Below are 69,936 nucleotides of genomic sequence, written 5' to 3'. Positions count from 1 at the left end.
CCCACCTCTTTGACCTCTTTGACGGGGCCCATGCCCACCTCTTTAACGGGGTCTATGCCCACCTCTTTGACCTCTTTGACGGGGGCCTATGCCCATCTCGTTGACCTCTTTGACGGGGGCCTATGCCCACCTCTTTGACGGGGGCCTATGCCCACCTCTTTGACGGGGTCTACGCCAACCTCTTTGACCTCTTTGACGGGGCCTATGCCCATCTCTTTGACGGGGTCTACGCCAACCTCTTTGACCTCTTTGACGGGGCCTATGCCCACCTCTTTGACGGGGTCTACGCCAACCTCTTTGACCTCTTTGACGGGGCCTATGCCCACCTCTTTGACGGGGGCCTATGCCCATCTCTTTGACGGGGCCCATGCCCACCTCTTTAACGGGGTCTACGCCCACCTCTTTGACCTCTTTGACGGGGTCTACGCCCACCTCTTTGACCTCTTTGACGGGGGCCTATGCCCACCTCTTTGACCTCTTTGACGGGGCCTATGCCCATCTCTTTGACGGGGCCTATGCCCACCTCTTTAACGGGGTCTACGCCCACCTCTTTGACCTCTTTGACGGGGGCCTATGCCCACCTCTTTGACCTCTTTGACGGGGCCTATGCCCATCTCTTTGACGGGGCCTATGCCCACCTCTTTAACGGGGTCTACGCCCACCTCTTTGACCTCTTTGACGGGGGCCTATGCCCACCTCTTTAACGGGGTCTACGCCCACCTCTTTGACCTCTTTGACGGGGGCCTATGCCCACCTCTTTAACGGGGCCTATGCCCACCTCTTTGACCTCTTTGACGGGGCCTATGCCCATCTCTTTGACGGGGCCCATGCCCATCTCTTTGACGGGGCCCATGCCCACCTCTTTGACCTCTTTGACGGGGCCTATGCCCACCTCTTTGACCTCTTTGACGGGGCCCATGCCCACCTCTTTAACGGGGTCTACGCCCACCTCTTTGACCTCTTTGACGGGGTCTACGCCCACCTCTTTGACCTCTTTGACCGGGGCCTATGCCCACCTCTTTGACCTCTTTGACGGGGCCTATGCCCACCTCTTTGACCTCTTTGACGGGGGCCTATGCCCACCTCTTTGACCTCTTTGACGGGGCCTATGCCCACCTCTTTGACCTCTTTGACGGGGCCTATGCCCACCTCTTTGACCTCTTTGACGGGGGCCTATGCCCACCTCTTTGACCTCTTTGACGGGGCCTATGCCCATCTCTTTGACGGGGCCTATGTCCACCTCTTTAACGGGGTCTACGCCCACCTCTTTGACCTCTTTGACGGGGGCCTATGCCCACCTCTTTGACCTCTTTGACGGGGGCCTATGCCCACCTCTTTGACCTCTTTGACGGGGTCTATGCCCATCTCTTTGACGGGGCCCATGCCCATCTCTTTGACGGGGCCCATGCCCACCTCTTTAACGGGGCCTATGCCCACCTCTTTGACCTCTTTGACAGGGCCTATGCCCATCTCTTTGACCTATTTGACAGGACCCATGCCAACCTCTTTGACAGGGCCCATGCCCACCCCTTTGACCTCTTTGACAGGGCCTATGCCCACCCCTTTGACCTCTTTGACCGGGCCCATACCCACCTCTTTGACAGGGCCCATGCCCACCTCTTTGACCTCTTTGACGTGGCACATGCCCACCTTTTTGACCTCTTTGAAGGAGCCCATGCCCACCTCTTTGACTTCGTTGATGGGAACCATGCCCACCTCTCTGACGGACCCCTTGTCCATGAGCTCTTTGATTTCTTCCTCTCCCTTGCTGTCTATCCTGCTCCATGTTGAAAGAAATCGCAAGTGTTCACACACACCCTTTTATATGGTGACCAATTGTGGTTATTACTATGTGAAATCAATTAGCAATACGGAGTAGTCGTTATGCATGGTTATCATGTATCATACATATCATTTAGATGTTTATACTTTACAGTAGTCGTTATGTATGGTTATCATGAATCATACATATCATTTAGATGTTTATACTTTACAGTAGTCGTTATGTATGGTTATCATGTATCATACATATCATTTAGATGTTTATACTTTACAGTAGTCATTATGCATGGTTATCATGTATCATACATATCATTTAGATGTTTATACTTTACAGTAGTCATTATGCATGGTTATCATGTATCATACATATCATTTAGATGTTTATACTTTACAGTAGTCATTATGTATGGTTATCATGAATCATACATATCATTTAGATGTTTATACTTTACAGTAGTCGTTATGTATGGTTATCATGAATCATACATATCATTTAGATGTTTATACTTTACAGTAGTCATTATGCATGGTTATCATGTATCATACATATCATTTAGATGTTTATACTTTACAGTAGTCGTTATGCATGGTTATCATGTATCATACATATCATTTAGATGTTTATACTTTACAGTAGTCATTATGTATGGTTATCATGTATCATACATATCATTTAGATGTTTATACTTTACAGTAGTCGTTATGTATGGTTATCAAGTATCATACATATCATTTAGATGTTTATACTTTACAGTAGTCGTTATGTATGGTTATCATGAATCATACATATCATTTAGATGTTTATACTTTACAGTAGTCATTATGCATGGTTATCATGAATCATACATATCATTTAGATGTTTATACTTTACAGTAGTCGTTATGTATGGTTATCATGTATCATACATATCATTTAGATGTTTATACTTTACAGTAGTCATTATGCATGGTTATCATGTATCATACATGTCATTTAGATGTTTATACTTTACAGTAGTCGTTATGTATGGTTATCATGTATCATACATGTCATTTAGATGTTTATACTTTACAGTAGTCGTTATGTATGGTTATCATGAATCATACATATCATTTAGATGTTTATACTTTACAGTAGTCATTATGCATGGTTATCATGTATCATACATATCATTTAGATGTTTATACTTAACAAACACACCTTTTATTTCTGTAGTTCTCTAAATCCTTATATAGTAGACAAACCAGTTTTAAATCTATAGGTTTACCAAACGGTTAAGTGATTAACCATTAAACCCAGTTGGATTAAGTGATGGTCAAATGTATTTAAACAAATGAGAAGAGAATCATATGAAAAGTATTGTGAGCATTGCATTGTGAAAGGCAATTAGTTTATATGAAAGGTATTTCTAGATGAAACACTGAAACACTGACACACAACACACACACACACACACACACACACACACACACACACACACACACACACACACACACACACACACACACACACACACACATACACACACGTGCACACACACACACACACACACACACACAAACACACACACCCACACACCCACACACACTCACACAAAGGAGGAGAAGTGTCACTATGGAAACAAGGAGGAGAGGCTCTAAAAGCTACCTCTTCGGAGGAGAGTTATTACAACAAATAGCAGTGTACAGTGTGACTGGCAGAGCAGCCAGCAATAATATTCAGAAGGTCATCTCAGTCTGTCCCTCTGTCACCCCCTTAAAACAGACCTGTCAGGCCCTCACTGCCTTTTTATCTGTCTACTGTGTGTGTGTGTGTGTGTGTGTGTGTGTGTGTGTGTGTGTGTGTGTGTGTGTGTGTGTGTGTGTGTGTGTGTGTGTGTGTGTGTGTGTGTGTGTGTGCGTGCGTGCGTGTGTGTGTGTGTGTGTGTGTGTGTGTGTGTGCGCGCTTGTGTGTCTGAGAGAGAGTGCCTGTGGGCAGCTGTGAATGTGGCTCTGTGGACAGCTTTGTATGTGGCTCTGTGGGCAGCTTTGTATGTGGCTCTCTGGGCAGCTTTGTATGTGGCTCTGTGGACAGCTGTGTATGTGGCTCTGTGGACAGCTTTGTATGTGGCTCTGTGGGCAGCTGTGTATGTGGCTCTGTGGGCAGCTTTGTATGTGGCTCTGTGGGCAGCTTTGTATGTGGCTCTGTGGGCAGCTGTGTATGTGGCTCTGTGGGCAGCTTTGTATGTGGCTCTGTGGACAGCTGTGTATGTGGCTCTGTGGACAGCTTTGTATGTGGCTCTGTGGGCAGCTGTGTATGTGGCTCTGTGGGCAGCTTTGTTTGTGGCTCTGTGGGCAGCTGTGTATGTGGCTCTGTGGGCAGCTTTGTATGTGGCTCTGTGGGCAGCTGTGTATGTGGCTCTGTGGGCAGCTTTGTATGTGGCTCTGTGGGCAGCTGTGTATGTGGCTCTATGGGCAGATTTGTATGTGGCTCTGTGGACAGCTGTGTATGTGGCTCTGTGGACAGCTTTGTATGTGGCTCTGTGGGCAGCTGTGTATGTGGCTCTGTGGACAGCTGTGTATGTGGCTCTATGGGCAGATTTGTATGTGGCTCTGTGGACAGCTGTGTATGTGGCTCTGTGGACAGCTTTGTATGTGGCTCTGTGGGCAGCTGTGTATGTGGCTCTGTGGACAGCTGTGTATGTGGCTCTGTGGACAGCTTTGTCTGGGTGAGTTTTTAATGTAATAGGCACCACACATTCCTGTAATAGGGATAATCCATTTTAATCCAAGCTGCCACTGTTACCTTACCATGATGAATGTAAGCCTAAATGAGTTGCGACATAGAGAAATGCCCGTTGGAAATAGGCGAGGTAGTGTGTGTGTGTGTGTGCGTGCGTGCGTGTGTGTGTGTGTGAGTGCGCATGCACATGTTCATTAAGGCTCTGCACCACCTAAAACAGGTTTTTCTGCTAATTGGTGCAGGTCTGTGCAGGGTCACCGCTGTCCTTCCTGATGTCTCCTTCAGCTGTAATCAGCACCATGGACAGCAGCACCACTAGAGACCCCCCCCACATTTGGAACAATGGCTGAATCTAAATAGTCTACACAGGTTTCCTCTCAGGGCTGAATCTAAATAGTCTACACAGGTTTCTTCTTCAGGGCTGAATCTAAATAGTCTACACAGGTTTCCTCTCAGGGCTGAATCTAAATAGTCTACACAGGTTTCTTCTTCAGGGCTGAATCTTAGAAGTCTACACAGGTTTCTTCTTCAGGGCTGAATCTAAATAGTCTACACAGGTTTCTTCTTCAGGGCTGAATCTAAATAGTCTACACAGGTTTCTTCTTCCGGGCTGAATCTAAATAGTCTACACAGGTTTCTTCTTCAGGGCTGAATCTAAATAGTCTACACAGGTTTCCTCTTCAGGGCTGAATCTTAGAAGTCTACACAGGTTTGTTCTTCAGGGCTGAATCTAAATAGTCTACACAGGTTTGTTCTTCAGGGCTGAATCTAAATAGTCTACACAGGTTTCTTCTTCAGGGCTGAATCTAAATAGTCTACACAGGTTTCTTCTCAAGGCTGAATCTAAATAGTCTACACAGGTTTCTTCTTCAGGGCTGAATCTAAATAGTCTACACAGGTTTCCTCTCAGGGCTGAATCTAAATAGTCTACACAGGTTTCTTCTTCAGGGCTGAATCTAAATAGTCTACACAGGTTTCTTCTTCAGGGCTGAATCTTAATAGTCTACACAGGTCTCTTCTTCAGGGCTGAATATTAATAGTCTACACAGGATTCCTCTCAGGGCTGAATCTAAATAGTCTACACAGGTTTCTTCTTCAGGGCTGAATCTTAATAGTCTACACAGCTCTCTTCTTCAGGGCTGAATCTTAATAGTCTACACAGGTCTCTTCTTCAGGGCTGAATCTTAATAGTCTACACAGGATTCCTCTCAGGGCTGAATCTAAATAGTCTACACAGGTCTCTTCTTCAGGGCTGAATCTTAATAGTCTACACAGGATTCCTCTCAGGGCTGAATCTAAATAGTCTACACAGGTCTCTTCTTCAGGGCTGAATCTTAATAGTCTACACAGGATTCCTCTCAGGGCTGAATCTAAATAGTCTACACAGGTTTCTTCTTCAGGGCTGAATCTTAATAGTCTACACAGGTCTCTTCTTCAGGGCTGAATCTTAATAGTCTACACAGGTTTCTTCTTCAGGGCTGAATCTTAATAGTCTACACAGGTCTCTTCTTCAGGGCTGAATCTTAACAGTCTACACAGGATTCCTCTCAGGGCTGAATCTAAATAGTCTACACAGGTTTCTTCTTCAGGGCTGAATCTTAATAGTCTACACAGGTCTCTTCTTCAGGGCTGAATCTTAATAATCTACACAGGATTCCTCTCAGGGCTGAATCTAAATAGTCTACACAGGTTTCTTCTTCAGGGCTGAATCTTAATAGTCTACACAGGTCTCTTCTTCAGGGCTGAATCTTAATAGTCTACACAGGATTCCTCTCAGGGCTGAATCTAAATAGTCTACACAGGTCTCTTCTTCAGGGCTGAATCTTAATAGTCTACACAGGATTCCTCTCAGGGCTGAATCTAAATAGTCTACACAGGTCTCTTCTTCAGGGCTGAATCTTAATAGTCTACACAGGATTCCTCTCAGGGCTGAATCTAAATAGTCTACACAGGTTTCTTCTTCAGGGCTGAATCTAAATAGTCTACACAGGATTCCTCTCAGGGCTGAATCTTAATAGTCTACACAGGTTTCTTCTTCAGGGCTGAATCTTAATAGTCTACACAGGATTCCTCTCAGGGCTGAATCTAAATAGTCTACACAGGTTTCTTCTTCAGGGCTGAATCTTAATAGTCTACACAGGATTCCTCTCAGGGCTGAATCTTAATAGTCTATGAGGCTTTCTCTCCTCAACTCTTGTCCTTAATTCACACTGATTTGAAAGATTAAGATAAAACAGGTTCCCTAGTCAACTTAACAACCTCCCATATTGTTTTCATCTAATCTAATCATTTTTAGATTTCTGCAAATGGCAGTTAGGATTTAGGAGATGAGGAGTGGACGTCACTTTCGACTTTTGAGGTAATATCCCAGACATGCTCTTCTTTATTTTAAACCTCTGAGGTATTAGACTACTTTAGGAAAGCTATGCCTCAACCATTCAGATGACTGGCTTAAAATACCTCAAAGTCTCACAGGCAGTGTAAAGCATTGGTTTAGTGTACGACCTGCCTTGGAAGACTTAGTCTGAATTTTTGCGCCATTGTGTCTCACAAACTTAGACATTGTTAAATCTGATGACACTGAGAAAAGAGCATAAAAGAGAAAAAAGGGGAAATAGAAAGTGAAAATACAAGGGAGAGAAAGAGAGAGAGAAAAAGAGGGAGAGGGAAAGAGAAAGAGAGGGGTGCAGATAACGGGAGGGGAAAACCTCCTCACCAGTAAAGATGATGTCAGTCTCTGCAGCTGAGCCCCAGTCCCCGACACACAGAGCTGAACACTACAGCCCCGGTCTGACACACAGACAGAGAGAGAAGAAGAGGAGAGAAAAGGGAGAGAAGAGAACCGGATAGACAGAATGAATGGAATCAAGCAGGTGTGTATACAGAGTCACTGTCTACCGGTATTTCATTTTGTGTTCATTCATTTGTGTTCATTCATTGACATGAATGCCTTTTGTTTGTTATGTGTTGATGGTTTGAAGTTTTCAGACCCTGGCACAGATTGACAGGAGTGGGATCTGGAATCTGCTTCATCTATGTTATCTTCACCGTTACTGTAATTATTTTCTGTCACAGCGTGTGTGTGTGTGTGTATGTGGGGGAGGGTGTGTGTGTGTGTGTGTGTGTGTGCGTGTGTGTGTGTGGGGGGGGGGAGTGTGGGTGTTTACACATGTGTGTGTGTGGGGGGGGCATGTGGAGAGGGGGTGTGGGTGTTTGCACATGTGTGTGTTTATATACAGTATGCGCCTGTGTGTGTAAGTGTTTTGCACAAATTAATGTGTGCGTGTCTGTGTGTCTGTGTGCTTGTGTTTGAGCTTGTGTGTGTGGCTATTCACCTTAGAGTTAAGGGCACTGTCATTAACGGAATGTTTTCAATTAACAGATGACTCATTTGCCTCTATTTCAATCCTCTACGGGGCTTAAAGAGCTTGAATAATTCATGTCTAATCAGATACAGAGTCTTAAAGCTGAAAAAAGGACAATGAGAAGGATATCATAGCCCATGCTGCGTGGTATTTGTAAGAAGGGGATGGTTAGTACCAAAGTCTTATATTATCTATCTAAGGCTCTGGTTAGTACTTTGAATGTGCACCAGTGGAGGAGAGTGGATTTTAGAGTTGTTGTGTCACAGAGCGTGTGCCGTAACAGGTCGTGGATGTGCGGGGTGAGAGAGTGCTGTGCGTTGTGGGATACTGCTGGTCAGACAGGTGTCACAACTGTAGTGGTGAGTCATCTTGTTGCACATGGCATTTCGTCCTGCTACAATTTCTGTTTGCAAAAGTTTGTGACTGTTCTAGGCATATTGAACGTATTAAACATAGACTTTGGAAATCTCACAGTCAGTACATTACACTTTCTGAGAGGCTCGGAGAGAGATTCACACTGAAAATCTTATCATGTCACATCACATTTCCGATCCTTTGAAATTCTCTGTGATGGCCATGGAGAAACAGTGAACAGAGAATGTGGGGTGTGGGTGTGTGACGACGGTAGAGTGGTGTGTGACGACGGTAGAGTGGTGTGTGACGACGGTAGAGTGGTGTGTGACGACGGTAGAGTGGTGTGTGACGACGGTAGAGTGGTGTGTGACGACGGTAGAGTGGTGTGTGACGACGGTAGAGTGGTGTGTGACGATGGTAGAGGGGTGTGTGACGACGGTAGAGTGGTGTGTGAAGGGAGGTGGAGAAAGGGGAATGGAGAGGGGTGGGTGGGGCATGGGAAGAGGGGTGGGTGGGGCAAGGGAAGAGGGGTGGGTGGGGCATGGGGGAGGGGGTGGGTGGGGCATGGGAAGAGGGTGGGTGGGGCAAGGGAAGAGGGGTGGGGCATGGGAAGAGGGGTGGGTGGGGCAAGGGAAGAGCGGTGGGTGGGGCATGGGAAGAGGGGTGGGTGGGGCAAGGGAAGAGGGGTGGGTGGGGCAAGGGAAGAGGAGTGGGTGGGGCAAGGGAAGAGGGGTGGGTGGGGCAAGGGAAGAGGGGTGGGTGGGGCATGGGAAGAGGGGTGGGTGGGGTATGGGAAGAGGGGTGGCTGGGGTATGGGAAGAGGGGTGGGTGGGGTATGGGAAGAGGGGTGGGTGGGGTATGGGAAGAGGGGTGGGTGGGGTAAGGGAAGAGGGGTGGGTGGGGTATGGGAAGAGGGGTGGGTGGGGTATGGGAAGAGGGGTGGGTGGGGTATGGGAAGAGGGGTGGGTGGGGTATGGGAAGAGGGGTGGGTGGGGTAAGGGAAGAGGGGTGGGTGGGGTATGGGAAGAGGGGTGGGTGGGGTATGGGAAGAGGGGTGGGTGGGGTATGGGAAGAGGGGTGGGTGGGGTATGGGAAGAGGGGTGGGTGGGGCATGGGAAGAGGGGTGGGTGGGGTATGGGAAGAGGGGTGGGTGGGGTAAGGGAAGAGGGGTGGGTGAGGCAAAGGAAGAGGGGGGGCTGGTGCAGGGATGTGTGCACACTGAGCAATAGCGCAAGCAATGAAAAGGACAGAAGGAATCGCAGTTGTCATTTAATTGACATAAGACAGTCCTGTGTCAGTTATTAAAGTGTAAATACGCATATGCACATTTTGAGTAACATCACCAGTCATGGGGCATAATGGTGATATTCTAAATTTGGAGGCTTGTATAGAGGTTCTACACTGTTGAATTATCGCTAAATACCAGTAGTGCTGGCCTAAAGGGGAGAAACTTTAAGTAAATATTCAAGAGTCATCCCAACATGGTTGTTTTGGACAGCTAAACTTTTAATAAACTATTTTAGAAACTTTTTAGAAACTATGTTGGATTAACATATTAGGGCAGTACTTCTGTTTCAGTCAGGCAGACACAAACCCATGCGCACGCACGCACACACACACACACACACACACACACACACACACACACACACACACACACACACACACACACACACACACACACACACACACACACACACACACACACACACACACACACACACACACACACACGCACACACGCGCACACACACACACCCACGCACACACACACCCACGTGAACGCACGCACGCACGCACACACACACACACACACACGCACACACACACATACAGAGGCAAGCCGATGCGCAAGAATATTGGTTTGTTTGTATAGCCCCTGCAAAGCGACCCCATTTATTTATCCTGCTAAATCTGGAATAACAAACAACCACTAGTAGCTACTGTGCACCGTCTGTTCCTCTGCTGTAAGTAACTGACAAAATTAAAAATGTTCTTGTATAGAAAGGCCACATAGGCAGTAAAGGACCCCAGGCTCCCCACTGAGATGATATTAATTAGAAGATCCAACAGATATCTGGCTGGGCTCTAATGTGTTTATTTATTCTGTGTTCTAACAAACTATGCTGACCTGATGTTGCTCCATTTTTACAACCTTCATCTATTTATTCATCTCCTTGTTCATTTTGATGCTGTTATATTGCTGTAAACACCCTACTTACTTTGAATCCTGTTTTCAGACGTGAGTCCCAAGGGAGCTTTTCCTGTGTAGTTACTCATCTACTCCCTCTGTATGAAGATTTTACCGGGGCAGAGCAAGTGTTTTGATGGTTGTCGAGCTGAGTTAGTTTTACATCTTGATTTCAAAGACTCCTTTGTCTCCTTTGTTCATGCCGGGGGAACTTGTTGGTATTGCATTATTCATACTTTATTCTTTGTGTGTTTTTAATACAATGCAGTGATTTCAGAGACATCATCCTAGTAAAGAAACATCATTAACCTCTGTGATGTAGCACGGAGGGTTCTCCCTTATGCAGAGAATGATTTACAAATCGATCGTTCAGTTCATTTGGTCCTTCACACTACAGCTCTCTCTCTCCATCTCTCTCTCACTGTACCTGTAAAAGCTGGAGCCCCAAAATCCCGATAGAGGCGACCTCTTAGCCCTTCAGCCTTCATGTCATTACCGCTGACCAGCAGCTAGCCTCTATCTAGCCCTGATCTCCCAACCTCCCTCAGTGGCTCGCCTCTATCTAGCCCTGATCTCCTGACCTCCCTCAGTGGCTCGCCTCTATCTAGCCCTGATCTCCCAACCTCCCTCAGTGGCTCGCCTCTATCTAGCCCTGATCTCCCGACCTCCCTCAGTGGCTCGCCTCTATCTAGCCCTGATCTCCCGACCTCCCTCAGTGGCAGCCAGCCAGCAGCCAGCAACATACCACACCACACTGCCAGAGAAACAGGAGGGGGAGAGAAGGGAAGAGAAAAGAAGAGGGGAGAGAGAAGGGAGAGATAGAGTAGGAGAGATGGAGAGGAGGGAGAGCTAGAGAGGGTAGGAGAGGAGGGAGAGATAGAGAGGGTAGGAGAGGAGGGAGAGATAGAGAGGGTAGGAGAGGAGGGAGAGATAGGGTAGGAGAGGAGGGAGAGATAGAACGGGTGAAAGAGAGATAAAAGCGAGGTGAGTACGAGACGAAAGGATTAGGAGAGAGAAAGGAGAAAGAGGAGGAGAGGGGGAAGAATGAGTGAGGAAGAGAGCTACAGTAGAGAGAAAGGGAGATCAAGAGAATTGGGAAAGGTAGAGAGAATGACATAGTAAGGGAGATAGAGAAAGGCAGGGAGAAAGAAGAAGAGTGGCAGATCAAATGAGAAAGGGAAAGACTGAGCGAGCGAGAGACAGAGAGAGAAATACCATGCTATTTCAAGGCCATGACTTACGGATAATGTCACTCTACTTCAAAGTGCAAAGCGCTCCTGCATGACTGCGCCTCTGGAGAATTCCCTTCCCTCCTAGTTCAGACGATACCAGGAAGCCTGACAACAGGGGGTGTGGTGCTTGCACATTCTATTTGACACGTTTCTATGCTAAATTGTGATGAAAAGTACTTGGTTTCCTTTTAATTGTGTGTTTATCGACCCACAGATGATACAGAGGATAGCTGTAGATGCCTAATGAGTCCAATGAATCCAAAGAGGTAATACAGTGAGTAAGTATATTGTATATACATATACACTGAGGTAAATACAGACTGACCAAAATAACAGCCGAGTATGACGCATGTCAGTGTCCACCTGTTACAATTTTGACAGCTCAATTTGACAAACACATTTCCTTGAATATAGTTTTCATCTGTCTTGTTAAATTACTCAAGTCGTGATGTGTGCAATTTTGACATTCAATATAATTCATGTTTTTTGGTGGATAATTTCTTATTAACCTTTGGATACGCCTAAACATAGAGAATTAATTACTCGGCATCCTGACTTTGCAGGATTTTCATGCTATTTTAAGATAGAGCATATTGTTATGTTTTGAATGGACCACCTGCAAAGCGAAGAAGGAATGTTGAGAGGAGCACTGATTGAGTTCATATGACTCACTGACCTACTGAGAATCCCATTGGATGAATGGTAACAGTCCACTTACAATAGGGACGCATACCCATAGACAATGGATAGCAATCCATCTAAACACACTGACCTTCCTGCTCTTACTCCTTACGCTGTGAATATCTACGATGGTAAAGTCATCACATTCTCCTCTGGGACACATAATGGGGTGTGAGAGAACCACAGCCTCTTTAAATTGCTCAGAAGCATTTCTATTGTGTTCCCCAGAAGCTAGTTCCTTGAGCTGGAGGTCCTTGAATGAGAAAATAACCTCTCACTTTTCTCCTTGTCTGTCTGTCTACCTTCCTGCCTTCCATCTATCTATCATGATTCTGTCGTTCCCTCTACACTCTCAGGTTGCTGGGTAATTCCGTGGATGACGTGAGGAGGTCAGAGGAGCCCCTCTCCACCCCGCCCCCGTGTCCCTCTCAGCCTATCTGCCGCTGTGTCCTATGGCTTTTTATTCCTATGTGATGACAGAATGGGCTCATGTAGGGATAGAAGCCACTTAACACACGGCGAGAGAGCTACATGAAACAAACTGGAAGTGATCCAGTCCTAGTTGGCCCGTCCCATACGCCTGGTACATATGGTTTGATTAATGTTCCCTGCTTCTGATTTCATGTTCCCTGAAGTTAAGCTACATTTGTGCTCATCCTTCAGATAACGAGTTAGCTCATTGAAGTGCTCAGAGAAGAGGGAGTCAGACGCTGTTATGGTTGTCAGTGCACCTGTTTTTGCTTCCAGGCACAAACAGCCTTTCCTGTTTCCAATTTCTGCTGCGTTGGTGACAGCGGCGGTCTCCAGAGATGGATGTTGGAACATTTTCAAAATACCTCATAAACCAAAGGAAGAAACAAGCAAGGAGAAACCAATGCAGATTTTTAATAACCACTTTAAAAGAGGCACTAAGTGAACCACTTTACAATACAAGAGGCATTGTATTTCCATTTCTTTTCTCTCTTACTCTCCCACTTTGATTCTGTTGCACATTATTAAAATAAAACTTTAACATTGAGCATTGCACCAGGAAATCATCTACCTACAACAACATACTATATAAGATACATATAAACAAGATAAAGCACCTTTTTTGTGCTAGTAAATAATATTCATAATTAAACAGTTGGAGGACAGACGGAGGACTGAGTGTGTGTTTTGTGTGTGGTAGTATCAGTGCATGGGAGGAGCTCCTAAAACAGGTCTCAGGACTGTGAATAGTCCTTAGATACACCTGAGTTCGTACAGATGGAAGCTTTCCTAATTTCCTTTCCTAAAGACCAGATGAATACTTTTTTGGAGGAGGTTTTACACAGTCATTTTACATTAAAAAAAAGAAAGTACAGAGAATCAGCACAAACAGTTGACTACAGATCTCCTGTTCCCTTCAGATAGAGGACATTGGTGTTCACATTACAATAACAAATAACATAGCACCAGTTAATGTTTATACAAAGGCTAATACAATGAATGTCAATGCAGTACAGTAAGGTAAAAATAATACAAAAGCAGTAATTATTTGAGAAGCATACACAAAAGGTGCACTGACAGTTGAAATCAGTTGGGATGAAATTTGGTCCTGTTGCATAAAAAAACAATATCCTCTATGAACACTTTGTGATTGTGAAACTTTCATGCATTATTTTGAAATATTATTAAAAGTAAGGTTTTATTTTCAAGTATAATTTTTTTCTTTCATTTTTCTAATGAAATATAATCTCTGAAAAATATAATGTTCAACATAAGAATAGCAGGAATTAGTCAATGATTTGCCTACTAGCATTTTCATTCTAGATTCATAAAATCATCTCTGCCATTAGTCCTCACGTTTGTGTTATAACAACACATCTACAAGAGAAGAAGACATAAAGTGACAACATAAGTATTTAGACAAACATTTCACAGAGGAGATCCATGCTATCTCATTCATGGTCATGAAATGTCTTTCATCCTCCCCCCTCAGTTTATTGATTCTGAAGTGTCCTTCCTCAAAGGAATCTTAAAACTGGTGAGCTTTTGGCCAAACAGCTGGCTCAGGAGGTTGTTCTGAGACTCTGCTGTCCTATAGGAGTGGCTCTCCATGGACCTCACCCCTGTCCTTGGCCTAGACTTATTCAAGGCATTGTTCATAGGAGGCGCTGACACTTTAGAAACTGGGTAATGAAGAGGCCGTCCAAGAGGCCCCTTTTTGGCTTTGTAATCCCCATTAAGATGATGCACCATCTCTGCTTTCTTTGGCGTGCAGCTATCGAGGAAGCTTCTCTTTGGTTGAAGGCCTAAACTCCCTGATGTTTTGTGCTTAGAGACTATTTTGTTGCTGACCACATCATCTCTAACGGAAGAGAGCACCGGGTAGTCGCTGGGGCTGTCTGATTTCCTGTGAACCGCCGGACTCTCGCACTTGCTAGGTCGGAATTTATTTCTGGCCTTGACGTCGACACCAAGGTTCTCCCGTGTGGCAGGAGAGGAGACCCTCTGTAAACTGTAAGGTGACCTCATCTCCTTTCTCTTCTTCTGTTCTTTTCTCACAGAGTCTTTGTCCTCGCTGGAGGCCGAGCACTGGGAAGTGAGCTTGGTGTGGTGGACTGGTGTTGACTCCATGGCCCTGGGGCTGTTGTTGGAGCGGTGTTTATTAATGATTTCACTGGACTTGGGTGTGGAGGCTTTGTCCTTTTGCTTGTTGTCATGGCTGTGAGTGCTGGTTGACTGTTGCCCTTGCTCATCCTCCCTCGTTTGGTACATCACAATGGTAGATGCCTTATGCTTTGTAGGAGGATGGTGGAGGTCATGTGAATAGGGTGTCTTTGAGCTAACATACAACTCCTCATCCGATGCTGTTGCATCTCTCCTCTGTATCTTCTTCCCTTCAGCTTCTGCAGTGCTAGTCTGTGTGCTGCTCTCCGGAGTGCTCTGATTATCATCTGCGAAACAATCCCTCTTCTCTTCAGGTGTAATGCTCTCAAATGGATTGTCCTCTTCCTTCACATCACATGGATCTGTGAATGATTTGCCATCCGCCTCACCAATGTCTCTAACAGGCAGCTTTGACGAAGGAACAATGTCCTCTGTTTTGGGTGTAGCAGTGGAGAGACCTTCAGAGCCCAGGTGAAACGTACAAGGCTCCAGCTCTACCAGCATGTCAGTGTATTCCTCAGCCATTTCCTCAGTCTTCACACTGGCATCATTGTCAGTGTGATATTCACCTGCACTGGTCTGTGTGTGTACAGAGGGTTTCAGAACTGGCATCTCAGCACTCCGATTTAAGTGCAGTGAGGCTATGCTGGCGATGCCACTGTCAGAGCTGTTCTCTTGTAGACTGTCAGTGAGAATCTTTCTCTTTTTGCTTGCTGGCAATTCACATTCATCGTTCTCTTTGGAGGCAGATGTTTTGATAGGTCTGAGAACTCCTCTGAACTTAAAGATCTTATTCCCTCCTGACAAGTGCTTTTCCATGTGTCGGTCAAACTGCTCTTTCTTAGAGAAGGTGTAGTTGCAGGTGCTGCAGATGAAAGATTTCTTGATCACATGCATGACGTCTGCACACAGCTCACAGGTGTAGAGGGTTGTATGCTTTGAGTCAAGCGCATCCATCTCTTCATGCTCACTTTTCAGATGCTCTTTTAGTTCCTGTGGCTCTTGATAGGTCACTGGGCATTTGTGGCACAGGAAAATTTTGTTTAAGTTGTGCACAACTAGATGTCTCTGAAGCTTGAAGGGTTTGGGGAACTGCTTGCCACAGTGGTGACAGTCTCTCGAGGGGTCTTTACAGTTGGGGTGCATCTCCACATTCTTTGGCGCCATCTCTGTTTTGTGCAGAACCTCAACTGGCAACAGCATGTTAGATTTCCCCACTTTTTCAATGTTCCCTTTAGGCTTGACAACTTTGGGCTGAGCTACCTCTGTAGTTTTCACCTCCTGCCCGGTGGTTTCTACTATGGATGGTTTCTCCTTGTTGGAGACCTTATTGGACTCTCTGCTGGCCTTGCTAGGGCGGCGTTGCATGATGGAAGTGATAAAGTTCTTCACGGCTGACTCCTGCATGCCAGAGCCCGGCAGACTCCCCAGGATAGCGCTGTGTGACTGGCCCTTGCGGGCAAACTGCGTGGCATGTTCCCGTAAGTGCTCATTGTACATCCACACGTCCGATATCTCCTTCAGGCACATACCACAGGTCCAGATTCCAGCCTTGTTCTTGGCGTGTTTCTCCCTCAAGTGGTCCCTCAGCTGCTCCCGGGAGCTGAACTTGCGCTGGACGCACATGTAGCAGGTGGGTGGTGGAGAGGGGTTGTGGGATAGCTTGTGGAAGTTAAGCTCCCCCAGGGTTAGGAACCAGGTGAAGCACACCTTGCACTTGTAATGTTTGTCCTTGATCTTTAAGCCGCCCTCTTGTCGTTTTCTTCCTCTGCGCTCTGTGAGCTTTTTGGGCTTTGCAGTGTCTCTGGTCTGTGCATCATCAGTGCCAATGGGTCCAGCTAATGGGATGTCCTTGTTCGAGTCAAATAATTGAATTTCGGGTAGCTGGAATGTGGTATTGAGGTTTGGGATGTCAATGCTGTGGAAAGGAGACACGTTGTCTGTAGCACATGGCTCTTCGGGATAAGGTGCAGAAGGGGCTATGATAGGAAGAGGATGTTGTGGGGTTGGGACTTCTGATTTACAGGAAGTTGGGTCAGAGGAGATCACAGCATCTGTAACAAGGTCGTTGGAGGCACTCCATGCCAATGATGCTTTGTCAATAGTGCTCTCAGGTGGGCATAGGAAGGCACTGCCATGCTTCACAGTATTCTCATGAATGTCTTTGTGATCTGTTGTGTCTCGTTTCATGTTACATACTTTCTTGGAATCACACTTTAAAGTGCTATTATGACACATGTTCAACATGATAGCATCATCGATGGATATCGTTTCATATTTACAAGGTTCATTTTGATTGTTGACAAACGTTCGGTCCAAATTATTTTCTCTATAGTCATCTTTCTTTTCCAAATACAGGTCAGGAGGAGGATGGTCTTGAACTAATGATGAATCGGGTGATAGTTTCTGCTTCTTGTTCTTCTTGCCATAAACCTTTGCACACTTCTTCCTTTTCAGTTCCACGTTTCTAGAGGGGAATAACTGTGAGAATGTGCTTTCGTCATCAAGGAAAGCGTTCAAATTAGGGATTAGTCCAGGAGGGCTTGCAGGTGAAGATTTAAAACAGGTGAGATTCTCCACTTCATCTGTTGGGCCACTGTTTTTCTCACATTCAATCTTTACTGCAACCTCTCCCAGTATCTCTGCGGAAAGACTCTGGTCTGAAGTCTGTTGCTCACATGCCTCTTTTGTGTCATACGAATTCTCTCTAGATGTATCATACTCCCTACTAACATCCTCACTTACAGATACTCCATAATCGCTTCCAACATCCATACTCACATCGGCTAGGCCATTGACGATCTCTGACAAATTTGTGCCTTTCCCCTCTTCTGTATCAGTGTTGCTTTGAATCAAGTCCATATCTTGGGTGAGTATATTTGTAACCTTTATTGGAGACATGGGTATCTGTTCAATGCCACTGTTACTTGTTACAGCAAATGGGACATCCTGTTGCTCTGTAACTTTGTGTTTAACACTAGAATTGATTATGTCTTGTTTCTCAGGTGACTTGCAGTATTCTTGCTTTAGCCGGGTTTGGAATTCAGGACTAATTGTCTGTAATAAGTCTGTTTTCTCGTTTCTCGCTTTTGTCAATTGAGGAGGCATTTGCTGAACTATGTCATCAACTGACATTGCCATATTTGTTTCACCTGTGGTGTCCTCCAGGATTACATCTGTTTCTCCTTGTTTGGTTATGAAGTTGCTATTACTTGTCTCAGGGCAGTGATTGCCAGAGACATCATTGCGTTCTGTTTGCAAACAGGTCTGTGGAACGAGGAGCTCTAGATCATCTTTATGTTCTGTTTCTATAGAGTTGGATGTTTGGTAACTGTGTAGACTCCCTTGATGATTTGCATTTACCAAATGTGGGCTTCTTTCAGTCCTAATCAAATGTTTCATGGCCTTGTGTCTCTTTAATCCTGGCACTGTTTGGAAAAACATGGCGCATATCTCACACAGATTTGTCTTTTTCTGCGTGGTTTCTTCCTCTTGCTTGTGGGTTGCTGAGCACTGACCTTCCTCCACTGTTAGAAATTCTATTTGGTCTGCTGGTAATGGGGTTGGCTCATTCTCAGAGATGATCAGTGGTTTGGGAGTGAGCTGATCATCTGAGACCTTCTTTACCAAAGGATGGGTGTTCTGCTCACTATGGACCTCATTGATATCTAGGACTTCTGGCAGCACCTCTCGATCCACTCTTTTTACCAAGTCAACATGTAAGTCCAAATAGTCAATAGTTTGAAGGGGAACCGGGCAAATGTCCAAATCTTCCTGTATATCGCCAATGGACTGAGCAGTGCTCTGAGAAGGGAGAACCAATAAAATGAATGGAAATGTTATGTCATTTTGGATGCTGCTCTTGTTCAAAGATTCATCTGGTGGACTTAGCTTGGCTGTATGGTGTGGACTCAAAGGTGACTCTGTGTATATGTCACACATTCTTTTGTCTGACGTCAATGCTGTGTCATCGCTTAGATCAATGTCACACATAGTTTTGTCTGACATCAATGCTGTATCATCACTTAGATCACAAGGTTCACAGCCATCCTTGGGCCTCTGCTTGATGGCTGGCTCATCCTCATCCACATTGGCTGGGGAGATAGGAGTGTAATCAAACTGACTCAGTTGTGGAGGCTCATCTGGAATGTAATTGTAGTTCAGTGGGCTTAGTTTGAAATCATACAGTGAAACAGAGACTCTCTTCATAAGGGTCTCCATTGCTTCAGATGGCTCTGTTGCAATGGTCAAAGGTAGAGGAGAGGGAATGCAGGCTTCAGTGCTAGAGATGTTACACTCTGTGATTCCCAAGTCCAGTTGAAGAGGACTTACTAAAGAGTACTCCATCTTAGCTGTTATGGTCAATTGGTTATCAATATGCAGTGCTTCTTTGGCATTTAGGTCATCACAGTTTTCTTCCTTAAGAGATTGTGTGTCATGGATTGAGGCTGGGATAGTATCCATATTATTGCATGTGATTGGCTGGGATTGTTCTTGTTCTTGTGTGTCAGGGTTCACCACAGGTGTGTGTGGAGAAGCTGGTAGAACAGGACTGGATGGAGGAGCATCATCTAGAATATTATCCAGCCTTTCGTCCATCTGAAAATCCTCTTTGCGTGGTGAGTGCTGGGAAAATGCCATGAGATGTAAAGGAACTTGTTCCTGAATGTCTTCAACGTCTGGAATCTCTTCTATTTGTCTGTGGTTGGCCTCACATTCAAGTTCCTTTTCTGTTTCTGCTTTTTCCTCAAGTGTATGTTCCATGTGTGCATCACTGTCAAGGTCACTGTCATGCTCAGCAATGACCAACATGGTGCTTTCATCATCTGACTCAATGTTGGAAAAGGTTGAGCCGTGGTTACCATACTCTGTATTGGTTTCTGTCAACAGTGAACTGCTGCAAGGCTTATCTGTGACAGTCTCCAATAAGACATGGGTTGATTGATTGGCAATGTCATTGTCAGGGGTGCTACACCTCAAATGAACTGTACAGCTTATCACCTCATCCTGTATTGTACTGTCAGATTCAATGTTGTCTTCCTCTGTTACACATGCTGTATTGTCCTCCGTCTGTTCATTTGCAGATGGCGAAAGACATACACTCTCAAAATGACTTTGGACATCTATGGATTGTTCCTCAGATGCATTTTCTACATCTTCAAGCATATTATCCAAGTTATCATCCATTTCCTGCTCTGCTAGGTTGGAACCTTTGGAGGGCTGGCTCACATACTTAGTATTACAACTGATGTCCTCCACTAGCTCTTTTGGCTCCTGATGCTCATCAATGGTAGTGTCTAGAAGCTCTGTATGCTCATCAATGAATGTATTTAGAAGCCCTCTGTGCTCATCAATGGAAGTATCTAGAAGCTCTGTATGCTCATCAATGGAATTATTTAGAAGCCCTCTATGCTCATTAGTGGAAGTATCTAGAAGCTCTATATGCTCATCAATGGAAGTATCCACAAACCCTCTATGCTCATCAATGGAAGTATCTAGAATCTCTGTATGCTCATCAATGGTAGTCTGTGGAAGCTCTGGAGGCTCATCAATGGTAGTATGTGGATGCTCTCGATGCTCATCAATGGTAGTATGTGGACGCTCTCGATGCTCATCAATGGTAGTATGTGGACGCTCTCGATGCTCATCAATTGTAGTATCTGGAAGCTCTGGAGGCTCATCAATGGTAGTATGTGGACGCTCTCGATGCTCATCAATGGTAGTATGTGGACGCTCTCGATGCTCATCAATGGTAGTATGTGGAAGCTCTGGAGGCTCATCAATGGTAGTATGTGGAAGCTCTGGAGGCTCATCAATGGTAGTATGTGGACACTCTCGATGCTCATCAATGGTAGTATGTGGACGCTCTCGATGCTCATCAATGGTAGAATGTGGACGCTCTCGATGCTCATCAATGGTAGTATGTGGAAGCTCTGGAGGCTCATCAATGGTAGTATGTGGAAGCTCTGGAGGCTCATCAATGGTAGTATGTGGACGCTCTCGATGCTCATCAATGGTAGTATGTGGACGCTCTCGATGCTCATCAATCGTAGTATGTGGAAGCTCTGGAGGCTCATCAATGGTAGTATGTGGATGCTCTCGATGCTCATCAATGGTAGTATGTGGAAGCTCTGGAGGCTCATCAATAGTATTATGTGGATGCTCTCGATGCTCATCAATGGAAGTATGTGGAAGTTCTGTATGCTCAAGGAGGGCCCTTTTGGCTTCAATGATTTCATCCCCACAGTCCTCTAGCTTATGGTTCTCACAGGTCTCCTTAGTCATTGGTGGATTATCCATTTCAGTGTTTGAGCAGTAATCCGTTTCTATAACACAACTGTCTTCAGTGACTTTGTTCCTGATTGGCATGTCTTTGAATTCTGACCCACTGTCATTGTAAGGTATAGACTCACTTGGCTGCAGAGAAAACATCTCTTTTACAGCAGGTGGAAGCTCTGTGTTTTCAGAGAGAGGAGGCTGTAATTCGAAGTGTGTTGATTCAACGTTCGCATCATCAGGAATAACCTTTTCATTATGATCTCTACTCTGAGCAGTATCAGCAGATGGAGCTTGGCTTTCATTGAGTAAGTGTTCTGGGCTCTTAGGTGAGGTGAGGTTTGGCTCCTCCACTTCAGGTGTGATGGGATCATTTTTGAAAATGGAATCTGATATCACCTCCAGGCTTTTTGTCAGGTTTTCTGCATAGGTCTTACTCTCTAGAATCTCTTCAGATGTCTCTATGACAGTTCTCTTGTCAACACCCATGCCTTCGTCTTTGTGGTCATCCTGTTGCAGTTGCTCTTTCTCTGCATTTGAGGTTGTGGTTATCATACTGTGTTCACAGTCATCCATCTCGCTAAACTGTTCAAGGATACTGGGTACAGCATGGGTTGGAGTATGATGACCCTCCATCAACTCAAACTCAAATGGACTGGACCATGGTAGACCAGGCTCAGCAAAGACATCTGCATGTGGGTCAGACGGCATACTTGACATGCTTTGCACAGGGCAGCCCATATCCAGACCAGTGTCTTCATTCTCAGATTTGTGGTCCAGTCGCAGAGGGCAGAATTTTCTCATCTTCAGCTGCTTTGGAGACTCAGTAAGCAGTGGCGGACTCAGCTTGGCTGTCTGGAGCTGATTTTCTAACTCTGTCACAATCCTCTTTATCTCTAGATCTTCTGACACATAACTGTTGAGATTCGCCCTGTAGTCCATTATTTTGTCTGGCAGAGACAAAGGAACATGATTATAATCTGATTTCTTTTCATTTGATTTATCAGAGTTGTCTTTGTATTGGGATATCTCATCTGGTGACATGGTGAAATCAACCATTAGGCCCCAGTCCCTCTGTTCCAAGAAAGGAGAAAGTAAGGATGATGAGCTAAACACCTCTTTTTTGTCATTGGTGGTATCTAAGGAGTTGAAACCTTCTTTGTGTAATGGAATGTCAGTGTAGAGACCATTGTCATATCCTGTCTCCGAGAGGTCCCCAAACATTGACGATGTGTCAAATGAGAGAGGAGACTTCATAAGACTCTGGTCTTGCTCTATGGGGTATGGGATGAGATGTGATGTCTCTTTCTGCGTCAATGGCTGGTGAAATTCAGTTGGAGACAGGCACACTTTCAGTCCACTGAAAAGAGGTGTGGACTTGGGGACTACCTCAGTGTTGAAAGTCAATGGGTTTTTAATGGAATGGACACTCTCCCTGTGTTCATCAAACGTAGAAATGTCTGATATCTTTGAATGTGGGTGTGTAGATTGCTCTGCTATTCTTTTGTGTACTGATTTTTCGTTTGAGGTTGTTTCATTCTTTCTGAATTTATTATAAGAATGTCCTTCCTTGTTGTCTGTGGCAGGATGTGATGATTGAAGCTGGTGTGATTTGAGATCAGAACTAGTAGATTGAAAATGTATTGATTCCCCTTTGGAGGTCTTGTTGGCTGTCCTTAGTGGTGTGTTTTTGTCAGAACTTGCTATTGTGTCAGTTTCTCTACTAAATGAGACATCTTTCTCCCTTGAGGGCACATCTGTGCTTCTGCATTTCTCAAGGTTTTTGACTGCACTCCTCACCTTTGGTAGTGCTGATATTGGATCAACATCTTCAGTATGTGAGTTAGTGATCCTTGAGGCCACTGAATTGTCTTTGTTAGTAGAGTGGAGAGTCTTATCAGCGCTATACCTCTTAGTAGATTTGGTGAATGTCAGTGCTAGTTGTGTGCTAGTCTCTTTGCATATCTTCTGTGGAGATCGCTCATAGGTTCTCTGCTCAGAAGAGTCTTTCCTCCTGATCTCCACTCTTTTCTCCCAGTCTGAGTCTGTGTGGTCAGTGCTTTTGGGGCTATTGATGCTATCGCTGGAGAAACTCACAGACGTGCTGACTTCACTGCTTGTGGATGACCTGCTGCCTCTCCTCCCAAGTATCTGGTTAGAGCCAGGTTTCTCTGGAGATAGGGAGACTTCTTCAGTTTTCTTCACCTGAAAGCACTCTTTTGACTCGTGCCTCCATGCTGCACTGTCCCTGTCGCTCCTAGCCCGCCATTTGCACTCCTTTGTGTAGGTGTACTTGCAGCGGCCGCTTTGGCTCAGGCGACCTTGGCTTGCTATCTTCACAGGCTCACATTCGTCATCTGAGTCTGAGACATAGTCATACTCCCCAAACATTGGGTTTGGCACCGTGGGTGTAAGTCTCTCCATCACCAGCGAGAACTGGAGGTTTTTGGTGCCTTTTACATGGAGCTTGTTTAACTTGTTTTTCTGTTGAACTATTTTGTGGATGAGTTCTTTGCTCCAGGTACCGGCACCGGTCCTTTTCCTTTTACTCTCCCTTGCTGCAGTCCTTTGGGTTGGGGAACTCCTGTTTGCAGAGGAGACTTGGGAAGAGGTTGAGCCTCTCAACAAAGAGCTATTCTGGAGATTTCGAACTCCACAACGTTCCGAAAATTTGTTGGATAAGAGGAACCTTGGAGTGTTAATGTTTTCCTCTTCACTTTTGGAGTGTTTTCTTATATCTTTCACTTTATTTTCTTGCTCCCTCGGTTTCTCCCCTGAGGTGATCCTTGAATTTTTATGAGACAATTCTTTTTTTATGTTAATTTTCTCTTCCTGCTCAAAATTCAGAGAAGTCTTCTCAAGTTTGTTTTCTGTGTGCTTGCTGTCTGTCTCAAAGCTCTCAATGTCTGAGTCATAAATATATTTTCCTTGTGTCAGAGACCTGTCATCTTCAGTAGATTGTTTGCTTTTGCTCTCAAAGACCATTGAGTCTTTGGTTTTTAGAGTATGCCTGTTCGACGATACTTTGACAGTGCTTAGGTCATCATCTGCGAATGCATCAATGAAGCTGCTGTCAATCTCTGCATTGTCTGACTGATACCCCAGTCCATTTAGAGCCTCAGTGATTAGGCTATCTAACTTTGCATCCTCTATCTCCAAGTCAGGAAGTGAGACAGGAAGGTTACCTTCCCCAGAGAACAGGTTGAGTTTCATGGGGTCGTCCTTAGAATCCCCTTTTATTTCGCTGTCAGACATGAGTTCTCCGTTCTTATTGAGCCCCAGCAGAGACAGGTGAAGGTCAGATGGACACCTTGCCATGGAGACACTTTGACATAAACTGGTCCCAGAGGATGAAGCTTTTATCATGTCATTGTGAAACTGTGTTGAACTTCCTGGTGTTCTTCTGGTGTCATCCACCTTTTGTGCAAATGCATGCTGTCCACAGTATTGCTTATGGCCAAGGAATGCGGCCAGGTTAGTAAAGTTCTGGTCACACTGCTTGCACGTGAGAAGCACGTCCAGTTGGTCAAGGTTTGCCGTGGCTAAAGACGTAGCTAAAAGTTGATGTGCAGAGTATGGTGGTGGAGGTGGGTGATGCTCCAACCCAAAGCCCTCCATATAGCCCTTGTTGCCATCCATACTAGGCTTTGGATGTCCGTTGACGTGCAGGTAGCTCATCATGTCATCTTTTGCCCTCTCTGGGGTGTAAGGCAGGTTACGGGAGGCGTCTGAGTGGAAATGATGAGCGTTAGTGCTGAGGTTATCTGTAGGTCCTTGTGCCTTTACTTGGTGCTGGGGATAGAATGGAGGGGGATGCCCAGTCTTTGATATCTGGCTGTCCTCAGAGAGGTTGACCGGGCTTGTTGAGGCTGGGGAGAGTGAAGAACATGTGCTGCTAGAGGCTGGGTTATGGACTGGGGAGGGCGAGGGAGATTCATATGGTGACACCATTATAAGCTCCATTGGTGGGACCTGTAATGGTGGATATCCATGTGTTCTTGATGATGCCCCAGGTACTGATTGGTTCATTCCAAAATATATGGGCTTATTCTTGGACTCACAGACCTTTGCGTGACTTGTCTCAACTTTAAAATGTGGTATTGTACTGCAGCCCTGTTTGACACTCTCTTGCCTTGGGTTTGAGAATCCTTTACTAGGTCTATTGTTTAGGAAAGAGCCGGGACTTTTCAGTGAGCCATTCTTATGTGATTTAGTGTCATCCTGCCAGTCAGAGGGTGCTACCAAATAAGTGAGCTTTTGGTTGCTTAGTTGCCTAGACAACTCAATCCTGTTTTGGTTTGCCATGGCAGAAGTGAGGCCTATCTGCTGCCATGGCATCCTACCGCTTTTGGATGTGTTTGGCCTTTGATCTGGCTGGTTCTGAAACTGAAACGTATCATTCATATTAGGATAAGGCATAGTGTTTTGGTCAGCTGGTGAAAAGTTCTTATTCAGTCCCTCCCATGAGTGTGGTAAGCTACTATGGGCCTTGGTGTTGATTATTTTGTCAAAAGGCATTGAACCCATGTGGATACTATTGAGTGGAGGGCTGCTGTTGTAGGCTTTGTTTGGAAAGTGCATTTGGGAGCTTGGACCTTGTGCAATACTTTTGGCATGGTGTACACTGCCTTTAATAAGTGTTCTCTGGCTGTCAGCAGCCAAGTCTTTGGAGGGGCAGCTCCTCTTGCTCCCTGAAGCAAGGGCAGCATCCCTATGGCCGAACACATCCATGCTCTCCGGCAGGGCACTCTTACCCTTCTCCGACTGCTGGGAGCTGAAGCCAGAGCTCTCACTACTAGCCGAGTCCTCACTCAGGCCCCTGGGGCAGTCCATAGAGGATGCCGCCCCTTGTCGAGCTTGCAGGTACTGTGGTAGCTGTGGAGGATGGGGGTAGGAAGATCTGTCGTCTGGCTGGTCACTATTGAATTGAGTGTTATTCTGAACCCCCTCCTTTCCATCTCCAGATGGCTGAAAGGAAAAAGAATTATGAGTCACCTGGGAAGAAGCTAAAGAGGAGGAGTCTATATAGTCCTGGGATTGGGGGTTCTGATCAAAGGCAAAAGGGTCTGGGTTTGAGTCCTCCGACAACTTGTATCCGTACTGAAACAGAAAAGACACAGAGCTACCATTCGCCTTGTTCGCCTCCTTGAGAACGGTGGATTTTTGTGAGGAAATGCCATAGTTAGCACCGTTAAAAGTCCTCTCTGGAGACTGCCAGTCATTGGAGCCACTCAACTGAAAGTCTGGGAAGAGCAGCTGGCTGCTTGGCTGTGAGTTATTATTGTTCACAATTGGGCCTGGTTGCTGCTGCTGGGGTGGGAGTTGGTGGGTGGATGTCCCACCTGTGGTTCCCAGTACCTGTGAGGTATAGCATGGGGAGGTGAGGTTGGAAGATGTCTCCTGGAAGCAGCGGCTGTAGTTGAGTTCCTCCTGCTGCAGCTCGGCCTCGCGCTCTGGTATACTGGGCACGTGGAACCTGTAGCTGCCCGTAACTGGGCTTTGGCTGGCCTCCATCTTCTTGGGTGGCGAGACCTTCTGCTGTGGGTAGGCAATGCCGATAGTAGGGTTGGAACGTGGATTGGTGATGCTGAGTCTGTACAGCTGCTGTGGGTTACCGCGCTCCGACTTCCCCGACCTCTTGCCCTTGTCTCTGCTCCGGCACTTCCCACTGGGGGACTGGGGGCTGCCTTTTCCACTGGGCCATGTCCTGTTGCTGGAGAACTTAGGCCGGTTCTGCAGTGACTTGAAGTCTATTTTCCCCGCCTGCTGAGGTCGGATCACAGCCTCGCGCTGCTGAGTATAGTCCCTGTCCTTGTCTACAAACTTGGCTCCTCTGCGGATTGTCCGAGCCTCCACGCCTGCACCTGAGAAGTGCTCTGAAGACTCTTTTGTGGCTTTCTCACTGCTGCCGTACTGCTCCAGTGCAGTGCATTCATCCTTCAGTTTGGACTCAGCATCCAGCTTTTTGACAGCATACGTGCGCTGAGTCTCTCCTGCCATGGTGCAGACGAGAGGTGGTGTACAGGCCTGGTCCTCAGAGGTGTTATCTGGGAAGCAGGAGCATGATGAGTCTGAGAGTCTGGAACAAGATGCTGCTTCCAGTGGCACAAACAACAGAGATGGGAGGGCGGCTCTCTGCACGATTACCTCTCCGCTCTCATCGTGGACCACTGATCTGGCAGTTTACCGTCTGGGAGTCCTGCAGAGGCAGACAGGAAAAAGAGTGGGTCAGATTTCTAAACATCACCACATTTCACATAAACAGTTTAAGCACTTTTGCTTTCATTGAGAAGCTTTTCATTAAAAAAGCATGAAAAGTGTATGTTGTATCAAGAAGAATAAAATGCTTCCACCTGAATAAAGAAAATAAATATAAAATAGTGAATCATTAAAAACAACCTATTCAATCAATCACCAACCATCCAGGTATAAAATTACACATAACTATTTGTAGAACAGAGAAAAGAAAAGTGACATAAATCAGCTGGGATATTTGCTTTACTAAACCAACAGAGCAGGATGGGAGGTGAGCGATTTAGTAAAAAAAAGGTTAACATTTTCCAGCTGTTGCCAGGAGAGAGCAGTATTGCCACAGTTTTGCTTCACAGTACTGCCACACAAGGCACAAATACAGTGTACAGTCTGCAGGGATCCTAGAACTAATGTCCTTAATCACATTATAAAGTAGTCCAGATGTATTTGAAAACAACATCAATTCAACTGTTTAACTCACTCAGTGCACTGTCATGGTCAATAGATATGAATCTCCTATAGCTATGATATAAATCAATATGCTTTTATAGACAAGGCTTGCCTCAGTGCATACCATAAGGTAGTGCCTACTGAGTGGATCTGACTGGAATAATATCACACCAGGTGTATCACACACAAAACGTACATGCAGAGCAGAAATGCATCTAACCATGCTACTGTAACAGTGAGGTCTTGTTCTGAGGAACACTGTGGCTCTTAGGAGGAAGAGGATTCAACACTGGACACACATTGCCAATGAGTAAATCATTAAAAAAGCCCCAAAGAACAGCAACACAATGCTAGACTGTTTGGCTGGTTGAGAAGGGATGCAGGTTTAGATCATAGAGCAATATCAGGCGATTAGTCATTGGGCCTTTAGACAGTGAGGAGAGCGCCGGACGTTTACGCGTGTTGCCAGGCATCCCAGACACTGCTGATTTCCTGGTTTACTCTGGGCCTCAGGCATCCCAGACACTGCTTATATCCTGGTTTACTTTGGGCCTCAGGCATCCCAGACACTGCTTATATCCTGGTTTACTTTGGGCCTCAGGCATCCCAGACACTGCTTATATCCTGGTTTACTTTGGGCCTCAGGCATCCCAGACACTGCTTATATCCTGGTTTACTTTGGGCCTCAGGCATCCCAGACACTGCTGATTTCCTGGTTTACTTTGGGCCTCAGGCATCCCAGACACTGCTTATATCCTGGTTTACTTTGGGCCTCAGGCATCCCAGACACTGCTTATATCCTGGTTTACTTTGGGCCTCAGGCATCCCAGACACTGCTGATTTCCTGGTTTACTTTGGGCCTCAGGCATCCCAGACACTGCTTATATCCTGGTTTACTTTGGGCCTCAGGCATCCCAGACACTGCTTATATCCTGGTTTACTTTGGGCCTCAGGCATCCCAGACACTGCTTATATCCTGGTTTACTTTGGGCCTCAGGCATCCCAGACACTGCTTATATCCTGGTTTACTTTGGGCCTCAGGCATCCCAGACACTGCTGATTTCCTGGTTTACTTTGGGCCTCAGGCATCCCAGACACTGCTGATTTCCTGGTTTACTTTGGGCCTCAGGCATCCCAGACACTGCTTATATCCTGGTTTACTTTGGGCCTCAGGCATCCCAGACACTGCTTATATCCTGGTTTACTTTGGGCCTCAGGCATCCCAGACACTGCTTATATCCTGGTTTACTTTGGGCCTCAGGCATCCCAGACACTGCTGATTTCCTGGTTTACTTTGGGCCTCAGGCATCCCAGACACTGCTGATTTCCTGGTTTACTTTGGGCCTCAGGCATCCCAGACACTGCTTATATCCTGGTTTACTTTGGGCCTCAGGCATCCCAGACACTGCTGATTTCCTGGTTTACTTTGGGCCTCAGGCATCCCAGACACTGCTGATTTCCTGGTTTACTTTGGGCCTCAGGCATCCCAGACACTGCTGATTTCCTGGTTTACTTTGGGCCTCAGGCATCCCAGACACTGCTTATATCCTGGTTTACTTTGGGCCTCAGGCATCCCAGACACTGCTGATTTCCTGGTTTACTTTGGGCCTCAGGCATCCCAGACACTGCTTATATCCTGGTTTACTTTGGGCCTCAGGCATCCCAGACACTGCTTATATCCTGGTTTACTTTGGGCCTCAGGCATCCCAGACACTGCTGATTTCCTGGTTTACTTTGGGCCTCAGGCATCCCAGACACTGCTTATATCCTGGTTTACTTTGGGCCTCAGGCATCCCAGATACTGCTTATATCCTGGTTTACTTTGGGCCTCAGGCATCCCAGACACTGCTTATATCCTGGTTTACTTTGGGCCTCAGGCATCCCAGACACTGCTTATATCCTGGTTTACTTTGGGCCTCAGGCATCCCAGATACTGCTTATATCCTGGTTTACTTTGGCCCTCTGCTGCTTCATTTGAGGTCAGACCAGAAGCAGCTCAGAGTTAGCGGCAGAATGTTCCCCCCTAGGTGAAGTCTGTGACTCTCCTGCTCCACAGCGTAGTAACACAGACAGCAGGTGAAAGTCACACACACACCCACAGTGGCTGTGTACGCTCTTTGTACTTAGGACCTTTAAGATCATTTGGGGACAGGGAGAGAAAATAATCGCCAACGCTTCTTTGCAGTAGGAAAAGGCAATGAATGTGGTTCTTTACCCATTCAAATAGCTCAATGTTCTTCTTGATGAACAGTCCCCACTGTTCATTTGTCTTGCAATAAACTATTTTTGGCCATTAACAGATTGATATATTTTTTCCCTGTCACTAGATAAGTAAGTAAAAGCAGCTGAAATGGCCAGTAAGTAAAGTTGATAGTTGCAGATGATTGGTTAAGTGGAGGCTAAAGGAAGTTTAATGAGCTAATGTAAACGTGATGGTCTTAAAGACATGGGAGGAAAAACATCTGGCTTGACGTTGTTATGCTATAGTTCCTGTCCTCTGTGTGTGTGTGTGTGTGTGTGTGTGTGTGTGTGTGTGTGTGTGTGTGTGTGTGTGTGTGTGTGTGTGTGTGTGTGTGTGTGTGTGTGTGTGTGTGTGTGTGTGTGTGTGTGTGTGTGTGTGTGTGTGTGTGTGTGTGTGTGTGTGTGTGTGTGTGTGTGTGTGTGTGCATTTGCAGATATGCAAGAAAGTTCACTGAATATGACCTGATTTTACCTTTTTCTCTCATTCTTAAATACACACTTTCACAAACACATACATGTATGCACACACAGTAAAGTGCAGGACGCCTGGCTTTCCCTGCCCTGTAAAGAGCAGGCCTATCTATTGATCTCCATGGCCCTGTGACACACATGGTATGGCTCTGTCCCTGTATTTTTAACAGCACAGGCCTGCTCTGTAATTACAAATCTCAATGACAATGGCTAGGGATGGGTGTGGTAGATGTACACAGAAAGAGTAGGAACACAGACAGGGATAGACCACTTTCACGAGCAGAATGACTCTCCAAATGCAGGGGACAGGGACAGACCACTTTCACTAGCAGAATGACTCTTCAAATGCAGGGGACAGGGACAGACCACTTTCACTAGCAGAATGACTCTCCAAATGCAGAGGACAGGGACTGACCACTTTCACTAGCAGAATGACTCTTCAAATGCAGGGGACAGGGACTGACCACTTTCACTAGCAGAATGACTCTTCAAATGCAGGGGACAGGGACAGACCACTTTCACTAGCAGAATGACTCTCCAAATGCAGAGGACAGGGACAGACCACTTTCACTAGCAGAATGACTCTTCAAATGCAGGGGACAGGGACTGACCACTTTCACTAGCAGAATGACTCTCCAAATGCAGGGGACAGGGACAGACCACTTTCACTAGCAGAAGGACTCTTCAAATGCAGGGGACAGGGACAGACCACTTTCACTAGCAGAATGACTCTTCAAATGCAGGGGACAGGGACAGACCACTTTCACTAGCAGAATGACTCTTCAAATGCAGGGGACAGGGACTGACCACTTTCACTAGCAGAAGGACTCTTCAAATGCAGGGGACAGGGACAGACCACTTTCACGAGCAGAATGACTCTTCAAATGCAGGGGACAGGGACAGACCACTTTCACTAGCAGAATGACTCTACAAATGCAGGGGACAGGGACAGACCACTTTCACTAGCAGAATGACTCTTCAAATGCAGGGGACAGGGACAGACCACTTTCACTAGCAGAATGACTCTACAAATGCAGGGGACAGGGACAGACCACTTTCACTAGCAGAATGACTCTTCAAATGCAGGGGACAGGGACAGACCACTTTCACTATCAGAATGACTCTTCAAATGCAGAGGACAGGGACAGACCACTTTCACTAGCAGAATGACTCTTCAAATGCAGGGGACAGGGACAGACCACTTTCACTAGCAGAAGGACTCTTCAAATGCAGGGGACAGGGACAGACCACTTTCACTAGCAGAAGGACTCTTCAAATGCAGGGGACAGGGACAGACCACTTTCACTAGCAGAAGGACTCTTCAAATGCAGGGGACAGGGACAGACCACTTTCACTAGCAGAATGACTCTTCAAATGCAGGGGACAGGGACAGACCACTTTCACTAGCAGAATGACTCTTCAAATGCAGGGGACAGGGACAGACCACTTTCACTAGCAGAATGACTCTTCAAATGCAGAGGACAGGGACAGACCACTTTCACTAGCAGAATGACTCTACAAATGCAGGGGACAGGGACAGACCACATTCACTAGCAGAATGACTCTACAAATGCAGGGGACAGGGACAGACCACTTTCACTAGCAGAATGACTCTACAAATGCAGAGGACAGGGACAGACCACTTTCACGAGCAGAATGACTCTACAAATGCAGAGGACAGGGACAGACCACTTTCACTAGCAGAATGACTCTCCAAATGCAGGGGACAGGGACAGACCACTTTCACTAGCAGAATGACTCTCCAAATGCAGGGGACAGGGACAGACCACTTTCACTAGCAGAATGACTCTACAAATGCAGGGGACAGGGACAGACCACATTCACTAGCAGAATGACTCTACAAATGCAGGGGACAGGGACAGACCACTTTCACTAGCAGAATGACTCTACAAATGCAGAGGACAGGGACAGACCACTTTCACGAGCAGAATGACTCTACAAATGCAGAGGACAGGGACAGACCACTTTCACTAGCAGAATGACTCTCCAAATGCAGGGGACAGGGACAGACCACTTTCACGAGCAGAAGGACTGTTCAAATGCAGGGGACAGGGACAGACCACTTTCGCTAGCAGAATGACTCTTCAAATGCAGAGGACAGGGACAGACCACTTTCACTAGCAGAAGGACTGTTCAAATGCAGGGGACAGGGACAGACCACTTTCGCTAGCAGAATGACTCTTCAAATGCAGAGGACAGGGACAGACCACTTTCACTAGCAGAATGACTCTTCAAATGCAGGGGACAGGGACAGACCACTTTCACTAGCAGAATGACTCTACAAATGCAGGGGACAGGGACAGACCACTTTCACTAGCAGAATGACTCTACAAATGCAGGGGACAGGGACAGACCACTTTCACTAGCAGAATGACTCTTCAAATGCAGGGGACAGGGACAGACCACTTTCACTAGCAGAATGACTCTACAAATGCAGGGGACAGGGACAGACCACTTTCACTAGCAGAATGACTCTTCAAATGCAGGGGACAGGGACAGACCACTTTCACTATCAGAATGACTCTTCAAATGCAGAGGACAGGGACAGACCACTTTCACTAGCAGAATGACTCTTCAAATGCAGGGGACAGGGACAGACCACTTTCACTAGCAGAAGGACTCTTCAAATGCAGGGGACAGGGACAGACCACTTTCACTAGCAGAAGGACTCTTCAAATGCAGGGGACAGGGACAGACCACTTTCACTAGCAGAAGGACTCTTCAAATGCAGGGGACAGGGACAGACCACTTTCACTAGCAGAATGACTCTTCAAATGCAGGGGACAGGGACAGACCACTTTCACTAGCAGAATGACTCTTCAAATGCAGGGGACAGGGACAGACCACTTTCACTAGCAGAATGACTCTTCAAATGCAGAGGACAGGGACAGACCACTTTCACTAGCAGAATGACTCTACAAATGCAGGGGACAGGGACAGACCACATTCACTAGCAGAATGACTCTACAAATGCAGGGGACAGGGACAGACCACTTTCACTAGCAGAATGACTCTACAAATGCAGAGGACAGGGACAGACCACTTTCACGAGCAGAATGACTCTACAAATGCAGAGGACAGGGACAGACCACTTTCACTAGCAGAATGACTCTCCAAATGCAGGGGACAGGGACAGACCACTTTCACGAGCAGAAGGACTGTTCAAATGCAGGGGACAGGGACAGACCACTTTCACTAGCAGAATGACTCTTCAAATGCAGAGGACAGGGACAGACCACTTTCACTAGCAGAAGGACTGTTCAAATGCAGGGGACAGGGACAGACCACTTTCGCTAGCAGAATGACTCTTCAAATGCAGAGGACAGGGACAGACCACTTTCACTAGCAGAATGACTCTTCAAATGCAGGGGACAGGGACAGACCACTTTCACTAGCAGAATGACTCTACAAATGCAGGGGACAGGGACAGACCACTTTCACTAGCAGAATGACTGTTCAAATGCAGGGGACAGGGACAGACCACTTTCACTAGCAGAATGACTGTTCAAATGCAGGGGACAGGGACAGACCACTTTCACTAGCAGAATGACTCTTCAAATGCAGGGGACAGGGACAGACCACTTTCACTAGCAGAATGACTGTTCAAATGCAGGGGACAGGGACAGACCACTTTCACTAGCAGAATGACTCTTCAAATGCAGGGGACAGGGACAGACCACTTTCACTAGCAGAATGACTGTTCAAATGCAGGGGACAGGGACAGACCACTTTCACTAGCAGAATGACTCTTCAAATGCAGGGGACAGGGACAGACCACTTTCACTAGCAGAATGACTGTTCAAATGCAGGGGACAGGGACAGACCACTTTCACTAGCAGAATGACTGTTCAAATGCAGGGGACAGGGACAGACCACTTTCACTAGCAGAATGACTCTTCAAATGCAGGGGACAGGGACAGACCACTTTCACTAGCAGAATGACTGTTCAAATGCAGGGGACAGGGACAGACCACTTTCACTAGCAGAATGACTCTCCAAATGCAGGGGACAGGGACAGACCACTTTCACTAGCAGAATGACTGTTCAAATGCAGGGGACAGGGACAGACCACTTTCACTAGCAGAATGACTCTTCAAATGCAGGGGACAGGGACAGACCACTTTCACTAGCAGAATGACTGTTCAAATGCAGGGGACAGGGACAGACCACTTTCACTAGCAGAATGACTCTTCAAATGCAGAGGACAGGGACAGACCACTTTCACTAGCAGAATGACTCTTCAAATGCAGGGGACAGGGACAGACCACTTTCACTAGCAGAATGACTGTTCAAATGCAGGGGACAGGGACAGACCACTTTCACTAGCAGAATGACTGTTCAAATGCAGGGGACAGGGACAGACCACTTTCACTAGCAGAATGACTCTTCAAATGCAGAGGACAGGGACAGACCACTTTCACTAGCAGAATGACTCTTCAAATGCAGGGGACAGGGACAGACCACTTTCACTAGCAGAATGACTGTTCAAATGCAGGGGACAGGGACAGACCACTTTCACTAGCAGAATGACTGTTCAAATGCAGGGGACAGGGACAGACCACTTTCACTAGCAGAATGACTGTTCAAATGCAGAGGACAGGGACAGACCACTTTCACTAGCAGAATGACTCTCCAAATGCAGGGGACAGGGACAGACCACTTTCACTAGCAGAATGACTCTTCAAATGCAGGGGACAGGGACAGACCACTTTCACTAGCAGAATGACTGTTCAAATGCAGGGGACAGGGACAGACCACTTTCACTAGCAGAATGACTGTTCAAATGCAGGGGACAGGGACAGACCACTTTCACTAGCAGAATGACTCTTCAAATGCAGAGGACAGGGACAGACCACTTTCACTAGCAGAATGACTCTTCAAATGCAGGGGACAGGGACAGACCACTTTCACTAGCAGAATGACTGTTCAAATGCAGGGGACAGGGACAGACCACTTTCACTAGCAGAATGACTCTTCAAATGCAGGGGACAGGGACAGACCACTTTCACTAGCAGAATGACTGTTCAAATGCAGGGGACAGGGACAGACCACTTTCACTAGCAGAATGACTCTTCAAATGCAGGGGACAGGGACAGACCACTTTCACTAGCAGAATGACTGTCCAAATGCAGGGGACAGGAACAGACCACTTTCACTAGCAGAATGACTCTCCAAATGCAGAGGACAGGGACAGACCACTTTCACTAGCAGAATGACTCTCCAAATGCAGAGGACAGGGACAGACCACTTTCACTAGCAGAATGACTGTTCAAATGCAGGGGACAGGGACAGACCACTTTCACTAGCAGAATGACTCTTCAAATGCAGAGGACAGGGACAGACCACTTTCACTAGCAGAATGACTCTCCAAATGCAGGGGACAGGGACAGACCACTTTCACTAGCAGAATGACTCTACAAATGCAGGGGACAGGGACAGACCACTTTCACTAGCAGAATGACTCTTCAAATGCAGGGGACAGGGACAGACCACTTTCACTAGCAGAATGACTCTTCAAATGCAGAGGACAGGGACAGACCACTTTCACTAGCAGAATGACTCTTCAAATGCAGAGGACAGGGACAGACCACTTTCACTAGCAGAATGACTGTTCAAATGCAGGGGACAGGGACAGACCACTTTCACTAGCAGAATGACTGCTCAAATGCAGGGGACAGGGACAGACCACTTTCACTAGCAGAATGACTCTCCAAATGCAGGGGACAGGGACAGACCACTTTCACTAGCAGAATGACTGTTCAAATGCAGGGGACAGGGACAGACCACTTTCACTAGCAGAATGACTCTACAAATGCAGGGGACAGGGACAGACCACTTTCACTAGCAGAATGACTCTTCAAATGCAGGGGACAGGGACAGACCACTTTCACTAGCAGAATGACTCTTCAAATGCAGAGGACAGGGACAGACCACTTTCACTAGCAGAATGACTGTTCAAATGCAGGGGACAGGGACAGACCACTTTCACTAGCAGAATGACTCTTCAAATGCAGGGGACAGGGACAGACCACTTTCACTAGCAGAATGACTCTTCAAATGCAGAGGACAGGGACAGACCACTTTCACTAGCAGAATGACTCTACAAATGCAGAGGACAGGGACAGACCACTTTCACTAGCAGAATGACTCTCCAAATGCAGGGGACAGGGACAGACCACTTTCACTAGCAGAATGACTCTCCAAATGCAGGGGACAGGGACAGACCACTTTCACTAGCAGAATGACTCTACAAATGCAGGGGACAGGGACAGACCACTTTCACTAGCAGAATGACTCTTCAAATGCAGGGGACAGGGACAGACCACTTTCACTAGCAGAATGACTCTTCAAATGCAGAGGACAGGGACAGACCACTTTCACTAGCAGAATGACTCTTCAAATGCATGGGACAGGGACAGACCACTTTCACTAGCAGAATGACTCTTCAAATGCATGGGACAGGGACAGACCACTTTCACTAGCAGAATGACTCTTCAAATGCAGGGGACAGGGACAGACCACTTTCACTAGCAGAATGACTGTTCAAATGCAGGGGACAGGGACAGACCACTTTCACTAGCAGAATGACTGTTCAAATGCAGGGGACAGGGACAGACCACTTTCACTAGCAGAATGACTCTCCAAATGCAGGGGACAGGGACAGACCACTTTCACTAGCAGAATGACTGTTCAAATGCAGGGGACAGGGACAGACCACTTTCACTAGCAGAATGACTGTTCAAATGCAGGGGACAGGGACAGACCACTTTCACTAGCAGAATGACTGTTCAAATGCAGGGGACAGGGATAGACCACTTTCACTAGCAGAATGACTGTTCAAATGCAGGGGACAGGGACAGACCACTTTCACTAGCAGAATGACTGTTCAAATGCAGGGGACAGGGACAGACCACTTTCACTAGCAGAATGACTGTTCAAATGCAGGGGACAGGGACAGACCACTTTCACTAGCAGAATGACTGTTCAAATGCAGAGGACAGGGACAGACCACTTTCACTAGCAGAATGACTCTCCAAATGCAGGGGACAGGGACAGACCACTTTCACTAGCAGAATGACTCTTCAAATGCAGGGGACAGGGACAGACCACTTTCACTAGCAGAATGACTGTTCAAATGCAGGGGACAGGGACAGACCACTTTCACTAGCAGAATGACTGTTCAAATGCAGGGGACAGGGACAGACCACTTTCACTAGCAGAATGACTCTTCAAATGCAGAGGACAGGGACAGACCACTTTCACTAGCAGAATGACTGTTCAAATGCAGGGGACAGGGACAGACCACTTTCACTAGCAGAATGACTCTTCAAATGCAGAGGACAGGGACAGACCACTTTCACTAGCAGAATGACTGTTCAAATGCAGGGGACAGGGACAGACCACTTTCACTAGCAGAATGACTCTTCAAATGCAGGGGACAGGGACAGACCACTTTCACTAGCAGAATGACTCTTCAAATGCAGAGGACAGGGACAGACCACTTTCACTAGCAGAATGACTCTCCAAATGCAGGGGACAGGGACAGACCACTTTCACTAGCAGAATGACTCTACAAATGCAGGGGACAGGGACAGACCACTTTCACTAGCAGAATGACTCTTCAAATGCAGGGGACAGGGACAGACCACTTTCACTAGCAGAATGACTCTTCAAATGCAGAGGACAGGGACAGACCACTTTCACTAGCAGAATGACTCTTCAAATGCAGAGGACAGGGACAGACCACTTTCACTAGCAGAATGACTGTTCAAATGCAGGGGACAGGGACAGACCACTTTCACTAGCAGAATGACTGTTCAAATGCAGGGGACAGGGACAGACCACTTTCACTAGCAGAATGACTCTCCAAATGCAGGGGACAGGGACAGACCACTTTCACTAGCAGAATGACTGTTCAAATGCAGGGGACAGGGACAGACCACTTTCACTAGCAGAATGACTCTACAAATGCAGGGGACAGGGACAGACCACTTTCACTAGCAGAATGACTCTTCAAATGCAGGGGACAGGGACAGACCACTTTCACTAGCAGAATGACTCTTCAAATGCAGAGGACAGGGACAGACCACTTTCACTAGCAGAATGACTGTTCAAATGCAGGGGACAGGGACAGACCACTTTCACTAGCAGAATGACTCTTCAAATGCAGGGGACAGGGACAGACCACTTTCACTAGCAGAATGACTCTTCAAATGCAGAGGACAGGGACAGACCACTTTCACTAGCAGAATGACTCTACAAATGCAGAGGACAGGGACAGACCACTTTCACTAGCAGAATGACTCTCCAAATGCAGGGACAGGGACAGACCACTTTCACTAGCAGAATGACTCTCCAAATGCAGGGGACAGGGACAGACCACTTTCACTAGCAGAATGACTCTACAAATGCAGGGGACAGGGACAGACCACTTTCACTAGCAGAATGACTCTTCAAATGCAGGGGACAGGGACAGACCACTTTCACTAGCAGAATGACTCTTCAAATGCAGAGGACAGGGACAGACCACTTTCACTAGCAGAATGACTCTTCAAATGCATGGGACAGGGACAGACCACTTTCACTAGCAGAATGACTCTTCAAATGCATGGGACAGGGACAGACCACTTTCACTAGCAGAATGACTCTTCAAATGCAGGGGACAGGGACAGACCACTTTCACTAGCAGAATGACTGTTCAAATGCAGGGGACAGGGACAGACCACTTTCACTAGCAGAATGACTGTTCAAATGCAGGGGACAGGGACAGACCACTTTCACTAGCAGAATGACTCTCCAAATGCAGGGGACAGGGACAGACCACTTTCACTAGCAGAATGACTGTTCAAATGCAGGGGACAGGGACAGACCACTTTCACTAGCAGAATGACTGTTCAAATGCAGGGGACAGGGACAGACCACTTTCACTAGCAGAATGACTGTTCAAATGCAGGGGACAGGGACAGACCACTTTCACTAGCAGAATGACTGTTCAAATGCAGGGGACAGGGACAGACCACTTTCACTAGCAGAATAATATGACTGTTCAAATGCAGGGGACAGGGACAGACCACTTTCACTAGCAGAATGACTCTTCAAATGCATGGGACAGGGACAGACCACTTTCACTAGCAGAATGACTCTTCAAATGCATGGGACAGGGACAGACCACTTTCACTAGCAGAATGACTCTTCAAATGCAGGGGACAGGGACAGACCACTTTCACTAGCAGAATGACTGTTCAAATGCAGGGGACAGGGACAGACCACTTTCACTAGCAGAATGACTGTTCAAATGCAGGGGACAGGGACAGACCACTTTCACTAGCAGAATGACTCTCCAAATGCAGGGGACAGGGACAGACCACTTTCACTAGCAGAATGACTGTTCAAATGCAGGGGACAGGGACAGACCACTTTCACTAGCAGAATGACTGTTCAAATGCAGGGGACAGGGACAGACCACTTTCACTAGCAGAATGACTCTTCAAATGCAGGGGACAGGGACAGACCACTTTCACTAGCAGAATGACTGTTCAAATGCAGGGGACAGGGACAGACCACTTTCACTAGCAGAATGACTGTTCAAATGCAGGGGACAGGGACAGACCACTTTCACTAGCAGAATGACTCTCCAAATGCAGAGGACAGGGACAGACCACTTTCACTAGCAGAATGACTGTTCAAATGCAGGGGACAGGGACAGACCACTTTCACTAGCAGAATGACTCTTCAAATGCAGGGGACAGGGACAGACCACTTTCACTAGCAGAATGACTCTTCAAATGCAGAGGACAGGGACAGACCACTTTCACTAGCAGAATGACTGTTCAAATGCAGGGGACAGGGACAGACCACTTTCACTAGCAGAATGACTGTTCAAATGCAGAGGACAGGGACAGACCACTTTCACTAGCAGAATGACTGTTCAAATGCAGGGGACAGGGACAGACCACTTTCACTAGCAGAATGACTCTTCAAATGCAGGGGACAGGGACAGACCACTTTCACTAGCAGAATGACTCTTCAAATGCAGAGGACAGGGACAGACCACTTTCACTAGCAGAATGACTGTTCAAATGCAGGGGACAGGGACAGACCACTTTCACTAGCAGAATGACTGTTCAAATGCAGGGGACAGGGACAGACCACTTTCACTAGCAGAATGACTCTCCAAATGCATGGGACAGGGACAGACCACTTTCACAAGCAGAATGACTGTTCAAATGCAGGGGACAGGGACAGACCACTTTCACTAGCAGAATGACTCTTCAAATGCAGAGGACAGGGACAGACCACTTTCACTAGCAGAAGGACTGTTCAAATGCAGGGGACAGGGACAGACCACTTTCACTAGCAGAAGGACTGTTCAAATGCAGAGGACAGGGACAGACCACTTTCACTAGCAGAATGACTGTTCAAATGCAGGGGACAGGGACAGACCACTTTCACTAGCAGAATGACTCTTCAAATGCAGAGGACAGGGACAGACCACTTTCACTAGCAGAAGGACTGTTCAAATGCAGGGGACAGGAACAGACCACTTTCACTAGCAGAATGACTCTTCAAATGCAGGGGACAGGGACAGACCACTTTCACTAGCAGAATGACTCTCCAAATGCATGGGACAGGGACAGACCACTTTCACTAGCAGAATGACTCTTCAAATGCAGGGGACAGGGACAGACCACTTTCACTAGCAGAAGGACTGTTCAAATGCAGGGGACAGGAACAGACCACTTTCACTAGCAGAATGACTGTTCAAATGCAGGGGACAGGGACAGACCACTTTCACTAGCAGAATGACTCTCCAAATGCAGAGGACAGGGACAGACCACTTTCACTAGCAGAATGACTCTCCAAATGCAGGGGACAGGGACAGACCCCTTTCACTAGCAGAATGACTCTCCAAATGCAGGGGACAGGGACAGACCACTTTCACTAGCAGAATGACTCTCCAAATGCAGAGGACAGGGACAGACCACTTTCACTAGCAGAATGACTCTCCAAATGCAGGGGACAGGGACAGACCACTTTCACTAGCAGAATGACTGTTCAAATGCAGGGGACAGGGACAGACCACTTTCACTAGCAGAATGACTCTCCAAATGCAGAGGACAGGGACAGACCACTTTCACTAGCAGAATGACTGTTCAAATGCAGGGGACAGGGACAGACCACTTTCACTAGCAGAATGACTCTCCAAATGCAGGGGACAGGGACAGACCACTTTCACTAGCAGAATGACTCTCCAAATGCAGGGGACAGGGACAGACCACTTTCACTAGCAGAATGACTCTCCAAATGCAGGGGACAGGGACAGACCACTTTCACTAGCAGAATGACTCTTCAAATGCAGGGGACAGGGACAGACCACTTTCACTAGCAGAATGACTGTTCAAATGCAGGGGACAGGGACAGACCACTTTCACTAGCAGAATGACTGTTCAAATGCAGGGGACAGGGACAGACCACTTTCACTAGCAGAATGACTCTTCAAATGCAGAGGACAGGGACAGACCACTTTCACTAGCAGAAGGACTGTTCAAATGCAGGGGACAGGAAAAGACCACTTTCACTAGCAGAATGACTGTTCAAATGCAGGGGACAGGGACAGACCACTTTCACTAGCAGAAGGACTGTTCAAATGCAGGGGACAGGGACAGACCACTTTCACTAGCAGAATGACTGTTCAAATGCAGGGGACAGGGACAGACCACTTTCACTAGCAGAATGACTCTCCAAATGCAGAGGACAGGGACAGACCACTTTCACTAGCAGAATGACTCTTCAAATGCAGGGGACAGGGACAGACCACTTTCACTAGCAGAATGACTCTTCAAATGCAGAGGACAGGGACAGACCACTTTCACTAGCAGAATGACTGTTCAAATGCAGGGGACAGGGACAGACCACTTTCACTAGCAGAATGACTGTTCAAATGCAGAGGACAGGGACAGACCACTTTCACTAGCAGAATGACTGTTCAAATGCAGGGGACAGGGACAGACCACTTTCACTAGCAGAATGACTCTTCAAATGCAGGGGACAGGGACAGACCACTTTCACTAGCAGAATGACTCTTCAAATGCAGAGGACAGGGACAGACCACTTTCACTAGCAGAATGACTGTTCAAATGCAGGGGACAGGGACAGACCACTTTCACTAGCAGAATGACTGTTCAAATGCAGGGGACAGGGACAGACCACTTTCACTAGCAGAATGACTCTCCAAATGCATGGGACAGGGACAGACCACTTTCACTAGCAGAATGACTGTTCAAATGCAGGGACAGGGACAGACCACTTTCACTAGCAGAATGACTCTTCAAATGCAGAGGACAGGGACAGACCACTTTCACTAGCAGAAGGACTGTTCAAATGCAGGGGACAGGGACAGACCACTTTCACTAGCAGAATGACTCTTCAAATGCAGAGGACAGGGACAGACCACTTTCACTAGCAGAAGGACTGTTCAAATGCAGAGGACAGGGACAGACCACTTTCACTAGCAGAATGACTGTTCAAATGCAGAGGACAGGGACAGACCACTTTCACTAGCAGAATGACTCTCCAAATGCAGGGGACAGGGACAGACCACTTTCACTAGCAGAATGACTCTTCAAATGCAGGGGACAGGGACAGACCACTTTCACTAGCAGAATGACTGTTCAAATGCAGGGGACAGGAACAGACCACTTTCACTAGCAGAATGACTCTTCAAATGCAGGGGACAGGGACAGACCACTTTCACTAGCAGAATGACTCTTCAAATGCAGAGGACAGGGACAGACCACTTTCACTAGCAGAATGACTGTTCAAATGCAGGGGACAGGGACAGACCACTTTCACTAGCAGAATGACTGTTCAAATGCAGGGGACAGGGACAGACCACTTTCACTAGCAGAATGACTCTCCAAATGCATGGGACAGGGACAGACCACTTTCACTAGCAGAATGACTGTTCAAATGCAGGGGACAGGGACAGACCACTTTCACTAGCAGAAGGACTGTTCAAATGCAGGGGACAGGGACAGACCACTTTCACTAGCAGAATGACTGTTCAAATGCAGGGGACAGGGACAGACCACTTTCACTAGCAGAATGACTCTCCAAATGCATGGGACAGGGACAGACCACTTTCACTAGCAGAATGACTCTTCAAATGCAGAGGACAGGGACAGACCACTTTCACTAGCAGAATGACTGTTCAAATGCAGGGGACAGGGACAGACCACTTTCACTAGCAGAATGACTGTTCAAATGCAGGGGACAGGGACAGACCACTTTCACTAGCAGAATGACTGTTCAAATGCAGAGGACAGGGACAGACCACTTTCACTAGCAGAATGACTGTTCAAATGCAGGGGACAGGGACAGACCACTTTCACTAGCAGAATGACTCTTCAAATGCAGGGGACAGGGACAGACCACTTTCACTAGCAGAATGACTCTTCAAATGCAGAGGACAGGGACAGACCACTTTCACTAGCAGAATGACTGTTCAAATGCAGGGGACAGGGACAGACCACTTTCACTAGCAGAATGACTGTTCAAATGCAGGGGACAGGGACAGACCACTTTCACTAGCAGAATGACTCTCCAAATGCATGGGACAGGGACAGACCACTTTCACTAGCAGAATGACTGTTCAAATGCAGGGGACAGGGACAGACCACTTTCACTAGCAGAATGACTCTTCAAATGCAGAGGACAGGGACAGACCACTTTCACTAGCAGAAGGACTGTTCAAATGCAGGGGACAGGGACAGACCACTTTCACTAGCAGAATGACTCTTCAAATGCAGAGGACAGGGACAGACCACTTTCACTAGCAGAAGGACTGTTCAAATGCAGAGGACAGGGACAGACCACTTTCACTAGCAGAATGACTGTTCAAATGCAGAGGACAGGGACAGACCACTTTCACTAGCAGAATGACTCTCCAAATGCAGGGGACAGGGACAGACCACTTTCACTAGCAGAATAATATGACTCTTCAAATGCAGGGGACAGGGACAGACCACTTTCACTAGCAGAATGACTGTTCAAATGCAGGGGACAGGAACAGACCACTTTCACTAGCAGAATGACTCTTCAAATGCAGGGGACAGGGACAGACCACTTTCACTAGCAGAATGACTCTTCAAATGCAGAGGACAGGGACAGACCACTTTCACTAGCAGAATGACTGTTCAAATGCAGGGGACAGGGACAGACCACTTTCACTAGCAGAATGACTGTTCAAATGCAGGGGACAGGGACAGACCACTTTCACTAGCAGAATGACTCTCCAAATGCATGGGACAGGGACAGACCACTTTCACTAGCAGAATGACTGTTCAAATGCAGGGGACAGGGACAGACCACTTTCACTAGCAGAAGGACTGTTCAAATGCAGGGGACAGGGACAGACCACTTTCACTAGCAGAATGACTGTTCAAATGCAGGGGACAGGGACAGACCACTTTCACTAGCAGAATGACTCTCCAAATGCATGGGACAGGGACAGACCACTTTCACTAGCAGAATGACTCTTCAAATGCAGAGGACAGGGACAGACCACTTTCACTAGCAGAAGGACTGTTCAAATGCAGGGGACAGGGACAGACCACTTTCACTAGCAGAATGACTCTTCAAATGCAGGGGACAGGGACAGACCACTTTCACTAGCAGAATGACTGTTCAAATGCAGGGGACAGGGACAGACCACTTTCACTAGCAGAATGACTCTTCAAATGCAGGGGACAGGGACAGACCACTTTCACTAGCAGAATGACTCTTCAAATGCAGGGGACAGGGACAGACCACTTTCACTAGCAGAATGACTGTTCAAATGCAGGGGACAGGGACAGACCACTTTCACTAGCAGAATGACTGTTCAAATGCAGGGGACAGGGACAGACCACTTTCACTAGCAGAATGACTCTCCAAATGCATGGGACAGGGACAGACCACTTTCACTAGCAGAATGACTGTTCAAATGCAGGGGACAGGGACAGACCACTTTCACTAGCAGAATGACTGTTCAAATGCAGGGGACAGGGACAGACCACTTTCACTAGCAGAATGACTGTTCAAATGCAGGGGACAGGGACAGACCACTTTCACTAGCAGAATGACTCTTCAAATGCAGGGGACAGGGACAGACCACTTTCACTAGCAGAATGACTCTTCAAATGCAGAGGACAGGGACAGACCACTTTCACTAGCAGAATGACTGTTCAAATGCAGGGGACAGGGACAGACCACTTTCACTAGCAGAATGACTCTTCAAATGCAGAGGACAGGGACAGACCACTTTCACTAGCAGAAGGACTGTTCAAATGCAGAGGACAGGGACAGACCACTTTCACTAGCAGAATGACTGTTCAAATGCAGGGGACAGGGACAGACCACTTTCACTAGCAGAATGACTCTTCAAATGCAGAGGACAGGGACAGACCACTTTCACTAGCAGAAGGACTGTTCAAATGCAGGGGACAGGAACAGACCACTTTCACTAGCAGAATGACTCTTCAAATGCAGGGGACAGGGACAGACCACTTTCACTAGCAGAATGACTCTTCAAATGCATGGGACAGGGACAGACCACTTTCACTAGCAGAATGACTGTTCAAATGCAGGGGACAGGGACAGACCACTTTCACTAGCAGAATGACTGTTCAAATGCAGGGGACAGGGACAGACCACTTTCACTAGCAGAATGACTCTCAAATGCAGAGGACAGGGACAGACCACTTTCACTAGCAGAATGACTCTCCAAATGCAGGGGACAGGGACAGACCACTTTCACTAGCAGAATGACTCTTCAAATGCAGGGGACAGGGACAGACCACTTTCACTAGCAGAATGACTCTCAAATGCAGAGGACAGGGACAGACCACTTTCACTAGCAGAATGACTCTTCAAATGCAGGGGACAGGGACAGACCACTTTCACTAGCAGAATGACTGTTCAAATGCAGGGGACAGGGACAGACCACTTTCACTAGCAGAATGACTCTCCAAATGCAGAGGACAGGGACAGACCACTTTCACTAGCAGAATGACTCTCCAAATGCAGGGGACAGGGACAGACCACTTTCACTAGCAGAATGACTCTCCAAATGCAGGGGACAGGGACAGACCACTTTCACTAGCAGAATGACTCTTCAAATGCAGGGGACAGGGACAGACCACTTTCACTAGCAGAATGACTGTTCAAATGCAGGGGACAGGGACAGACCACTTTCACTAGCAGAATGACTGTTCAAATGCAGGGGACAGGGACAGACCACTTTCACTAGCAGAATGACTCTCCAAATGCAGGGGACAGGGACAGACCACTTTCACTAGCAGAATGACTCTCCAAATGCAGGGGACAGGGACAGACCACTTTCACTAGCAGAATGACTCTCCAAATGCAGGGACAGGGACAGACCACTTTCACTAGCAGAATGACTCTTCAAATGCAGGGGACAGGGACAGACCACTTTCACTAGCAGAATGACTGTTCAAATGCAGGGGACAGGGACAGACCACTTTCACTAGCAGAATGACTGTTCAAATGCAGGGGACAGGGACAGACCACTTTCACTAGCAGAATGACTCTTCAAATGCAGAGGACAGGGACAGACCACTTTCACTAGCAGAATGACTGTTCAAATGCAGGGGACAGGGACAGACCACTTTCACTAGCAGAATGACTCTTCAAATGCAGGGACAGGGACAGACCACTTTCACTAGCAGAATGACTGTTCAAATGCAGGGGACAGGAAAAGACCACTTTCACTAGCAGAATGACTCTTCAAATGCAGGGACAGGGACAGACCACTTTCACTAGCAGAATGACTCTCCAAATGCAGGGGACAGGGACAGACCACTTTCACTAGCAGAATGACTGTTCAAATGCAGGGACAGGGACAGACCACTTTCACTAGCAGAATGACTCTTCAAATGCAGGGGACAGGAACAGACCACTTTCACTAGCAGAATGACTCTTCAAATGCAGGGGACAGGGACAGACCACTTTCACTAGCAGAATGACTGTTCAAATGCAGGGGACAGGGACAGACCACTTTCACTAGCAGAATGACTGTTCAAATGCAGAGGACAGGGACAGACCACTTTCACTAGCAGAATGACTGTTCAAATGCAGGGGACAGGGACAGACCACTTTCACTAGCAGAATGACTCTTCAAATGCAGGGGACAGGGACAGACCACTTTCACTAGCAGAATGACTGTTCAAATGCAGGGGACAGGGACAGACCACTTTCACTAGCAGAATGACTGTTCAAATGCAGGGGACAGGGACAGACCACTTTCACTAGCAGAATGACTGTTCAAATGCAGGGGACAGGGACAGACCACTTTCACTAGCAGAATGACTGTTCAAATGCAGAGGACAGGGACAGACCACTTTCACTAGCAGAATGACTGTTCAAATGCAGGGGACAGGGACAGACCACTTTCACTAGCAGAATGACTCTTCAAATGCAGAGGACAGGGACAGACCACTTTCACTAGCAGAATGACTGTTCAAATGCAGGGGACAGGGACAGACCACTTTCACTAGCAGAATGACTGTTCAAATGCAGAGGACAGGAAAGACCACTTTCACTAGCAGAATGACTCTACAAATGCAGGGGACAGGGACAGACCACTTTCACTAGCAGAATGACTGTTCAAATGCAGGGGACAGGGACAGACCACTTTCACTAGCAGAATGACTCTTCAAATGCAGGGGACAGGGACAGACCACTTTCACTAGCAGAATGACTGTTCAAATGCAGGGGACAGGGACAGACCACTTTCACTAGCAGAATGACTCTTCAAATGCAGGGGACAGGGACAGACCACTTTCACTAGCAGAATGACTGTTCAAATGCAGGGGACAGGGACAGACCACTTTCACTAGCAGAATGACTGTTCAAATGCAGAGGACAGGGACAGACCACTTTCACTAGCAGAATGACTCTTCAAATGCAGGGGACAGGGACAGACCACTTTCACTAGCAGAATGACTGTTCAAATGCAGGGGACAGGGACAGACCACTTTCACTAGCAGAATGACTCTTCAAATGCAGGGGACAGGGACAGACCACTTTCACTAGCAGAATGACTGTTCAAATGCAGGGGACAGGGACAGACCACTTTCACTAGCAGAATGACTCTTCAAATGCAGGGGACAGGGACAGACCACTTTCACTAGCAGAATGACTGTTCAAATGCAGGGGACAGGGACAGACCACTTTCACTAGCAGAATGACTGTTCAAATGCAGGGGACAGGGACAGACCACTTTCACTAGCAGAATGACTGTTCAAATGCAGGGGACAGGGACAGACCACTTTCACTAGCAGAATGACTGTTCAAATGCAGGGGACAGGGACAGACCACTTTCACTAGCAGAATGACTCTTCAAATGCAGGGGACAGGAACAGACCACTTTCACTAGCAGAAGGACTGTTCAAATGCAGGGGACAGGAACAGACCACTTTCACTAGCAGAAGGACTGTTCAAATGCAGGGGACAGGGACAGACCACTTTCACTAGCAGAATGACTCTCCAAATGCAGGGGACAGGGACAGACCACTTTCACTAGCAGAATGACTCTCCAAATGCAGGGGACAGGGACAGACCACTTTCACTAGCAGAATGACTCTCCAAATGCAGGGGACAGGGACAGACCACTTTCACTAGCAGAATGACTCTTCAAATGCAGGGGACAGGGACAGACCACTTTCACTAGCAGAATGACTGTTCAAATGCAGGGGACAGGGACAGACCACTTTCACTAGCAGAATGACTGTTCAAATGCAGGGGACAGGGACAGACCACTTTCACTAGCAGAATGACTGTTCAAATGCAGGGGACAGGGACAGACCACTTTCACTAGCAGAATGACTGTTCAAATGCAGGGGACAGGGACAGACCACTTTCACTAGCAGAATGACTCTTCAAATGCAGAGGACAGGGACAGACCACTTTCACTAGCAGAATGACTGTTCAAATGCAGGGGACAGGGACAGACCACTTTCACTAGCAGAATGACTCTTCAAATGCAGGGACAGGGACAGACCACTTTCACTAGCAGAATGACTGTTCAAATGCAGGGGACAGGAACAGACCACTTTCACTAGCAGAATGACTCTTCAAATGCAGAGGACAGGGACAGACCACTTTCACTAGCAGAATGACTCTCCAAATGCAGGGGACAGGGACAGACCACTTTCACTAGCAGAATGACTGTTCAAATGCAGGGGACAGGGACAGACCACTTTCACTAGCAGAATGACTCTTCAAATGCAGGGGACAGGGACAGACCACTTTCACTAGCAGAATGACTCTTCAAATGCAGGGGACAGGGACAGACCACTTTCACTAGCAGAATGACTGTTCAAATGCAGGGGACAGGGACAGACCACTTTCACTAGCAGAATGACTGTTCAAATGCAGAGGACAGGGACAGACCACTTTCACTAGCAGAATGACTGTTCAAATGCAGGGGACAGGGACAGACCACTTTCACTAGCAGAATGACTCTTCAAATGCAGGGGACAGGGACAGACCACTTTCACTAGCAGAATGACTGTTCAAATGCAGGGGACAGGGACAGACCACTTTCACTAGCAGAATGACTGTTCAAATGCAGAGGACAGGGACAGACCACTTTCACTAGCAGAATGACTGTTCAAATGCAGGGGACAGGGACAGACCACTTTCACTAGCAGAATGACTGTTCAAATGCAGAGGACAGGGAAGACCACTTTCACTAGCAGAATGACTGTTCAAATGCAGGGGACAGGGACAGACCACTTTCACTAGCAGAATGACTCTTCAAATGCAGAGGACAGGGACAGACCACTTTCACTAGCAGAATGACTGTTCAAATGCAGGGGACAGGGACAGACCACTTTCACTAGCAGAATGACTGTTCAAATGCAGAGGACAGGAAAGACCACTTTCACTAGCAGAATGACTCTTCAAATGCAGGGGACAGGGACAGACCACTTTCAGGGACTAGCAGAATGACTGTTCAAATGCAGGGGACAGGGACAGACCACTTTCACTAGCAGAATGACTCTTCAAATGCAGGGGACAGGGACAGACCACTTTCACTAGCAGAATGACTGTTCAAATGCAGGGGACAGGGACAGACCACTTTCACTAGCAGAATGACTCTTCAAATGCAGGGGACAGGGACAGACCACTTTCACTAGCAGAATGACTGTTCAAATGCAGGGGACAGGGACAGACCACTTTCACTAGCAGAATGACTGTTCAAATGCAGAGGACAGGGACAGACCACTTTCACTAGCAGAATGACTCTTCAAATGCAGGGGACAGGGACAGACCACTTTCACTAGCAGAATGACTGTTCAAATGCAGGGGACAGGGACAGACCACTTTCACTAGCAGAATGACTCTTCAAATGCAGGGGACAGGGACAGACCACTTTCACTAGCAGAATGACTGTTCAAATGCAGGGGACAGGGACAGACCACTTTCACTAGCAGAATGACTCTTCAAATGCAGGGGACAGGGACAGACCACTTTCACTAGCAGAATGACTGTTCAAATGCAGGGGACAGGGACAGACCACTTTCACTAGCAGAATGACTGTTCAAATGCAGGGGACAGGGACAGACCACTTTCACTAGCAAAATGACTGTTCAAATGCAGGGGACAGGGACAGACCACTTTCACTAGCAGAATGACTGTTCAAATGCAGGGACAGGGACAGACCACTTTCACTAGCAGAATGACTCTTCAAATGCAGGGGACAGGGACAGACCACTTTCACTAGCAGAATGACTGTTCAAATGCAGGGGACAGGGACAGACCACTTTCACTAGCAGAATGACTGTTCAAATGCAGGGGACAGGGACAGACCACTTTCACTAGCAGAATGACTCTCCAAATGCAGGGGACAGGGACAGACCACTTTCACTAGCAGAATGACTCTCAAATGCAGGGGACAGGGACAGACCACTTTCACTAGCAGAATGACTCTCCAAATGCAGGGGACAGGGACAGACCACTTTCACTAGCAGAATGACTCTTCAAATGCAGGGGACAGGGACAGACCACTTTCACTAGCAGAATGACTGTTCAAATGCAGGGGACAGGGACAGACCACTTTCACTAGCAGAATGACTGTTCAAATGCAGGGACAGGGACAGACCACTTTCACTAGCAGAATGACTCTTCAAATGCAGGGGACAGGGACAGACCACTTTCACTAGCAGAATGACTGTTCAAATGCAGGGGACAGGGACAGACCACTTTCACTAGCAGAATGACTCTTCAAATGCAGGGGACAGGGACAGACCACTTTCACTAGCAGAATGACTGTTCAAATGCAGGGGACAGGGACAGACCACTTTCACTAGCAGAATGACTCTCAAATGCAGGGGACAGGGACAGACCACTTTCACTAGCAGAATGACTCTTCAAATGCAGGGGACAGGGACAGACCACTTTCACTAGCAGAATGACTCTCCAAATGCAGGGGACAGGGACAGACCACTTTCACTAGCAGAATGACTGTTCAAATGCAGGGGACAGGGACAGACCACTTTCACTAGCAGAATGACTCTTCAAATGCAGGGGACAGGGACAGACCACTTTCACTAGCAGAATGACTCTTCAAATGCAGAGGACAGGGACAGACCACTTTCACTAGCAGAATGACTCTTCAAATGCAGGGGACAGGGACAGACCACTTTCACTAGCAGAATGACTCTTCAAATGCAGAGGACAGGGACAGACCACTTTCACTAGCAGAATGACTGTTCAAATGCAGGGGACAGGGACAGACCACTTTCACTAGCAGAATGACTGTTCAAATGCAGAGGACAGGGACAGACCACTTTCACTAGCAGAATGACTGTTCAAATGCAGGGGACAGGGACAGACCACTTTCACTAGCAGAATGACTCTTCAAATGCAGGGGACAGGGACAGACCACTTTCACTAGCAGAATGACTCTTCAAATGCAGAGGACAGGGACAGACCACTTTCACTAGCAGAATGACTGTTCAAATGCAGGGGACACTTTCACTAGCAGAATGACTGTTCAAATGCAGGGGACAGGGACAGACCACTTTCACTAGCAGAATGACTGTTCAAATGCAGGGGACAGGGACAGACCACTTTCACTAGCAGAAGGACTGTTCAAATGCAGGGGACAGGGACAGACCACTTTCACTAGCAGAATGACTCTTCAAATGCAGGGGACAGGGACAGACCACTTTCACTAGCAGAATGACTGTTCAAATGCAGGGGACAGGGACAGACCACTTTCACTAGGAGAAGGACTGTTCAAATGCAGGGGACAGGAACAGACCACTTTCACTAGCAGAATGACTCTTCAAATGCAGGGGACAGGGACAGACCACTTTCACTAGCAGAATGACTCTCCAAATGCAGGGGACAGGGACAGACCACTTTCACTAGCAGAATGACTCTTCAAATGCAGAGGGACAGGGACAGACCACTTTCACTAGCAGAATGACTCTCAAATGCAGGGGACAGGGACAGACCACTTTCACTAGCAGAATGACTCTTCAAATGCAGAGGACAGGGACAGACCACTTTCACTAGCAGAATGACTCTCAAATGCAGAGGACAGGGACAGACCACTTTCACTAGCAGAATGACTCTTCAAATGCAGGGGACAGGGACAGACCACTTTCACTAGCAGAATGACTCTTCAAATGCAGGGGACAGGGACAGACCACTTTCACTAGCAGAATGACTCTTCAAATGCAGGGGACAGGGACAGACCACTTTCACTAGCAGAATGACTCTCCAAATGCAGGGGACAGGGACAGACCACTTTCACTAGCAGAATGACTCTCCAAATGTAGGGGACAGGGACAGACCACTTTCACTAGCAGAATGACTGTTCAAATGCAGGGGACAGGGACAGACCACTTTCACTAGCAGAATGACTCTTCAAATGCAGAGGACAGGGACAGACCACTTTCACTAGCAGAATGACTCTTCAAATGCAGAGGACAGGGACAGACCACTTTCACTAGCAGAATGACTCTTCAAATGCAGGGGACAGGGACAGACCACTTTCACTAGCAGAATGACTCTTCAAATGCAGGGGACAGGGACAGACCACTTTCACTAGCAGAATGACTCTCCAAATGCAGGGGACAGGGACAGACCACTTTCACTAGCAGAATGACTCTCCAAATGCAGGGGACAGGGACAGACCACTTTCACTAGCAGAATGACTGTTCAAATGCAGGGGACAGGGACAGACCACTTTCACTAGCAGAATGACTCTTCAAATGCAGGGGACAGGGACAGACCACTTTCACTAGCAGAATGACTCTTCAAATGCAGGGGACAGGGACAGACCACTTTCACTAGCAGAATGACTCTTCAAATGCAGAGGACAGGGACAGACCACTTTCACTAGCAGAATGACTCTTCAAATGCAGAGGACAGGGACAGACCACTTTCACTAGCAGAATGACTCTCCAAATGCAGGGGACAGGGACAGACCACTTTCACTAGCAGAATGACTCTTCAAATGCAGGGGACAGGGACAGACCACTTTCACTAGCAGAATGACTCTTCAAATGCAGGGGACAGGGACAGACCACTTTCACTAGCAGAATGACTCTTCAAATGCAGGGGACAGGGACAGACCACTTTCACTAGCAGAATGACTGTTCAAATGCAGGGGACAGGGACAGACCACTTTCACTAGCAGAATGACTCTTCAAATGCAGGGGACAGGGACAGACCACTTTCACTAGCAGAATGACTCTCCAAATGCAGGGGACAGGGACAGACCACTTTCACTAGCAGAATGACTCTCAAATGCAGGGACAGGGACAGACCACTTTCACTAGCAGAATGACTGTTCAAATGCAGGGGACAGGGACAGACCACTTTCACTAGCAGAATGACTCTTCAAATGCAGGGACAGGGACAGACCACTTTCACTAGCAGAATGACTGTTCAAATGCAGGGGACAGGGACAGACCACTTTCACTAGCAGAATGACTCTCCAAATGCAGGGGACAGGGACAGACCACTTTCACTAGCAGAATGACTCTCAAATGCAGGGGACAGGGACAGACCACTTTCACTAGCAGAATGACTCTTCAAATGCAGGGGACAGGGACAGACCACTTTCACTAGCAGAATGACTCTTCAAATGCAGGGGACAGGGACAGACCACTTTCACTAGCAGAATGACTCTTCAAATGCAGGGGACAGGGACAGACCACTTTCACTAGCAGAATGACTGTTCAAATGCAGGGGACAGGGACAGACCACTTTCACTAGCAGAATGACTCTTCAAATGCAGAGGACAGGGACAGACCACTTTCACTAGCAGAAGGACTGTTCAAATGCAGGGGACAGGGACAGACCACTTTCACTAGCAGAATGACTCTTCAAATGCAGAGGACAGGGACAGACCACTTTCACTAGCAGAATGACTGTTCAAATGCAGGGACAGGGACAGACCACTTTCACTAGCAGAATGACTGTTCAAATGCAGAGGACAGGAACAGACCACTTTCACTAGCAGAATGACTCTTCAAATGCAGGGGACAGGGACAGACCACTTTCACTAGCAGAATGACTCTTCAAATGCAGGGGACAGGGACAGACCACTTTCACTAGCAGAATGACTCTTCAAATGCAGGGGACAGGGACAGACCACTTTCACTAGCAGAATGACTCTTCAAATGCAGGGGACAGGGACAGACCACTTTCACTAGCAGAATGACTCTTCAAATGCAGAGGACAGGGACAGACCACTTTCACTAGCAGAATGACTCTCCAAATGCAGGGGACAGGGACAGACCACTTTCACTAGCAGAATGACTGTTCAAATGCAGAGGACAGGGACAGACCACTTTCACTAGCAGAATGACTCTCAAATGCAGAGGACAGGGACAGACCACTTTCACTAGCAGAATGACTGTTCAAATGCAGGGGACAGGGACAGACCACTTTCACTAGCAGAATGACTCTCCAAATGCAGGGGACAGGGACAGACCACTTTCACTGCAGAATGACTCTCAAATGCAGGGGACAGGGACAGACCACTTTCACTAGCAGAATGACTGTTCAAATGCAGGGGACAGGGACAGACCACTTTCACTAGCAGAATGACTCTCCAAATGCATGGGACAGGGACAGACCACTTTCACTAGCAGAATGACTCTTCAAATGCAGAGGACAGGGACAGACCACTTTCACTAGCAGAATGACTGTTCAAATGCAGGGGACAGGGACAGACCACTTTCACTAGCAGAATGACTCTTCAAATGCAGGGGACAGGGACAGACCACTTTCACTAGCAGAATGACTGTTCAAATGCAGGGGACAGGAACAGACCACTTTCACTAGCAGAATGACTCTTCAAATGCAGGGGACAGGGACAGACCACTTTCACTAGCAGAATGACTCTTCAAATGCAGAGGACAGGGACAGACCACTTTCACTAGCAGAATGACTGTTCAAATGCAGGGGACAGGGACAGACCACTTTCACTAGCAGAATGACTGTTCAAATGCAGGGGACAGGGACAGACCACTTTCACTAGCAGAATGACTCTCCAAATGCATGGGACAGGGACAGACCACTTTCACTAGCAGAATGACTGTTCAAATGCAGGGGACAGGGACAGACCACTTTCACTAGCAGAATGACTCTTCAAATGCAGGGGACAGGGACAGACCACTTTCACTAGCAGAATGACTGTTCAAATGCAGGGGACAGGGACAGACCACTTTCACTAGCAGAATGACTCTTCAAATGCATGGGACAGGGACAGACCACTTTCACTAGCAGAATGACTCTTCAAATGCAGAGGACAGGGACAGACCACTTTCACTAGCAGAAGGACTGTTCAAATGCAGGGGACAGGGACAGACCACTTTCACTAGCAGAATGACTCTTCAAATGCAGGGGACAGGGACAGACCACTTTCACTAGCAGAATGACTGTTCAAATGCAGGGGACAGGAACAGACCACTTTCACTAGCAGAATGACTCTTCAAATGCAGGGGACAGGGACAGACCACTTTCACTAGCAGAATGACTCTTCAAATGCAGAGGACAGGGACAGACCACTTTCACTAGCAGAATGACTGTTCAAATGCAGGGGACAGGGACAGACCACTTTCACTAGCAGAATGACTGTTCAAATGCAGGGGACAGGGACAGACCACTTTCACTAGCAGAATGACTCTTCAAATGCAGGGACAGGGACAGACCACTTTCACTAGCAGAATGACTGTTCAAATGCAGGGGACAGGGACAGACCACTTTCACTAGCAGAATGACTGTTCAAATGCAGGGGACAGGGACAGACCACTTTCACTAGCAGAATGACTGTTCAAATGCAGGGGACAGGGACAGACCACTTTCACTAGCAGAATGACTCTCCAAATGCATGGGACAGGGACAGACCACTTTCACTAGCAGAATGACTCTTCAAATGCAGAGGACAGGGACAGACCACTTTCACTAGCAGAAGGACTGTTCAAATGCAGGGGACAGGGACAGACCACTTTCACTAGCAGAATGACTCTTCAAATGCAGAGGACAGGGACAGACCACTTTCACTAGCAGAAGGACTGTTCAAATGCAGAGGACAGGGACAGACCACTTTCACTAGCAGAATGACTGTTCAAATGCAGGGGACAGGGACAGACCACTTTCACTAGCAGAATGACTCTTCAAATGCAGAGGACAGGGACAGACCACTTTCACTAGCAGAAGGACTGTTCAAATGCAGGGGACAGGAACAGACCACTTTCACTAGCAGAATGACTCTTCAAATGCAGGGGACAGGGACAGACCACTTTCACTAGCAGAATGACTCTTCAAATGCAGGGGACAGGGACAGACCACTTTCACTAGCAGAAGGACTGTTCAAATGCAGGGGACAGGAACAGACCACTTTCACTAGCAGAATGACTGTTCAAATGCAGGGGACAGGGACAGACCACTTTCACTAGCAGAATGACTCTCCAAATGCAGAGGACAGGGACAGACCACTTTCACTAGCAGAATGACTCTCCAAATGCAGGGGACAGGGACAGACCACTTTCACTAGCAGAATGACTCTCCAAATGCAGGGGACAGGGACAGACCACTTTCACTAGCAGAATGACTCTCCAAATGCAGAGGACAGGGACAGACCACTTTCACTAGCAGAATGACTCTCCAAATGCAGGGGACAGGGACAGACCACTTTCACTAGCAGAATGACTGTTCAAATGCAGGGGACAGGGACAGACCACTTTCACTAGCAGAATGACTCTCCAAATGCAGAGGACAGGGACAGACCACTTTCACTAGCAGAATGACTCTCCAAATGCAGGGGACAGGGACAGACCACTTTCACTAGCAGAATGACTCTCCAAATGCAGGGGACAGGGACAGACCACTTTCACTAGCAGAATGACTCTTCAAATGCAGGGGACAGGGACAGACCACTTTCACTAGCAGAATGACTGTTCAAATGCAGGGGACAGGGACAGACCACTTTCACTAGCAGAATGACTGTTCAAATGCAGGGGACAGGGACAGACCACTTTCACTAGCAGAATGACTCTCCAAATGCAGAGGACAGGGACAGACCACTTTCACTAGCAGAATGACTCTCCAAATGCAGGGGACAGGGACAGACCACTTTCACTAGCAGAATGACTCTCCAAATGCAGGGGACAGGGACAGACCACTTTCACTAGCAGAATGACTCTTCAAATGCAGGGGACAGGGACAGACCACTTTCACTAGCAGAATGACTGTTCAAATGCAGGGGACAGGGACAGACCACTTTCACTAGCAGAATGACTGTTCAAATGCAGGGGACAGGGACAGACCACTTTCACTAGCAGAATGACTCTTCAAATGCAGAGGACAGGGACAGACCACTTTCACTAGCAGAATGACTGTTCAAATGCAGGGGACAGGGACAGACCACTTTCACTAGCAGAATGACTCTTCAAATGTAGGGGACAGGGACAGACCACTTTCACTAGCAGAATGACTGTTCAAATGCAGGGGACAGGAAAAGACCACTTTCACTAGCAGAATGACTCTTCAAATGCAGAGGACAGGGACAGACCACTTTCACTAGCAGAATGACTCTCCAAATGCAGGGGACAGGGACAGACCACTTTCACTAGCAGAATGACTGTTCAAATGCAGGGGACAGGGACAGACCACTTTCACTAGCAGAATGACTCTTCAAATGCAGGGGACAGGAACAGACCACTTTCACTAGCAGAATGACTCTTCAAATGCAGGGGACAGGGACAGACCACTTTCACTAGCAGAATGACTGTTCAAATGCAGGGGACAGGGACAGACCACTTTCACTAGCAGAATGACTGTTCAAATGCAGAGGACAGGGACAGACCACTTTCACTAGCAGAATGACTGTTCAAATGCAGGGGACAGGGACAGACCACTTTCACTAGCAGAATGACTCTTCAAATGCAGGGGACAGGGACAGACCACTTTCACTAGCAGAATGACTGTTCAAATGCAGGGGACAGGGACAGACCACTTTCACTAGCAGAATGACTGTTCAAATGCAGAGGACAGGGACAGACCACTTTCACTAGCAGAATGACTGTTCAAATGCAGGGGACAGGGACAGACCACTTTCACTAGCAGAATGACTGTTCAAATGCAGAGGACAGGAAAAGACCACTTTCACTAGCAGAATGACTGTTCAAATGCAGGGGACAGGGACAGACCACTTTCACTAGCAGAATGACTCTTCAAATGCAGAGGACAGGGACAGACCACTTTCACTAGCAGAATGACTGTTCAAATGCAGGGGACAGGGACAGACCACTTTCACTAGCAGAATGACTGTTCAAATGCAGAGGACAGGAAAAGACCACTTTCACTAGCAGAATGACTCTACAAATGCAGGGGACAGGGACAGACCACTTTCACTAGCAGAATGACTGTTCAAATGCAGGGGACAGGAACAGACCACTTTCACTAGCAGAATGACTCTTCAAATGCAGGGGACAGGGACAGACCACTTTCACTAGCAGAATGACTGTTCAAATGCAGGGGACAGGGACAGACCACTTTCACTAGCAGAATGACTCTTCAAATGCAGGGGACAGGGACAGACCACTTTCACTAGCAGAATGACTGTTCAAATGCAGGGGACAGGGACAGACCACTTTCACTAGCAGAATGACTGTTCAAATGCAGAGGACAGGGACAGACCACTTTCACTAGCAGAATGACTCTTCAAATGCAGGGGACAGGGACAGACCACTTTCACTAGCAGAATGACTGTTCAAATGCAGGGGACAGGGACAGACCACTTTCACTAGCAGAATGACTCTTCAAATGCAGGGGACAGGGACAGACCACTTTCACTAGCAGAATGACTGTTCAAATGCAGGGGACAGGGACAGACCACTTTCACTAGCAGAATGACTCTTCAAATGCAGGGGACAGGGACAGACCACTTTCACTAGCAGAATGACTGTTCAAATGCAGGGGACAGGGACAGACCACTTTCACTAGCAGAATGACTGTTCAAATGCAGGGGACAGGGACAGACCACTTTCACTAGCAGAATGACTGTTCAAATGCAGGGGACAGGGACAGACCACTTTCACTAGCAGAATGACTGTTCAAATGCAGGGGACAGGGACAGACCACTTTCACTAGCAGAATGACTCTCCAAATGCAGGGGACAGGAACAGACCACTTTCACTAGCAGAAGGACTGTTCAAATGCAGGGGACAGGAACAGACCACTTTCACTAGCAGAAGGACTGTTCAAATGCAGGGGACAGGGACAGACCACTTTCACTAGCAGAATGACTCTCCAAATGCAGGGGACAGGGACAGACCACTTTCACTAGCAGAATGACTCTCCAAATGCAGGGGACAGGGACAGACCACTTTCACTAGCAGAATGACTCTCCAAATGCAGGGGACAGGGACAGACCACTTTCACTAGCAGAATGACTCTTCAAATGCAGGGGACAGGGACAGACCACTTTCACTAGCAGAATGACTGTTCAAATGCAGGGGACAGGGACAGACCACTTTCACTAGCAGAATGACTGTTCAAATGCAGGGGACAGGGACAGACCACTTTCACTAGCAGAATGACTGTTCAAATGCAGGGGACAGGGACAGACCACTTTCACTAGCAGAATGACTGTTCAAATGCAGGGGACAGGGACAGACCACTTTCACTAGCAGAATGACTGTTCAAATGCAGGGGACAGGGACAGACCACTTTCACTAGCAGAATGACTCTTCAAATGCAGAGGACAGGGACAGACCACTTTCACTAGCAGAATGACTGTTCAAATGCAGGGGACAGGGACAGACCACTTTCACTAGCAGAATGACTCTTCAAATGCAGGGGACAGGGACAGACCACTTTCACTAGCAGAATGACTGTTCAAATGCAGGGGACAGGGACAGACCACTTTCACTAGCAGAATGACTCTTCAAATGCAGGGGACAGGGACAGACCACTTTCACTAGCAGAATGACTCTCCAAATGCAGGGGACAGGGACAGACCACTTTCACTAGCAGAATGACTGTTCAAATGCAGGGGACAGGGACAGACCACTTTCACTAGCAGAATGACTCTTCAAATGCAGGGGACAGGAACAGACCACTTTCACTAGCAGAATGACTCTTCAAATGCAGGGGACAGGGACAGACCACTTTCACTAGCAGAATGACTGTTCAAATGCAGGGGACAGGGACAGACCACTTTCACTAGCAGAATGACTGTTCAAATGCAGAGGACAGGGACAGACCACTTTCACTAGCAGAATGACTGTTCAAATGCAGGGGACAGGGACAGACCACTTTCACTAGCAGAATGACTCTTCAAATGCAGGGGACAGGGACAGACCACTTTCACTAGCAGAATGACTGTTCAAATGCAGGGGACAGGGACAGACCACTTTCACTAGCAGAATGACTGTTCAAATGCAGAGGACAGGGACAGACCACTTTCACTAGCAGAATGACTGTTCAAATGCAGGGGACAGGGACAGACCACTTTCACTAGCAGAATGACTGTTCAAATGCAGAGGACAGGAAAGACCACTTTCACTAGCAGAATGACTGTTCAAATGCAGGGGACAGGGACAGACCACTTTCACTAGCAGAATGACTCTTCAAATGCAGAGGACAGGGACAGACCACTTTCACTAGCAGAATGACTGTTCAAATGCAGGGGACAGGGACAGACCACTTTCACTAGCAGAATGACTGTTCAAATGCAGAGGACAGGAAAAGACCACTTTCACTAGCAGAATGACTCTACAAATGCAGGGGACAGGGACAGACCACTTTCACTAGCAGAATGACTGTTCAAATGCAGGGGACAGGAACAGACCACTTTCACTAGCAGAATGACTCTTCAAATGCAGGGGACAGGGACAGACCACTTTCACTAGCAGAATGACTGTTCAAATGCAGGGGACAGGGACAGACCACTTTCACTAGCAGAATGACTCTTCAAATGCAGGGGACAGGGACAGACCACTTTCACTAGCAGAATGACTGTTCAAATGCAGGGGACAGGGACAGACCACTTTCACTAGCAGAATGACTGTTCAAATGCAGAGGACAGGGACAGACCACTTTCACTAGCAGAATGACTCTTCAAATGCAGGGGACAGGGACAGACCACTTTCACTAGCAGAATGACTGTTCAAATGCAGGGGACAGGGACAGACCACTTTCACTAGCAGAATGACTCTTCAAATGCAGGGGACAGGGACAGACCACTTTCACTAGCAGAATGACTGTTCAAATGCAGGGGACAGGGACAGACCACTTTCACTAGCAGAATGACTCTTCAAATGCAGGGGACAGGGACAGACCACTTTCACTAGCAGAATGACTGTTCAAATGCAGGGGACAGGGACAGACCACTTTCACTAGCAGAATGACTGTTCAAATGCAGGGGACAGGGACAGACCACTTTCACTAGCAAAATGACTGTTCAAATGCAGGGGACAGGGACAGACCACTTTCACTAGCAGAATGACTGTTCAAATGCAGGGGACAGGGACAGACCACTTTCACTAGCAGAATGACTCTCCAAATGCAGGGGACAGGAACAGACCACTTTCACTAGCAGAAGGACTGTTCAAATGCAGGGGACAGGAACAGACCACTTTCACTAGCAGAAGGACTGTTCAAATGCAGGGGACAGGGACAGACCACTTTCACTAGCAGAATGACTCTTCAAATGCAGGGGACAGGGACAGACCACTTTCACTAGCAGAATGACTCTCCAAATGCAGGGGACAGGGACAGACCACTTTCACTAGCAGAATGACTCTCCAAATGCAGGGGACAGGGACAGACCACTTTCACTAGCAGAATGACTCTTCAAATGCAGGGGACAGGGACAGACCACTTTCACTAGCAGAATGACTGTTCAAATGCAGGGGACAGGGACAGACCACTTTCACTAGCAGAATGACTGTTCAAATGCAGGGGACAGGGACAGACCACTTTCACTAGCAGAATGACTCTTCAAATGCAGGGGACAGGGACAGACCACTTTCACTAGCAGAATGACTGTTCAAATGCAGGGGACAGGGACAGACCACTTTCACTAGCAGAATGACTCTCCAAATGCAGGGGACAGGGACAGACCACTTTCACTAGCAGAATGACTGTTCAAATGCAGGGGACAGGGACAGACCACTTTCACTAGCAGAATGACTCTCCAAATGCAGGGGACAGGGACAGACCACTTTCACTAGCAGAATGACTCTTCAAATGCAGGGGACAGGGACAGACCACTTTCACTAGCAGAATGACTCTCCAAATGCAGGGGACAGGGACAGACCACTTTCACTAGCAGAATGACTGTTCAAATGCAGGGGACAGGGACAGACCACTTTCACTAGCAGAATGACTCTTCAAATGCAGGGGACAGGGACAGACCACTTTCACTAGCAGAATGACTCTCCAAATGCAGAGGACAGGGACAGACCACTTTCACTAGCAGAATGACTCTTCAAATGCAGGGGACAGGGACAGACCACTTTCACTAGCAGAATGACTCTTCAAATGCAGAGGACAGGGACAGACCACTTTCACTAGCAGAATGACTGTTCAAATGCAGGGGACAGGGACAGACCACTTTCACTAGCAGAATGACTGTTCAAATGCAGAGGACAGGGACAGACCACTTTCACTAGCAGAATGACTGTTCAAATGCAGGGGACAGGGACAGACCACTTTCACTAGCAGAATGACTCTTCAAATGCAGGGGACAGGGACAGACCACTTTCACTAGCAGAATGACTCTTCAAATGCAGAGGACAGGGACAGACCACTTTCACTAGCAGAATGACTGTTCAAATGCAGGGGACAGGGACAGACCACTTTCACTAGCAGAATGACTGTTCAAATGCAGGGGACAGGGACAGACCACTTTCACTAGCAGAAGGACTGTTCAAATGCAGGGGACAGGGACAGACCACTTTCACTAGCAGAATGACTCTTCAAATGCAGGGGACAGGGACAGACCACTTTCACTAGCAGAATGACTGTTCAAATGCAGGGGACAGGGACAGACCACTTTCACTAGCAGAAGGACTGTTCAAATGCAGGGGACAGGAACAGACCACTTTCACTAGCAGAATGACTCTTCAAATGCAGGGGACAGGGACAGACCACTTTCACTAGCAGAATGACTCTCCAAATGCAGGGGACAGGGACAGACCACTTTCACTAGCAGAATGACTCTTCAAATGCAGAGGACAGGGACAGACCACTTTCACTAGCAGAATGACTCTCCAAATGCAGGGGACAGGGACAGACCACTTTCACTAGCAGAATGACTCTACAAATGCAGAGGACAGGGACAGACCACTTTCACTAGCAGAATGACTCTCCAAATGCAGAGGACAGGGACAGACCACTTTCACTAGCAGAATGACTCTTCAAATGCAGGGGACAGGGACAGACCACTTTCACTAGCAGAATGACTCTCCAAATGCAGGGGACAGGGACAGACCACTTTCACTAGCAGAATGACTCTTCAAATGCAGGGGACAGGGACAGACCACTTTCACTAGCAGAATGACTCTCCAAATGCAGGGGACAGGGACAGACCACTTTCACTAGCAGAATGACTCTCCAAATGTAGGGGACAGGGACAGACCACTTTCACTAGCAGAATGACTGTTCAAATGCAGGGGACAGGGACAGACCACTTTCACTAGCAGAATGACTCTTCAAATGCAGAGGACAGGGACAGACCACTTTCACTAGCAGAATGACTCTTCAAATGCAGAGGACAGGGACAGACCACTTTCACTAGCAGAATGACTCTCCAAATGCAGGGGACAGGGACAGACCACTTTCACTAGCAGAATGACTCTTCAAATGCAGGGGACAGGGACAGACCACTTTCACTAGCAGAATGACTCTCCAAATGCAGGGGACAGGGACAGACCACTTTCACTAGCAGAATGACTCTCCAAATGTAGGGGACAGGGACAGACCACTTTCACTAGCAGAATGACTGTTCAAATGCAGGGGACAGGGACAGACCACTTTCACTAGCAGAATGACTCTTCAAATGCAGGGGACAGGGACAGACCACTTTCACTAGCAGAATGACTCTCCAAATGCAGGGGACAGGGACAGACCACTTTCACTAGCAGAATGACTCTTCAAATGCAGAGGACAGGGACAGACCACTTTCACTAGCAGAATGACTCTTCAAATGCAGAGGACAGGGACAGACCACTTTCAGTAGCAGAATGACTCTCCAAATGCAGGGGACAGGGACAGACCACTTTCACTAGCAGAATGACTCTTCAAATGCAGGGGACAGGGACAGACCACTTTCACTAGCAGAATGACTCTCAAATGCAGGGGACAGGGACAGACCACTTTCACTAGCAGAATGACTCTCAAATGCAGGGGACAGGGACAGACCACTTTCACTAGCAGAATGACTGTTCAAATGCAGGGGACAGGGACAGACCACTTTCACTAGCAGAATGACTCTTCAAATGCAGGGGACAGGGACAGACCACTTTCACTAGCAGAATGACTCTCCAAATGCAGGGGACAGGGACAGACCACTTTCACTAGCAGAATGACTCTCCAAATGTAGGGGACAGGGACAGACCACTTTCACTAGCAGAATGACTGTTCAAATGCAGGGGACAGGGACAGACCACTTTCACTAGCAGAATGACTCTTCAAATGCAGAGGACAGGGACAGACCACTTTCACTAGCAGAATGACTGTTCAAATGCAGGGGACAGGGACAGACCACTTTCACTAGCAGAATGACTCTCCAAATGCAGGGGACAGGGACAGACCACTTTCACTAGCAGAATGACTCTCCAAATGCAGGGGACAGGGACAGACCACTTTCACTAGCAGAATGACTCTTCAAATGCAGGGGACAGGGACAGACCACTTTCACTAGCAGAATGACTCTCCAAATGCAGGGGACAGGGACAGACCACTTTCACTAGCAGAATGACTCTCCAAATGTAGGGGACAGGGACAGACCACTTTCACTAGCAGAATGACTGTTCAAATGCAGGGGACAGGGACAGACCACTTTCACTAGCAGAATGACTCTTCAAATGCAGAGGACAGGGACAGACCACTTTCACTAGCAGAAGGACTGTTCAAATGCAGGGGACAGGGACAGACCACTTTCACTAGCAGAATGACTCTTCAAATGCAGAGGACAGGGACAGACCACTTTCACTAGCAGAAGGACTGTTCAAATGCAGAGGACAGGGACAGACCACTTTCACTAGCAGAATGACTGTTCAAATGCAGAGGACAGGAACAGACCACTTTCACTAGCAGAATGACTCTTCAAATGCAGGGGACAGGGACAGACCACTTTCACTAGCAGAATGACTCTTCAAATGCAGGGGACAGGAACAGACCACTTTCACTAGCAGAATGACTCTTCAAATGCAGGGGACAGGGACAGACCACTTTCACTAGCAGAATGACTCTTCAAATGCAGGGGACAGGGACAGACCACTTTCACTAGCAGAATGACTCTTCAAATGCAGAGGACAGGGACAGACCACTTTCACTAGCAGAATGACTCTCCAAATGCAGGGGACAGGGACAGACCACTTTCACTAGCAGAATGACTCTACAAATGCAGAGGACAGGGACAGACCACTTTCACTAGCAGAATGACTCTCCAAATGCAGAGGACAGGGACAGACCACTTTCACTAGCAGAATGACTGTTCAAATGCAGGGGACAGGGACAGACCACTTTCACTAGCAGAATGACTCTCCAAATGCAGGGGACAGGGACAGACCACTTTCACTAGCAGAATGACTCTCCAAATGCAGGGGACAGGGACAGACCACTTTCACTAGCAGAATGACTGTTCAAATGCAGGGGACAGGGACAGACCACTTTCACTAGCAGAATGACTCTTCAAATGCAGGGGACAGGGACAGACCACTTTCACTAGCAGAATGACTGTCCAAATGCAGGGGACAGGGACAGACCACTTTCACTAGCAGAATGACTCTCCAAATGCAGGGGACAGGGACAGACCACTTTCACTAGCAGAATGACTGTTCAAATGCAGGGGACAGGGACAGACCACATTCACTAGCAGAATGACTCTTCAAATGCAGAGGACAGGGACAGACCACTTTCACTAGCAGAATGACTCTTCAAATGCAGAGGACAGGGACAGACCACTTTCACTAGCAGAATGACTCTCCAAATGCAGGGGACAGGGACAGACCACTTTCACTAGCAGAATGACTCTTCAAATGCAGGGGACAGGGACAGACCACTTTCACTAGCAGAATGACTCTCCAAATGCAGGGGACAGGGACAGACCACTTTCACTAGCAGAATGACTCTCCAAATGTAGGGGACAGGGACAGACCACTTTCACTAGCAGAATGACTGTTCAAATGCAGAGGACAGGGACAGACCACTTTCACTAGCAGAATGACTCTCCAAATGCAGGGGACAGGGACAGACCACTTTCATTGACAGAATGGCACCTCTAGGGAAGGCTGAACCTATAGAGAGAGGAATTCCTATGTTTTATCTCATTACAACACTGAGCAGCTGACAACAGAATCTACTTTCTATCCATCGTTCCGTTTCATTCATTCATTTATAGCACTTTTGAGTGATTTCACCAATTTGTTTGTTTTGTCTTTTTGCTTGTGATGCCTGTATATTGTTGCGTCTGAAATGAATCTGCAATCCAAATCCCAAGAGGAAAACAAAAGGTCTCTTGTTTATATAGCCTATTCACATGATACAGAGACAGACATTAAACAGTCAGAATATATCTCCTCTCTCCGCTAATGCACAAATAAAAAAGCTTCTGATGGATCCAACAGGTTTGGTAGAAAATAATCCAATATCTGTCAGAAATCTGCCAAACTGAAATGGACAACTGGACATGAGGCATGTGCTTAATCCTGCATGAGGCCGTATTAAGCACACTTCTTTGAGACAAAGCTAAACCCCAAGAATATAGCTACAAAGGAGTGCGTTGAAAAGACTTCTGAATTCTTCTGTGCAATTGCAGTGAATTTGTTCGTTAATGAATACCCCACTGCCAGTGCCAGTACATATAGTATGCAACAGTTACAAATAGACTCAAATTAGTTCGTATGGGAATGAATAGAATAACACATCTGGCTTGCATGTGAATTGGCAACACCCTAAACCCTGTACGTATGTAACATGAGTCTTTACATCTGCCAGAAGACACACCCACATTCCTTCCCTTCAGATACTATCAGATCATCTCAGCATAGTGGATCTGATATGGACATCTCTCATACCATTAGTGCTGACATGCCTGACAATCATGACAGGGATCCCCCCCCCCCACCCCATGAACTCTGCAGGCACCACAATACCCCCTAGCACGGGAGTTTAAACCAAATAAGATCATGATGAAATATAGCCGTGATGAAATGTGGTAATGCCTCAGTACTTTTGACAAGCACAATGGACAATGTCTAGTTGGTTTATGGCCTTGGGGGCAACACTAGGATAAACTGTGTGGAGTGTGGATGACTTTACAGAGAGTGTGAGACACTTTACAGTGCAAGTGAATTGAAGAGGGCCTGTTATTCAGCCTCTCTGTCTCTGCTACAGAGAGGAGGAAAGACACCAGGTGAGAGAGAGGTGAACCTGGAGGATACAGACCCACAACCAGGACCAGAGGTGCTCAGAAATGTTGCGTGTCGATTCCATTCAATTCAGTCAATTGAGGAGATACATTGGATTTCCAAATCAATTCAAATCAAACTTTATTTGCCTCATTCGCCAAATACAACAGGTGTAGACAGCAACAGTGCAGTTCAAGAAGAAGAACATATTTACCAAGTAGACTAAAATAATAATAAGTAACACAATAAGAATAACAAGAACGAGGCTATATACAGGTGGCACCGGTACCGAGTCAGTGTGCGGGGGTACAGGCTAGTTGAGGTAATCTGTACATGTAGGTGGGGGCGAAGTGACTATGCATAGGTAACAAACAAACAGCAAGATGAGGCGGTGTACAAGAGGAGGGGTGTCAATGTAAATTGTCCAGTTGCGATTTTTATGAATTGTTCAGCAGTCTAATGGAATTATTAATGAAGCCAATGACTGAGGTGGTGTATTCCTCAATGCCAAGAGCATCTCCTCCCAGCTGCCCACTGCACTGAAGCTAGGAAACACTGTCACCACCGATAAATCCACAATAATTGAGAATTTCAATAAGCATTTTTCTACAGCTTTTTGGCCATGCTTTCCACCTGACTACCCCTACCCCGGTCAACAGCCCTGCACCCCCTGCAGCAACTTGCCCAAGCCTCCCCCATTTCTCCTTCACCCAAATCCAGATAGCTGATGTTCTGAAAGAGTTGCAAAATCTGGACCCCTACAAATCAGCTGGGCTAGACAATCTGGACCCTCTCTTTCTAAAATTATCCGCCGCAAATGTTGAAACCCCTATTACTAGCCTGTTCAACCTCTCTTTCGTATAGTCTGAGATCCCCAAAGATTGGAAAGTTGACGCGGTCATTCCCCTCTTCAAAGGGGAGGCACTCTAGACCCAAACTGTTAAAGACCTATATCTGTCCTACCCTGCCTTTCTAAAGTCTTCAAAAGCCAAGTTAACAAACAGATCACCGACCATTTCGAATCCCACCGTACCTTCTCCGCTATGCAATCTGGTTTCCGAGCTGGTCATGGGTGCACCTCAGCCATGCTCAAGGTCTTAAACGATATCAT

The 69,936-nt window shown here is 47.3% G+C and overlaps 1 protein-coding gene across 1 annotated transcript; it reads right to left on the bottom strand.

The window, feature by feature from the left end:
* Nucleotides 1-14,258: 14,258 nt before the first annotated feature.
* LOC118382357 (uncharacterized) lies at nt 14,259-27,408 on the bottom strand. Its single transcript, XM_035769174.2, has one exon. It carries the CDS (start codon nt 27,214-27,216, stop codon nt 14,266-14,268), a length of 12,951 nt encoding a protein of 4,316 aa, XP_035625067.2. The 5' UTR covers nt 27,217-27,408; the 3' UTR covers nt 14,259-14,265.
* Nucleotides 27,409-69,936: the final 42,528 nt, after the last annotated feature.

This window comes from Oncorhynchus keta, chromosome 17 (assembly GCF_023373465.1).
Source record: "Oncorhynchus keta strain PuntledgeMale-10-30-2019 chromosome 17, Oket_V2, whole genome shotgun sequence".
NCBI lineage: Eukaryota > Metazoa > Chordata > Actinopteri > Salmoniformes > Salmonidae > Oncorhynchus > Oncorhynchus keta.
The sequence above is the reverse complement of the archived record's forward strand: the minus strand, read 5'-3'. Positions and strand labels throughout refer to the sequence as shown.

Bases quoted from the DNA above. Each gene is read 5' to 3' on its own strand.
- LOC118382357 (XM_035769174.2), bottom strand. From the start codon at position 27,216: ATGGCAGGAGAGACTCAGCGCACGTATGCTGTCAAAAAGCTGGATGCT.